The sequence below is a fragment of the Dioscorea cayenensis genome, chromosome 4 (assembly GCF_009730915.1).
Source record: "Dioscorea cayenensis subsp. rotundata cultivar TDr96_F1 chromosome 4, TDr96_F1_v2_PseudoChromosome.rev07_lg8_w22 25.fasta, whole genome shotgun sequence".
Taxonomy (NCBI): domain Eukaryota; kingdom Viridiplantae; phylum Streptophyta; class Magnoliopsida; order Dioscoreales; family Dioscoreaceae; genus Dioscorea; species Dioscorea cayenensis.
In genome coordinates this window covers 9,273,143-9,345,231 of record NC_052474.1, presented here as the reverse complement: position 1 = coordinate 9,345,231, position 72,089 = coordinate 9,273,143, and the positions used below count along the sequence as shown (strand labels likewise).

At 37.5% G+C, this 72,089-nt stretch overlaps 4 protein-coding genes across 11 annotated transcripts; 1 reads left to right on the top strand and 3 right to left on the bottom strand.

The window, feature by feature from the left end:
* Positions 1–27,190: 27,190 nt before the first annotated feature.
* LOC120257874 (protein trichome birefringence-like 26) lies at positions 27,191–28,910 on the bottom strand. Its single transcript, XM_039265163.1, has 4 exons — positions 28,686–28,910; positions 28,498–28,587; positions 28,151–28,428; positions 27,191–28,062 (listed from the first exon to the last, which is right to left on the bottom strand). The coding sequence occupies exons 1-4, from the start codon at positions 28,852–28,854 to the stop codon at positions 27,307–27,309; spliced, it is 1,293 nt and encodes a 430-aa protein (XP_039121097.1). The 5' UTR covers positions 28,855–28,910; the 3' UTR covers positions 27,191–27,306.
* A 10,949-nt stretch (positions 28,911–39,859) lies between these two features.
* On the top strand, positions 39,860–54,658 carry LOC120258907. Of its 8 annotated transcripts, none has more exons than XR_005536034.1 (10): positions 39,860–40,131; positions 40,608–40,698; positions 42,695–42,772; positions 44,416–44,465; positions 48,265–48,410; positions 51,351–51,400; positions 52,320–52,403; positions 52,677–52,727; positions 53,294–53,681; positions 53,792–54,658. XR_005536034.1 is itself a non-coding variant. In XM_039266373.1 (9 exons), the coding sequence occupies exons 3-9, from the start codon at positions 42,734–42,736 to the stop codon at positions 53,537–53,539; spliced, it is 666 nt and encodes a 221-aa protein (XP_039122307.1). In that variant the 5' UTR covers positions 39,860–40,131; positions 40,608–40,698; positions 42,695–42,733; the 3' UTR covers positions 53,540–53,772. The 8 variants fall into 8 exon arrangements, 5 of the variants coding, with proteins under 5 accessions (XP_039122307.1, XP_039122308.1, XP_039122311.1 ...); XR_005536036.1 differs by lacking the exon at positions 53,792–54,658 and adding an exon at positions 52,816–53,094 and having other exon boundaries at positions 53,294–53,402; XR_005536035.1 differs by lacking the exon at positions 53,792–54,658 and adding an exon at positions 52,816–53,223 and having other exon boundaries at positions 53,294–53,386.
* A 3,089-nt stretch (positions 54,659–57,747) lies between these two features.
* Positions 57,748–62,637, bottom strand: LOC120258673. The gene is made up of 5 exons (XM_039266121.1): positions 62,452–62,637; positions 59,706–59,779; positions 59,541–59,637; positions 59,405–59,482; positions 57,748–57,981 (listed from the first exon to the last, which is right to left on the bottom strand). Exons 1-5 carry the CDS (start codon positions 62,635–62,637, stop codon positions 57,748–57,750), a joined length of 669 nt encoding a protein of 222 aa, XP_039122055.1.
* Positions 62,638–62,730: 93 nt separating this feature from the next.
* Positions 62,731–64,023, bottom strand: LOC120258672 (protein trichome birefringence-like 26). Its single transcript, XM_039266120.1, has 4 exons — positions 63,855–64,023; positions 63,670–63,717; positions 63,295–63,572; positions 62,731–63,195 (listed from the first exon to the last, which is right to left on the bottom strand). Exons 1-4 carry the CDS (start codon positions 64,021–64,023, stop codon positions 62,731–62,733), a joined length of 960 nt encoding a protein of 319 aa, XP_039122054.1.
* Between the last annotated feature and the right edge of the window lie 8,066 nt (positions 64,024–72,089).

The following is a 72,089-nucleotide window of genomic DNA, read 5'->3' as shown; positions in this document are numbered from 1 at the left end:
CATATTTGGTGTGAGGCATGAAATTGAGAGATTTTTTTGCCGGGACCTTGTAGGTGGTTAGGGATCTTTTGCCTAGAAGTAGGGTTAGATCTATCTTTAAGAATCAGTTGCATTCCTAGGTATCCCAAGAGTTTATTGCGGTCAAATGTGGTGTGAAGTGTTGATATTGAGCGATTTCTCCACCAGGACCTCGTAAGGGACTAGTATCAATGTCCTGGAGATAGGGACCGATTGTTCTTGAATTACCTCGACTCATCTAACTCGGTTTAGAAACATTTAGTAAGTCCTGCGCTTCATGTTAGATCCTAAGAGGAGCATTGCCTGGGTACCTTATCTTTATTGATTGAGACCTCCCTTGTTTTCTTCTTTCTCTTTGCTTGCTTATTCGTATCCTTGCAATTTAGTTCATTTCATCACAATTCTTGATTCTGACTAGGTAAATGAGAAGTGGTTACTGCTAATACTTCCGTTCCCTATGGATTCTACAACCCAACTCACCAGGTATTTTATTACTTCGACACCCGTGCACTTGTAGAACACACACACACAAACTGGTGTGTCACTTCCTAACCCACCGAGACCCTGAATAAGTTGTGGGATTTATGGAGATTCCATCTCTCTCCTTCTCTAAGGGAGACGGGGATTACTCATAAAAGCTATAACTTGGAATATATAGCTAGAAGGAAACACGCGCATTTTCTATGATAAATTTTCTTTGTGCTATGCTATTATCATGAAAATTATTTATATGTTTCTATCATGGTTCAATAGAGCCAGTGAAGCCAAAAGGGCAAGGCTAGAAGGCTCAGCTACAACAGTAAAATTCATCTTGAAGTTCCTTGGTTACCATACCGATTTAGGCGATCACACAAAGAGGACAGACTAGTCAGGAGCTAGGGTTTTAGCTCCTATTTCCCAAGTGCATTGGGTCTTGTTTCGTTATCTTTCTTTCCATTCATTTTATTGTATTTTATTTTAAATTTCTTGGCTTGTTGTATTATCTGTCAATTTCCACTTGTAGTGGACTGCTTTTGTTGTACTTTATTTTTTCTAGTGCTCTTCAAGTTCTTTGTAAGTTTTTGTATTTTTTTCAATGAATATGGTTTATTCATTAAAAAAAAAGAGAAAAGAATAAGTTCAGAATCTTTGAATTAATAATATATAAATTTAAAAATACAATAGCTTAATTAAAGTTGCATAGCTCAAGGCTTTCAAATATTTTTATAAACATATATATACATATATAAACACACATGTACATACATAGTTATGTATAGATACTTATATATATAGAATATTTAATTATGATATATATATATATATAGGGGTTTGGATCTGTTCCCACATGTCAAATACAAAACCGACATGGGAATGGGCAATAATGCACTCTAAAGCAATTTGATGAGTGCATTGTATATCATATTTTACCTATCTCCAATGCACTCATTCGCTTGTCTTTTAGTGTATTTTGTCAATAAATGATGCTATTCTGGGTATGTTTGTCTCTGTTGCAGGTTTTTAGGGCTCATAACACACATGGAGTGAAATCAGGGACAAAACCAACCAATGAAGACAATTATTCTAAGTGTCTAATGAGAGCACGGGCAGAGCACGGGCAGAGCACGGGCGTGCCATCTACCCATGGTTTCCTTTGTCTAGGATTTCCTTGGTTGTCAGCATGAGCACAGGTAAAGCACGAGGGTGCTTTCTCCTTGTGGTTACTTTGAGAAAAGATGGTCCTATAATTTCAGATGAAGCACGGTTCGCATGCTTCTTTCATGGGTGTGATCAAGCTAAGCATGGGTAGAGCATGATCGTGCTCTCCCCGTGATTCCCTCAGGATGGTACTTACCCTTTTCACTCAAAAGCTTCAAGAAGAGCATGGTCTAAGCATGACCATGCTTAGACCATGTTAAGCCCAAAAAGTCCCTTTTAATGCCCAGACTTAGGGTTTCTCAATAGATCTTGTTCAGGAGTTTTCTTCTCTAGCTAAGGAACCTTCAAAGGAACGATGATCACCCACCACCACTCTAGCTAAGGAGGCCAAGGGTGAGTTAAAGACACCAGAGGAGTGGAGTTGCCTATTCCATGGAGCTTTTGAAGTAAATTTGAGGAGATTTTGTAAAGAGGGGGAAGTCTAGATGTTTCTCTTCCTTATACTTGTTATTCTCTCTCATTTGTATGAATTCATGAGGGGCTAACCGTTCCACGGTGCCCCGGGATTGTGAACTATGTTGGTTATTATACTTTGACTACTTGAGTTTTAATGCCTATGGATTTCTATTGTTTTCTTGTGTTTATTCATGTGTTTACATAACTTGGCGTGCTTGATTTGTGTAGATGCTTGTGTAAAACTTAGCATGTGTGGATTACTATAGTTGCGATTACCTAGAGTAGTTGCAAAACTTGAAGTGTTTGAGGCCCGTAGTTATACTTGCAAAACTTGGCGTATTTGATAGCCGTAGATGCAACATTGCTCTTAAGGACCCACAAGGATCTTAGAATGTACCTTGGTAGGCATTAGACTCAACTCAGTATATTAGGCACTTAGGGATCACCCCGGGGCATTTTCCTCCTGCTATCGACACTCAACCCTAGTCTACTTAATTCTTCCATCCTTTGTTTTTATTCTTGTAGTAGTTAATACCTTCATCACCCTTTCAGTTGACTAGACATTAGAGGATCAACTAGTACTAGAAGTCCAACCCCCTGAGGTTCGACAATCCTACCCCCTTGTGGGGTACCACTTTATTACTGGTAACAATCCGTATACTTGCGGAGAGTCCATCACAATGGAAAACAAATAGTTTGATTTTCTACCTACTTATTTTTTCAAAGTTTTCTATTTCAGATTTTTTTTAAAAATCCAATCAAACAAAAGCTTGGCCTCCCAAGAAAGAAGGTCAAGTAGATGAGCAAGATATCTGATTGAAGTATACGATTATGCATCCTATCGAAAAATGAAGACTGACCGCTACTGAGTACAAGGAACCAAAGGCTTTGCTTTCCCTTTCAAATTCAATTTATAGTTTATTTATCTATCATATACAAAGAGCAAAAGAAATTAGGGATGGAAAACATCCAAGAATTCGACCCAATTTGATCACATCCGACTTTAATGAGAAAACCCTCTTTGATCAGGTTTTAGGTCAAGTTCAGGTAAAACCCAACTACTAGTAAGTGATGGCACAGGCAAGCATGAGGATCTTAATACTCAATCCGAATCCATCCCCACACTTGACCAAAAAAATTAAACTACAATTATAAATATATATATATATACCCATATATAATTATTTTAAGGTTTTTATATTATTTTGGATTAAAATTTTTAAATTTTATTTTAATATTGTTTTGTGTGGCGTGTAACATGAAGTGTAAACTTTATTAATATAATTTAATAATATAATAATTTTATTTGATTCTCATATTCTTTTTAGCAGATTTGAAATAGTTAACTTTAGTAATATTTTTTTTATGAAAATTAATATTGTTTTTTTTATTTTTGTAAATATAATATTGTTATTTTATTTTATTGAAAAAGTATGAAATACTTGCTTTAAGTTATTCTTTTATAACAATTATTTTTGATTAAATTTTTAAGTCGTGTGAGGCACAAGGGCTGGGAACCCCACAAGTACTAGACTCCTTATAGAGTTTGGGTATGGGATTTTGAAAATCCTTGTTATAACCAATTTTTTACTGTAGCTAACGCAATTCGTTATTGTAGTTTTTTTAGCCTAGTATTGTAGCAGCTTGGTACTATAGCAACCCGAGTTTATTTTTCTTTCTTCCTTCTTTCTTTCTTCTCTTGACCGAACCCTTGTTATCCTTTGATTTTTTTCCGGTGGCCCAATTCCAATGAACCAGGCTAGAAACTTCTTCCTCCTATTCTTGTGAGTATCTGACAACGCCCTTTTGCGTGTGTACCGCAAGTGTACGGGTTTGTCGAAGTAATAATACTCCGGTGAGTGTGTAGTCGAATCTATAGGGAATAGTGATTAGAAACACAAAGATTGCTATTTAACTAGAACGAGAATGAATTAATAGTGATGTGAATAAGAATCAATGCAAATAGGAATAAGAAAAGAAGAAGGAGATGCAAATAAAAGATAGGAGAGGCAATTGACAATAAATGGGGCACCAGGACATTGCTCACCCTAGGACTAATGTTTCAAGTGCAAGACCAATCATTATGTTTCCTAACTAATGTATAATAAGTTATGGAGATCCTTAAACACACAGTCCCAAAACTTAAGGTCAATCGTGACTAACCCTAAACTATGCCCCGGTGGAGAAATCTCTCAGTCTCGACACCTCACACTGTGTTAGGTTGCTTTAGGCTCTAGGGATTCCAAGTGATAAACCCAATTCACTAACATAGATCTAACCCTTTAGTTCAGGCGAAAGACCCCTAGTCAAAATTAAGACCCAGATACTAAGGATTACTTCAATGCTTCACTCTCTCACTAGCGCAACTAAGCCCCAGTGGAGTTCATCTTTTAGCACTTCACTCTATTGTGACCGCAAAGAACTCTTGGAACATGGAGGTAGGATAAATCAGACCAGAGGGGAAAGGGGGCATTCCGCTACCTCTCGACTCACCTTCTCAACCCTCACCAATCTAGCATTGTCTAACCCTCATGGTGTGTCACTCATCCACAAGGATTACCAAAATGGATTCTCAACCCTAGTGTCGCTCTAAGGGAAAATCAACTCAATAAGCATTCAAGATTGGAACTCAATTCAAACATCAATTAAAGAAAGCATAATAAAAGGTCAAAGAAATAACATCATCCTAGGGTTTACAAGTCTAAGTACCCACTAGGGGTTTAGCTCTCCATGGAGCAAACTACAATCAATAATGAAATCAAAAGTAAAAAAATGCAATCCATGAATAAAATCCCCTCAATCTAACTCGATGCTATCCCTGAAAGAACTGTCATGTAATGTTCCTCAATGTTCAAGTGAACTAAAATAAAGCACTCTTTGACACATATATGAAGAAAAAAATGTTACTATTGAAATATAATAATATTTTTACTATGTTATCTTGAGTTGGCATCATTTTTCAAACCATAAATTAAACAGTTTTGATGTGATGAGCGGTAAAGTTTTCTATTTTGATCTCCAGAGCAATAGAGCTGAATTAGAGTCTTTTGGTGTGTTTATTTGAGAAAATATATTAGGGAGAGTCTATTTTTGGTGACTTAGTTACATCTATTGGAGATATTATATGCCAAAAGCCATTTATAGAGATTTGGTTGATTAATTGGAGTGGCATATAGGCTAGAATTTATTTGTAAATATTGACAAATTTGATTCTTTACTGATTTAAGTGGAGGTATATTAGGCATGGAGCTATATTTGGAGATAGAAATCAAAGATGATTGAAGCTCGGAACTTGGCTAAGCTCTCAAGTTGGTGTTTGTTCCCTGAACGTCGATGTTTTTTTTGCATTGCTCCCATTGGTCATGGTAGGTAGGGATGTAGGTTCCTGGTCTTCAAAGGGAAAATAACTAATGGTGATGCCATCTTGGACATGCTCTTGGGCTAAGGTGTTCAGAGAAACCTCTTGGGAGACAGCCACTTCCCTAACCCTGGATCCCATGGCTCATTTGGAGAAACTCAAGACGGTGGTAAAGGATACTGTCTGTGGATTCTGATCTCTATCTTAGGTTTGAAGCAAGCATGCAAATAGCTTTGTATGGAAAATTTATGGGCAAGGCCATCACACTAGATCAAGTTCATGAAGCTTTGGATAGGTTGTGGGGATAATTCAGCAAATTCTAAGTGGTGAACATGTCAAGCGGGTTTTGTCTCATATATTTCCATTCTTCTTAAATGGTGGAGAAACTCCTATGGGAGTGCCACTCTTCTAAAATGGTGGAGAAACTCCTATGGGAGGGACCCTAGACCATTAGGGGTATGGTACTTAAACTTACTCCATAGAGAGGCAATTTTCAACCGACCTTTGAGATGATAAACACAATAGTGTGATAAGTGCTTGTTTGATATATATTTTATCACATCTTTTATGCACTTTGAGCATGATCATATTCAAATATTCCCATTAATAGCATGTGTTGTGTGTTCTTGTGTGCAATTAGGGCATGTTAAGGGAATTGATGAAAAAGAAGCAAAGAAAGATTTGTGGAGGATTTTCTAAGATGATTTAGCAAGATTCAAGGATGAACATTCAAGTTGGATCATCTATAAGAGCATATGTGCCAACTCCTAAAGATTTTAGAAGCCAATTGACATGTCAGTAGGGCACAGAGGTAGTCATGTGTCTGACAAAACTTCACACACCCTCCACACGGGTGTGGCAAGGTTGTGTGACCCTCAGTTTTCATATTATAAAAAGGCCGCTCAAAGGGTTTTTCCAGATTTATTCGCCTAAGTCTTGGGGAAAGTCGGCTAGGGTTTTGGAGGAGGCCTTCGCACATCCAAGGGAAGCTTTTCCATTGATCTTCATCACAATCTTTCTAAAGATAACCATCGGGGGAGCCACCGATGACATTGATTTGGAGTGGTGTGCCCTAGGTTTAAAGGAGAGGTTCTTGGAGAAGAAGCAGCTCCTCTTGAAGACTATCGACATGGATCTAAATGGGGTTTTCTTATGGATTCTATATGTTTTGATTCTTATTTTGATTGTAAATTGTGTTGCTCCATGGAGAGCTAAAACCCTAGTGGGTACTTGGACATGTAAACCTTAGGATGTAATTTTTTTCCAATGTTTATTGTGTTCCTTTTAATTGAGTTTTAATTTGAGTTTCAATCTTGTGTTTTTGTTGAATGGATTTCCGTTCGAGTGACACTAGAGTTGAGAGCTAAACCTAATTATCTTAGTGATGAGTGACCATAACCACTAGGATTGGATTTACCAAGATTGAAGTGGGATGAGAGGATGAGTTGAGAGGTAGCAAAGTGTCCCCTTTCCTTTTCGGTTTGGTTTACTCTACCTCCATATTCCAAGAGCTCATAGTGATCATATGTGGTGTGAGGCATCGAAAGAATTCTCCTCTGGAACCTCGTATGGGATTAGGGATCTTTTGTCAAGACCAAAGCGTTAAATCTATATTTCAGATAGGGTTTACCATTTGGGATCCTTAGAACTCCAAGCAGTCATATGTGGTATGAGGTGTTGAGAGCTTTCTCTCGTCCGGGACCTCATAGGGGACTAGTCACTAGTTGACCTTTGGTTTTGGACTGGTGTGCTTTTGGATTTCCATGACTCAATTATTCTCAATTAGGGAGCATGATATTAATTTTTCACTTGTAAACATCCCCATCATTGTCCGAGTACCTCATATATCTTGATTGGTTTCTACTCAATTTCCATTGTGCTTGTTTACTTATACTCATTTACTTATTTGCAAACTGATCTCTTCACACTCATTGAATGATTTTAGCTATTTAGTGAAGCTTTGGTTATTATTAGTATTCCTATTCCCTGTGGATATGATTACCTAACCCTTAGGGTACTTTATTTCTAGATGACTCGTCACTTATGGACACAAGAAAATGGTGTTTCACAAGGGCTTGGGTCCAGCTTCATTATCTTCCGATGGAGTTTTGGAATGGGGTGATGCTGGAGTTCTTTGGTTTCTACTTTGGTAGGCTCCTCAAAATAGGTGAACATAATGAAAACCAAATGAGCGTGAAATTTTCTAGGATATGTGTGGAAATAGACCTTTCTCAACCCTTGAAAAAGGGTTTTTGGGTGGAATCTAGTGCTGGGAAAGTGATGCTGGCTACTTCTATGAGAGGTTGCCCATCTTTTGATACCTGTGTGGTTGGCTTGGCTGTGGTGAGGTCAATTGTAGTTCTACTTCCAGTAGCTCGGCATGTCATTCGGTCTTCCAAGCCAATTTTGACTTTCCAAAACTAGCTTTCGTGGAGACAAAAGACGCCTGAGGTGAGGTAGGAAGGAACCCACTAGATGTAGAAAAGGAGGCTATGGAGGTTGTGGCCGAGGTTGATGCTGTTGATAGCCATAGTGAAAAGGAATTCAGTCTTGGGTCCAACTATAATCTTGGGATAGACTAGGGAGAGGCAAGGCTCCGACTGCCATAAATCGAGCAAATAGCTCAATCAAGAGTGGAGACAGTCAGACAGACATATGGAACTCGGAGGGTGAATAGCATAACATGTCTTGATATTCTAAACTCCATGCTACATGAAGGGGGAAAGTAATGGCTCAAGTCCCAATGAGCTGAGCTACTTAACCATTGGGCTCCCCCACATAGCACATTACTGCTTTGTCAGATTTTAATAATGTGATTTTGCATAGGAACTAGGACTAGTATGGATAGAATTTAATGTGCCCTATAATGTCCAAGATCCAAAGGTGTTAAATAGTGAGTTAGTCCCTTTGCAGGCTAAGAGATCATCCTCTTGTGTTCACTAGGACATTTCTTTGAGGATAGAGATTTAGAAAGACAAGAACGGAGCTGTCTCCTCATGTACTAAGAGAATAAGGACTCCGTAGCTCATGCCTTCTCTCACAACTTGTGGGGAAGAATATCCAGACTATGGCTCTCAACTTGTGGCCTCGACGGAAAGGCATGCCATGATAGTTGATAAAGTAACAAAAGCTCTTAACCCTTACATCCAATAGCCAAACCCTTCAATGAAGGACCTCATGGAGGATGAGTCAAAGTCTGAAGAAGATTCAAAGGATGAAGAGGAGTCGAATGATGACATTATGTTAGATCAGTTCCAACAAGATGTTAAACTTGAGGCTATTGCCCTAAGAGGACAACCTCAATAAGATGAATGCCCAAAAAAGGATAAGTGCACTGAGTGTGCTCCTTGATCCTTCCTCATTCCGATGAAACCATTATTTTCTTCTCTTTTTGGTACTTTTTATTGGTTTTTCATAAAACATTTATGAATTATGTGTTGTAACCACATGGGTCTTTCAAGACCCAAGAAGATAGACAAAATTAAGAATTGCATTTGGGATTCTAATCAGCAAATTTTTTGCTTAGTGGAAACACGAACGGACCCTAATAAAGTCCATCATTTCTATCAAAGGTTTGGAAACACTAGGAGTGGGCGGTGCTTCTTTCTATTGGGTTCTCTAAGGATATAGTAGTACTGTGGAGGAAGAATTTTGCTAAAATTTCTCCACTTTCTTACTTTAAGTATGCTTTGTACTTAGTTATTTCTTCTAGTAAGCTGGATCATTGGATTTTGTTGATTATTTATAATGCTCAATCGGATTTGCTTCAAAAGGAGCTTTAGTATAGCCTTTCAAGTTTATTTTCCCTTAAGCTCTCTCAGCTCCTTGTAGGAGACTTCAATTTTATAATGTCTGATGCCGAGCATAAAGGGGGAAATTTTCTTATTATACAACCAAGTCTCATTACATTAATAGTTTTATTTCTAAAAATCATCTTCTTGATCTTGGGTTTATAAGTAGTACGTTCACTTGGTGTAATGGGAAAATGGATCTTACTGGTCATTGGCTAGACTTGATAGAATTCTAGCCAATGCTTACTAGATCTGCCACTTTGCTTGCTACACTAATCGACATCTTCCTAGAACCTCATCTGACCATTCTATGCTTGTTTAAATGTTGTTTTCTTATACTCAGAGTAAGTATAAAGTTTTTCATTTTGATAATTATTGGTTCGAATATCATGGTTGTAATTATTTAGTTCTTAGTGCTTAGACATCCCAAGCTAATGGTTCTCCCATACATGCCTTTTATCATTACTTATGTTGGACTACGAACTATCTTATGAACTTGAGAACCGAAGGCATGGCATCTCTTGAATATGAAATTCAATGAATTTAGTCTAAAATTCATCAACTTGAAAATTTGGAATATGTTTCTTAAAATAGGAATTAGTATGCATGGGATCTTAAGATTCATTATTATAAACATATGGCTTTACTTAGGCAGAATTCCATCAGATGGGCCTATAGATCCAAATTCCTATACATTAGTAATAGTGATCTAATGCGCACAAATCAACACGGGTGATCTAATGTGTGCAACTCCGCAAGTATATGGGTCATCAAGAAATACCCTGTGAGGGAGCATAGGGGTCGTATTCCTTAGGGAGTGACGAGAGGCTCCTATTACTTTCATTTAACTTAATCAATAGCCTAACATTGATGGAGATAAATCTAGTAAAATAAATCTACTTCTACAAATTAACTATTGATATACTATTGAGGAGTTTGAGGTACAATTAGAAGGAGTGGGTAATCGTATGGGGATTCCCTCAACACTTACTTGTGATATGAAATAGAATATGGCAATGTTATCTAGTATTGGCTTGGGGGAATTTAGAGGCCTACTGGTCCCAATCTCTTGGTAACCAGGTCTGAAGCACTAGGAACTTAAAATGGAATCTCTTCCAACCCAGCCTCCTATGTCCATCTTAAGAGCAAGAACTCCACTAAAACGATAATCAAATCTTAATCCAAATATCTAGTATGTCTAATCTCTTTAAGCATGCATAGATCTAACAAATTATGGATGCTCTAATGAGTGGGAATCTTCCTCGCAGCATCAACACATTAATTATTAAGCAAACATGCAATGAATCTCAATCAACTAGAAAGATAATATATTACCAATGAAATTGATATTCATAAGTAAAAGACTAGGTACATCGACATATAATTCCCCTCGAAGTTCAGTCCTCTCATGGATATAAGAATAACTATCAAAGAATATAAAGAATCCACAAGAAAAGTATTAAGAATTCTAAAACTAACTCCCTCTAATAGATCTTTAATAGTTGAGGTTGAGAAGATCCCAAGGATGTCAAGATGCCGCCGAATCTTTTTGCGAGCCTTCCACTATAGATGTGTGTTGACATATTTTTAAGAAATTCACTGAAATTCTCTGAAATTGGGTTGAATCTCATCTCCAGTCATACTGAACTCCAAAAATCCAAACGCATCCAACCTAATTCGACAAAGAATCCTCTATAAATTAGAAAACCTGGGGTTATTTATAATCGAGTCTGCCATGAGTCACATTGGCCATTGTTTGGGCCATTGTGATCACAAATCTTTTCTTGGGCCATAAGTTGCACTCTAGCACAGTCTAGCTCTAAGCGTTTTGCACTATTTGTTAGAATTACACCCTCGAATGCCAACGAGGACACTTGAATTAGGGCATTTCATTTTTATTATACATTCTTAGTATTATTAATAGTTATTTATTTTGATGTTCATATAAATCTTGTGATGGCATTTTTAATTAGTTTTGAAGAGGAGAGCACTAGGAGGCTAGGAGGGTTTAGTGCTTATGCACTTACCCCTTGTTTGGTTCAAAGGAGGGGGGGAGTAAGGAGGGGAGGAGGATGGAGGGTTTGAAAAAAAAATTTATAGGTATCTATGATTGTTTTGTACAAACTTTGTTAATATTAATATTAATATTACTAATAATATTATTTGTGCAATAATATTATTATTATGCAAATAATATTATTTTAAAACTAATACTATAATTATTCAATTTTTTATATTTGTTTACTTTTTATATTATTATTATTCAAAAATATATTATTATTAATCTTTAATTTATATATTAAAAATATAGGGTTTTAATAAGTGAGGATATAATGAGAATTATAAAATACGTGAAGGGTAGTATTGGTATTTTATATTATTTAATAATTAAAAAAAAAATATAACAAACACCCACTCCCCCAAAAGACCCCAATTTGGGGGAGTGGGTTATGAGGGGTGAGGAGGGGTGCCTCACCCCCTTTACCCCCTCCACTCCCCCAACCAAAACAAGCACTACACCCCCAAACACCCCCTCACCTCTCCCCACTCTCCCAACCAAACAAACCCTTAAATAGTTTATAAATTGGAGAATCTTTAATTGGGCGTTAAAGGTTCAAAAGGATTTGTATGACATATACTTTGACAAAGAGTGCTAGTTGAACACTATGTAATAGTGGGGCATATGTCATAAATACATCACTATGATTGGTGTATTCGAACATGACTTGCAACAATCCAATCACATGGGGTTTTGATAAGTGCTTGAAAATGCATATTTTATATATCAGTTATACTACATTTAGCTTGATATTTCACATGTTTAGCATCAAACTAGTCCAGAATTTCATTTTTTTTTTTTGTTCACCATAGGCTTTTATTTCATCTTAGGGCTAAAGAAGTGAACATAGAGGCGTTTCAAAGCGAAATAGCTCAACTTGCTGAGCACCATCACGGCTCACAACGCCCGTGATGACATCTGCCATGACCGTTGTCCACATAAGACAGCACAAAAGTTACAATAACCTCCACAACAGCCATTGTGGATTATAATGCATGTACCCAATTCACACAATGCCGAAATAGACAGTGCCAGGACGTGAGTTCTAGCCCAAGCAAAATAATTTACTCACCATGGTCTTCACGACGGCCGTGGTGAGCCCGTAGTGGACTCGAGTTATAAATACCCCTTCGTTATACAATTCAAGTGAGATTCTTTTGCTAAATTTGGTTAAAGGCCACTGGAGACGAGATTCATCATTATTTCAACGGATTTTGATGAGTTTCTCAAGGGAGATTTTGATAGTGGAGGGTGTGCGAAGAAATTCGGTACCGTCCTAACGATCTTAGGATTTTCTCAACCTTAACCATCAAAGGCCTATTGGAGGGAGTTAGTTTTAGGATTTGTTATTCAGTTCTTGTGGATCTTTCATTATTTCAATCTTTATGCTTGATCTACATCACCCCAATTCGAGGAGAATTGTATGTCTATATACCTTGACTCTTGCTTGTGAACCTTATCGGTAATTTTATTAATCTTTCTAGTTGATTGTAATCCAATGCATGATTATCTAATGTTATCTTATTGATGTTGTGAGAAAGAGATTCCCATGCATTAGAACACATATGCCTTAGTAAATTTATGCATGTGCTAAGAAATTAGGAATTGCTAGAATTCTGGATTATGGTTTTATTATCCCTTTAGAGGATTTTTTGAATTTAAGGCAAATATAGGAGGCTAGGATGGAAGAGATTCCATCTTAAGTTCATAGTGTTTTAGACCTGATTGCCAAGAGATCGGAACCAGTATGCCTTTGAATTCTCCTGGTCCAACACTAGATCACAATTGTCACTTCTTTTCACACAAGTAATTATTCAAGGGATTCTAATACGGACACCCCCTACTCCTTCCAATTGCACTTAATGATCCTCAATTGTATTTTATTAATTAATTTGTAGAAGTATATCCAAGAGACACCGTAAATGTTCAGGCTATTGATTAAGTCAAAAAGAAGTAATAGGATCCTCTCTCTGTTCCTTGAGGAATACGACCCTCATGCTCATCCACAAGGTATTACTTGATGATCATATACTTGCGGAGTTACACGCACTAAACCATTCACGTGGTTGGAGCATTGTCAGTTTTACTCTTTGACAGTCAATGATTGGGATTGTTCGTTATGATCATATGAGTAAACCTTAAACCTGGGGAATCATGATCATAATGTGCTTGTAACATCTAGTTTGTTACTAGAGTTTTTAGGCTTAGTTTACCTTTTGATAGGATCGTCCTCGAAGTGTAACTATATCGGGCAAGTAGCAATTATGAGTGATCATCAAGAAGGAATTCGTTCTCTCGGAAGTAAACTAGTTAGTACCCTATGAGATTATAAGTATGTGAGATTAAAAGACCTTGGCCAAGGCAATCAAACTAATCATGTGGGATACGAAGGATAGTTTGGTAATCTTACTCTACTATAACTATATGCATATGATCGAGTTTAGTGAGTTTGGCAATACCATGGCTCTCACTCAATTGGGAAACAAGAACGAAAAGTTTATGCACATATTAATCATAATAGTAAAGGTTCATAATAATCTACTCATTTGTGTTCAATTGTGTTACAACGTGGGGCCACATGGCTGGCTAGGTGTCATCCACATCCTTTGCTATCCTCCTATTGTCAATTGAAATGAACCTAGGGAGTCACACTTAAAAGGATTAAGAATCGGTCTAGTTTTAAGTGTAGGGATAAAATTATCAATTTATAATTTTACTTCATGGGATGGGTGAAATTGTAAATTGGTTTAAGTTTTTTGTCTTAAGTTTAAATTTTGATTAAATTTGGATGGAGTCAAATAATAAGGACTTTAATACAAAAGTGATTTTAGTCACATTAGAACTCATTTTTCTAATAGAACTTCATATGATAATGTCTATCATGTTATGAAGTTTCATATTTCATAACTGAATAATGTTTATCATGTTTCATGAAGTCTTTATAACTATAACTCCTCTCTAACCCTAGTGAGTATCAATTAATTCTCTGGTGAGAAAATCCCCAATCTCTCTCTTCCTCTCTAACCTTAGCCGCTATTAGGAGGAGTAAAGGAGATTGTTTCTCAATTCCAGTGTGTGGTTTAGAGGTTTTCATTCAGGCTACATGATCTATGACAATCCGAGGATAAATTCGGCATGATGAGATCCGCAAGTGTACGGGTCATCAAGTAATACCTCTCGCGCACGCACGAGAGGGTCATATTCCCTGGGGTACCAAGAACTACTATTACTTCCCTTAGCCGGCACTGTCTAGTTTACCAAATATAGGATTAAAACAAGATAACAAAAATAACAAAGAGAAAACTATAAACATATGGACTAAGGCTCACCACATAAGCATGTTAAAGAAGCAAGTAGTAATGAAAGTACGAGGACCCCGAGCTAGGATCCCCTCGGGACTACTAAAGCTAGAGGGATGCTAAAATTACAAAGGCAATGGTGATTGGGCCAAGAGACAACCAAAAGTAAGTTACCCTGATGGTCATGGTGATAACCCCTAATCCCATACAAGTATTAGGTCAGAATCGCTTCCACCCAAGTCCTCCTATGATTGCATTAAGTGTCGGGATATCTCTAATTAAGGTCAATACTTAACTAGGTACAACCCTAATGGTTGGAGGAGTACAAAATACCCGATGGTCATAACATATTCATACATGAATCCCTTCTAAGCCAAGTGTGTCTAATACTAGGGCAATGGTCATGCAGCTTGTATAACCTAGAAATTGATACACAGAGTTCTCATGCATACCAATACATCAAAGATCACAAGTCTTAAACCAAAAATCACATAAATGTCATAAATGTAAACTAAAGCATCCATACAAGCAAGTTCATCCGGGGGTTCATCGGATGTCCGGTGACCTTGGGAGTCTAGTTCATCATCAACAAAGGAGAAAACATAGAAAATAAGAAATACAAGACAAAGTTCAAAGCAAACTCCCCTAAGATGAAGACTAGAAGATGGTGATGAGAACTCATTGGATCCGCGCCGGCAAGCTTCTTGATGTTCTCCCTTGAGTGTACCCTTCTTCTCCCTTTGATTTGCCCCTTAAATCCGCCTTCTCCCACAGCCTTGAAGCTCTAGAAGATGATGGTGGAGAAGGGGTGGCCAATGACACTATGGATGATGCCCTAACCCCCTTTTAAAGATGATTCTCTGGTTTGCTTGCAGGCTGCTTCATGATCAATATATTGGCCGTGAGGATGCTTAGAAAACAGGCCAAAAATTTCAATAAGTTGCTACAGTACTGCTATAGTAAACCTGCTACATTACTGTTGCTCTCTGAATTGCTCACGGTTGTCTTCATGGCCATGAGGTTTCCCGTAATGATTCCCAGACTTAGAATTTTCACAAAGTCTTCACACTTCAAGCTACTACAGTCTCGGGCCCTAAAACCCCGTTTTCGGTGTTGATTTCTTCTGAAATTATGTCGGTGAGCTCACCTAGGCTTCCTTTGTGCCTGAAACATGAAATTAACCAATAAAACCATAGAAAGGGCATCAGCTCATCAAATATATACATAAATAATGCACACAAGTATGTATAAAATACGTACATTTAGATGTTTATCAAACATCCCCACACCTAAGCGTTTGCTTGTCCCCAAGCAAACAAATATCAACAACAAGGGCAAGAAGATAAATGGTTAGATGCATGACTTCAAGCTCAATAGTAAAAGACTCCACAAGCATGAATGGATAGAAATCAAGAAGTGAGCTGTTCAATGAATGGTCAAGTAAAACTAGCTCTGTTTCATCCAGAGTGCTCCTATGAGTGTGTGCTAACTCCCACCTTAACCTCCACACCCTGGATTACCCCAGGATGCCCATTCACCCCACGCACAATGAAAACGGTATTAAAATGCTAAAGATGCCCTGGGGTGAATGGGCATCCTTAAAATAAAGTTTAGTAGGGTTAGAACCCTAACTAACTTAAAAGTACACTACGCACGAATGGGCATCCCTAAGGCTCACAGTATTGAATGGGGAATGGGCATCCCTAAGGCGTGGGGTGAATGGGCATCCCTAAGGCTCACAGTATTAAAATGCTAATGGTATTAAAATGCTAAAGATGCCCTTATCCTTAAACAAATAAAGTTTTGTAGGGTTGGAACCCTAACTAACTTAAAAGTACACTACAACAAACAACACAAAGTGCGATCGAAGTACACAAAAATAAATAACAAAAACAGATTAATGTTCATGTGCTGTGAGCCTAAGGATCAGGTGGAAGTGATGATGTTGTGCAAGTAGTAGCTCCAGATGTAGCACCAACTGATGATGATGAGCTACGCACGAATGCTAGGATCTCAGCGGTGTTGCTCTCAATGCGGCACAATGATGCAGCTAGGTCTCTATGTCCCCTCTCAAGCACCTGCAACTGCTGGTAGACCTCAGTATGGAATTCTTCAAATCTTGCTTCTAGTGAAGGTCTACGCTCAATAGACTCCTGCTCAGGCTCAGACTCGGCCTCAAACTCAGAAGCTGACTCTGCCAGGGTCTTGCACATTTGCTCCTTGACGCTGGGCAAGTCTGTAAGTGCCACCCCGTCGCTCAACTATACCAATACACACAAGAGTATACATCCTGAGTGGGGCAATAGAACCAATGACTGTTATGCCTTGTGTACACTCAATAAGACCCATGCCTCTGATCATCTGTGTGATATACGGTCCGGGGAAGATAGCTCCAAGATGAACAAACTACCCCTGATGTGCTAGGACCTCCACGATAAGGTGTCCCATGTGGATGGGATAACGCTTAATAATGTTATAGAGCATCAATAAGTCTGTGCATGACACTAACCTTGTCGAGTCCAGTCGACCCCCGATGCCTCTAGTCAATAGTGCATTTATATAGCGATGTGCGTGGTTCAACAACTGGGATGCTTTCCTTGTCCTCCAGCTAGTTTCAATGGAGGCCCAATACTTCTCACTTGTCACCAGGTACGCGAAGTCTGTGGTAGGCCTTTAAACTCAGGTATACATGTGTATACTTCTGTGTAGAGTCCCAAAAGAACACCCAAAGGATCTTGAGTAACCTGCTGCTTCTTCCCAAATGCACAAAAGGAGATCGAACTTAGTTGGTGCGTGAACAGACAATGCTTTGCAACTTCAACCGTGCTCAACACCTCCAAGGTTAGTTCTTTGTAGGTGGGCTCTTCAATAGAGAACAACCTATCTCTCCCATCATGCAAAATCAGCTCCAAGATGATACCATCCAATTCCAAAGTCTTCAATACGTCCCAATCTATTCTCCGGATGGTACCGAATCCCTTTCGAGACAAAATTGCGAATCTTGTCTTATGATCTTCTTTTGAAAACCTTGGCTCAACAGGAGGGGGAGAATAATCCTTCCTAGACTGTTTGTAAGCTACTTTCTTCATCCTCATGCCTATAATAGAAAGAATGCACCATTAAACCAAGTTACAAGCAAAAATAGAGCTCAATAGAATTAAAACTAGTGAAAAATGCCCAATGCTACAGTAAACCCGAAAACATTTTGCAAGAGTTTGGCTTGTAAATGTAGCCAACAAAATTTACAACCACTTAGATTCATTCTCACAATGATCAAGAATCCAAAGAGACCCAAAATCCCAATGAAAACACCCCCACAAAGCCATTAGAAACGAAGGGTAGAGTGATGAAGAAGCTTACCTTTGCCCTAGAGTATGTGGAGTGATTGAAGAGCTTAAACAGGCCAAAAGATTGTTTAATATTCAAATTTTCTTTACAAAAAAAGTTTATAGGAGGAGGAGAGTGATCTAAAACAAAAATAATGGAGGGATTTGGTGGAGAATTGAAGGAGAAATGAGAAAAAGAAGATGAGAGTGAAAGTGAGGGGAAGGAAATAAGTGAGGGCCCCTTAAGGCCCTCACTCGGGTGCCCTTGCGGGTGCCCTTGCGAACGCAAGGATACTCATGAGGAGCCTCGGGATGCCTCATGGGTGCCCTTGCGGCCGCAAAGGCACCCGTGAGGTGCCTCTATTTTGCTTGCGGGCGCAAGGGCACCTCCAAGAGCCCTCTGGATGGCTTAAGACCTCTCTCACGGTCATAAAACGGTCTCCAATCATTTTGTTTTCCAATGTAGCCTCCTCTAAACCCTAAAAACAATGAAAACAAAGCTGAATTAAGCACATAAACACTTAAGAATCAGTTCTCATGACATCTAAAAATCAAACAACTCAAGGCATCACAACAACATGCATGAAGAGTTAAGTGAAGACGATGGACAAAATGACTAAACATGAACATAAACTAAAGAACATAAACCCTAAACACTCAAAGAATATGAAAATGAGAACACTAAGCACTTAAAGAATACAAAAATGGGAATGCATTGAATTTAAAAAGCTTGGGTTGCCTCCCAAGAAGCGCTTGTTTAACGTCGTTAGCTTGACATGTTTTACCTCATGCTCATGTTGTTACCTGGAAAGTAATGTTTTAGGTGGTGACCATTAACCTTGAATGTCCCATTTTGTGGAAGAGTTATCTCAATGGCGCCATGAGGGAATACTTGTGTGACTGTATATGGTCTGTGCCATCTCAATTTCAATTTCCCTGGGAACTGTCTCAGTCTGGCATTGAACAGTAATACTTGATCCCCTTTTGAAAGCACTTAGCTTGTTTGATGTGTCGGTTGTGGTACTCCTTTATTTTCTCCTTGTAATGCACTGAGGTTACATACGCTAAAGTTTGCCATTCATCTAACTCATTTAATTGGAACTTTCTCTTATGACCACTTAGATAAGGATCAAAGTTGAGTTGCTTTATTACACAGTAGGCTCTGTGCTCTAATTCAATAGGTAAGTGACATGTCTTTCCATAGACCAATCTATACAGTGTTGCGCCAATAGGTGTTTTGTATGATGTTCTATACGCCCAAAGTGCATCATTAAGTTAGTCTGCCCAGTCCTTCGTGCGATGATTGACTGTTTTCTCCAAAATCATTTCAATTCCATATTTGATGCTTCATCTTGGCCACTAGTTTAAGGGTGATATGCAGTTGAGATTCTATGCGACACCCCGTACCATTTCAAAACTTTTTCAAATTGAGAGTTGCAAAAATGAGTGCCTCGGTCACTTATAATTGCCCTTGGAGTGCCAAATCGAGCGAGCAACTTCTTCAGAAACTTCACCACCACTCTTGCGTCACAAGACGGGATTTCTTATGCTTCTACCCACTTGGAAACATAATCAACTAATACAAGGATAAATTTATTGCCTTGAGAACTAGGAAACGGTCCCATGAAGTCAATCCCACACACGTTAAATACCTCACAAGCTTGGTTCCAAGTTTGCGGCATTTTTTTCCTTTTTTGAGATGTTGCCAGCTCTCTGGCACCTATCGCAGTGTTGCACAAGTGTTTGAGCATCTTGGAATATCGTGGGCTAGTAGAATCTTGAATCAAGAACCGTTTTATGACAATCATATTTCCACTGTAGTGTCCCCCTCCCCCTAGCGGTCTAGCCTGAGTAACAATGCATTAAGATATCATGCCATTCTTCCACCAAAACACATCTCCTGACAATTTGATCAGAGCAAACCCCAAACAAGTAGTGATCCTCCCAGATATAGTGCTTTAGGTCAGCAAAGAACTTCTTTCTTTGTTGATGAGTGAGCCATTTGGGAAAGGTTTTTGCCGCTAGATAATTTGCAATGTTAGCGAACCACGGGGTCTCATCTTCCACTACCACTTGAATACTACAAAGTTGTTCCCCAGGAAATGTGTCATTTATTTCTCTCCTTTCCAGCACATCATCATTGGGGCCTTCAAGGCGTGATAGCTGGTTTACGGCCAAGTTTTCTGCTCTCTTTTTGTCTTTTATCTCTAGGTCAAACTCTTGTAGCAAAAGTACCCAATGGATCAATCAAGGTTTGGCATCTGATTTGTTCAGCAAGTATTTGAGTGTAGAGTGATCAGTATACACAATTACTTTGGATAATACCAAATATGATCGAAATTTATCAAAAGCAAAGACTACTGCAAGCAATTCTTTCTTAGTGGTGGTGTAGTTCTCCTGCACATCATTCAAAGTCTTGCTTGCATAGTAAATAGGATGGAAATGCTTATCCCGTCTTTTCCCCAATACTGGCCCTACTGCAAAACCGCTTGCATCACACATCACCTCAAACAGCATACTCCAATCTGGGAAAGTATTATTGGTGCCTCAACAAGTTTCTTTTTCAGCCTGAGGAAGACATTCATGCAATCTTCATTAAACTCAAAAGGGGCATCTTTTTCCAAAAGTTTCGTCAATGGACGGGTGATTGTAGAAAAGTCCTTGACGAATCTTCTATAAAACCCTACATGCCCCTAAAACCTTCTGACAGCCTTTACTGAACTCGGAGGAGGTAATTTTTTAGTGGTGGAGACCTTCACCTTATCCTCCTCAATTCCCTTTCTTGAAATCTTGTGCCCAAGTAATATGCCCTCCTTGACCATAAAGTGGCATTTTTCCCAACTGAGTACCAAATTTGTCTCTTCGCACCTTTTCAAGACCCGTTCTAGATTTTTGAGACGCAACTCGAATGAGTAACCGAAGACCGAAAAGTCATCTATAAACATCTCCATGATGTTTTCCACCATATCTTCAAAAATTTCTAACATACATCTCTAGAATGTGGCTGGTGCATTGCAAAGTCCAAAGGGCATACGATGGTAAACAAATGTTCCATAAGTACAAGTGAAGGTGGTCTTCTCCTGGTCTTCTAGAGTAATGGGAATCTGAAAGTATCCAAAGAAACCATCCAGGAAATAGTAGTAAAAGTGTCCTACGAGTTGTTCAAGCATCTGGTCAATGAAAGATAAGGGGAAATGATCCTTCCTTGCGGCATCGTTAAGCTTCCAATAGTCTATACAGACTCTCCAACCTATGACTGTTCTTGTAAGAACATGGTTATTCTTCTCATTGGTGATGACTGTCATTCCCCCTTTCTTTGGTACTACTTGCACTGGACTTACTCATGCACTATCAGAAATAGGGTAGATTATGCCCGCATTGAGTAGTTTAATGACTTCATTCTTTATGACCTCTTTTATATTGGGGTTGAGTCTTCATTGGGGAATTGCCATGGGTTTGTGATTGCCCTCCATAAGGATTTTGTGTGTACAAAAGGACGGGCAAATCCTCCAGATGTCAGAGATTTTCCAAGCAATTGCCTTCTTATGCTTCTTCAGTATGTTCAAGAGTTTGTCCTTCTGCTCCCTTATTAAGACTGATGCAATGATAACGGGAAGAGTAGAACCTTCCCCCAAAAAGGCATATTCCAAATGTTCAGGGAGTGGCTTCAATTCTAGTTTTAGAGGCTCTTCAATTGATGATTTCAATCTCCTATAATTACCTAGATCATGTTTCTCAACTTGCTCATCTTCTTCTTCTGAAGAACTGTCACTGCTCGAACTGCCTTGCGTCACCTAAACCTCTGGCTCAATCGAATTTAAGTCACCCCCTTGTATGTAATCCATCTCTTTTGAGCCTCCTAGCACTGATTGATCTGTCTCTTCTTCAACCAAACTTGTTAACTCTTGGGATCCATTTGAACTGTCTCTTGACTCTTCATTGGCGGGGTCGAATTGGCAACTAGGTGGGCAAAAATCCTCTACAAAGTTCCTCTTTTCTGATTCCATGTATTCCTTGAAAAAGAACTGAACTTTTTGATTCTCTAAAGTTGGATTGGTCGAATCCTCACAATATTTTTTCTTCCACTAATCATCATCGATATGTAAACTATCAAATCCTGCCAGTTCGCATGAGTGATAAGGGTATGAATCCTGTGAATAGTAGTAATTACACCAATCGTTAGTCGAAGCCATGATTAAAGAACGGGAAATAAATATTTACAAAAATAAGGGGTAGTACACAAAAATTTACAAAAGAAAAAGATAAATAAATGCAAATAAAGGGATATATACAAGAAATAGTAAAAACAAAACAAAACAATGTTTAATCAATACGCTCTAAGTTTTCTGTGTATTCCTCGTGGGTCCCTGGCAATGGTGCCTAAAACTTGATAAGATCCACAAGTGCACGGGTCGTCAAGTAATACCTCTAGCGCATGCACAAGAGGGTCATATTCCCTGGGGTCCCAAGAACTTCTATTACTTCCCCTAGACGGCACTGTCTAGTTTACCAAATATAGGATTAAAACAAGATACCAAAAATAACAAAGAGAAAACTATAAACATATGGACTAAGGCTCACCACTTAAGCATGTTAAAGAAGCAAGTAGCAATGAAAGTGCGAGGACCCCGAGCTAGGATCCCCTCGGGACTACTAAAGTTAGAGGGATGCTAAAATTACAAAGGCAATGGTAATTGAGCCAAGAGACATCCAAAAGTAGGTTACCCCGATGGTCACGGTGATAACCCCTAATCCCATACAAATATTGGGTCGGAATCGCTTCTGCCCAAGTCCTCCTATGATTGCATTAAGTGTCGGCATATCTCTAATTAAGGTCAATACTCAACTAGGTACAACCCTAATGGTTGGAGGGGTACGAAATACCCGATGGTCACGGCATATTCATACATGAATCCCTTTTAAGCCAAGTGTGTGTAATACTAGCGCAATGGTCATGCAACCTAGTATAACCTAGACATTGATACACAGAGTTCTCATGCATACCAATACATCAAAGATCACAAGGCTTAAACCACAAATCACACAAATGACATAAATATAAACTAAAGCATTTATACAAGCAAGATCATCCCAAGGTTCACCGGATGCCCGGTGACCTTGAGCTTGGGAGTCAAGTTCATCGTCAACAAAGGAGAAAGCATAGAAAACAAGAAATACAAGACAAAGCTCAAAGCAAACTCCCCTAAGATGAAGACTAGAAGGTGGTGATGAGAGCTCATCAGATCCACGCCGGCAAGTTCCTTGATATTTTCCTTTGAGTGTAACCTTCTTCTCCCTTCTATTTGTCCCTCAGATCTGCCTTCTCCAGCAGCCTTGAAGCTCTAGAAGATGATGGTAGAGAAAGGGTGGCCAAAGACACCATGGATGATGCCCTAACCCCATTTTAAAGATGATTCTCGGGTTTGCTTGTGGGCTGCTTCACAGTTAATATACTGCCCGTGAGGATGCTCAGAAAATGGGCTGAAAATTTGAATAAGTTGCTACAGTGCTGCTATAGTAAACCTACTACATTACTACTGCTCTCTGAATTGCTCGCAGTTATCTTCAAGGATGTGAGGTTGCCCGTAAGGTTTCCTAGACTTAGAATTTTCACAAAGTCTTCACGCTTCAGTCTGCTACAATGCTGCTATAGTGCCCGGGCCCTAAAACACGGTTTCCGGTGTTGATTTCTTCTCAAATCGAGTCTTTGAGCTCACCTAGGCTTCCTTTGTGCCTGAAACACAAAATTAACCAATTAAACCATAAAAAGGGCATCAGCTCATCAAGTATATACATAAACAATGTACACAAGTATGTATAAAATATGTACATTTAGACGTTTATCACGGCACATCAAAGTAAAGGTTTTAGAACATCTAGAGGTAATTTTCTAGATCTTTCAATTAAATTAGGGTGTTCATTAAAACAATTAGATCATATCACAAATTTTATTCTTGCTTCTGCATGCCTTTGATGATTTTATTTAATTTTATGATATTTTCTTACCACGGCATTATGTGTGCAACGGCCATTATGAAAGCAATTGTGGCTCCTATGAAGTTATCCTATGGGTTTTGCACACTGGCACGGTCAAGGCCTCTAAAGGTGTTAAGCATGGTGATCCTTTATCCCCTTATTTATTTATCTTGGTTTCCCAAAACTTGTCTAAAATTCTAAATTTTGCAATGAATAAGGGATTCATTCCAGGTTTTGATAGTAGGTAGAGAGTTAATTTTTACCATTCATTATTCACTAATGACTTGATTATAGTTTCTAGGGTACTCTAGGACAATGGCTAAATCCTTTTTATTAGCACTAAAAATTTATCAAAATCTTATTGGCCAACACCCAAACTCTAAAAAGTCAGATCTTTTATTTCCTTCTTGGATGAATACATCTATTTGCTAAGCCATTAGTAGGATCGTTGGTATGAAACAAGAAAAATCCATTTTAAATGCCTAAGGGTCTTTATTTCTCCCAATAAACTGCCCTTGAGTCAATTCCAAACCCTGGTTGATCGGGAAAATTTTGTGATTAGAACCTAGAGCCATATCCCCTATCTCCTATGTACAAAAATCAGTTCTTTAACAGTTCCTTATTCAGTATTCCAAATTATGTCTTGACATGTTACCCTATCTCTGATCTTATTTTAGACAAACTCACTAGATTGGCTAGGGATTTCTTTTGGTCCAAGAGCAGCAATCAAAGAGGCACCCATTTTGTAGCTTGAAGCATTATTACACTGGAAAAATCTGAGGGTGGTTTGGGTATCCGGGATTTAAAGCATGCTAAAACTGCACGCATGGCCAAGAACATTTTTTTTGTATTATGATCGGCTTCACTAAATATTGGGTTGATATCTTCACTCGTAAATATGGTTTTTTTTTATATCTGGTCTTGTAAGAAAATTCCTAATGCTTCCACTTAATTTTTTCAAAGGGGTGTGCAAAAATTCTGAAATTTTTAAGGCCGAACCTTTGGATCAGTTCTTGTAATATTGCAGTCACAATTGTTTGGATTGATCCTTGGTTATTTGAATTGCCTTTAAATCGTAAGCCCACATTTATCAATATGGACTTCAATATTAATACTTGCAGCATTGCTGACTTTGTGACTGAAAATCAGGTTAATTTTAATGCTATTACTAACATGATTAGGAACCAACTGGATTAGGATTGGTGTTCCAAAGTTCCAAACTAAAATTTGATGATACTCACCCCAACATGTGGGTTTGGCACCCTTCTTCAAATCAAAACAAGATTGTTAATGTTGTGTACCAGTTTTACAACAGAATGGGTGATGGGATTGATTGCTGGAGTAGTTGGTTGTCTATAAGGAGGCTTAGAATTGCTCCAAAATTCAAAGTTTTCCTTTGGAAAATCTTTCATTGTAGACTTCGAACCTTTGTTTATTTACATAGAATCAATCTGGGTCCTTATAAAAACTGTCCATTTAGTGATCTAACCCTTGAAACTATAGATCATATTTTAGGGGAATGTGAAAAGGCTAAAACATGTTAGAGATTGGTAAGTTTTATGGTGGGAGTAAGGGTTTAATTTAACCAAAGGTTTTCTGTAGGTGATTGGCTTTTTCAGATATTCAACTCACACCTTGGTGACCAAAGTTAAAGGCGCTCATACCAACTTGCACTTGGATTATCTTAAGTACCAGATGTCAACTTAGTTTCAGTAATGTGACCCTGGATTTTGGCATTATTTGCAAAAAAAAGCTATGGAATTCACCATGCAATACTTTGAAAAAGAAGACTCCCTTTAGGATTAGCTTAAAATCAATCAAGGATCAGGAAAGATAACTGTCATCAGTGATGGTTCTTGGGTGGATCCTCGATCGATAAGTGGTTTAGGATTTGTGATTTTAAATGATACTAATCGTATTTTTTGTGCAAGATGTTTAGCTGGATTTGCAAATTCTAATTTAAAAGCTGAAGCTATGACAATGCTAGCTGCTTTATAGGAATGCTTCAAAAGAAATCTAAATCTAGACTTAATTCTCTTGGACTGTGGCCTTTTGATGGAAATGTTAAAAAGTGATGATCTTATGACCGCACGGAGGCTTATAGAGGAAATCACGGCTATTAGATTTTGGCTGAGCAGAGGCCCTGTAGCAAACTTCGGCTTAATCCTCAGAGATGCAAACAAGTTCACATATAGGTTAGCTATATATGCCCACTATAACCTTGAGGTGTCGTTATTTCATAAGGGCTTTGATTTACCGCGCTAGTTTGAAGAGAAGTCATCTGGCCTGGTTCTAGAACCATAGTATTCCCTGGTTTCAGTCTATTATATTATGACACGTGGCATATATGATATTATTTTTTTTTTCTATTGTGATTTGGGGACACGTGCTAGATTTTAATAGATCGGAACTAAGCGAGATGACTTCGTTCGAAGAAGCGGCTGCTAAGCGAGTGTAATGAATCCCTTTAGTCCCACAATCGGCTATGAGATGGACTCCTTGTGTACATAAAAGTGGTGGGCATCCTTCACCACTATGCCGGTCTTTTGGTGATACTCTCTCCTCACCACTTGTGTGCATAACATGGTGCTTTTGTTGGGAGTCGGTGTGGGGCACGGTTGGGACGAGTCCGCGTCATGTCTGGGTGGATGCGCGGAGCGGGTTAAGCGTGGAGCCGGTGAAAACCCTGGTGGGCCCCAGAGTCTGGTGCCCAGATTAACATGGACTGACGAGGGCGCCAGTCTTGATCTGTGGGACATTGTAATGAACCCTTTTAGTCCCACATCGGCTATGAGATGGACTCCTTGTGTGCATATAAGTGATGGGCATCCTTCACCACTAGGCCAGTTTTTTAGTGACACGCTCTCCTCACCACTTGTGTACATAACAACAGGGTTTTTGTTTTGAGTCTCCCCTCTAGAGGGTTTCTTTTATTTTTTTTTTTTTTCTTTTCGTGTTTTAGTGGGTCAAGCTTCGGCTCTGTTTGTCAAAAAGAATAAAGATGATTGAAGTTTATATTTGTTTGGAGCTAAATAGAGCAAGAGCTAATTTAAAATGACGATTTTAATTGATTAAAGAATATACCTTGTACTCAAGTTTTATTGAAAAATCACATGAGACTAATTGAAGAATAATTAAAGACTATACTTACCTTGATTGAAGACGGTGTTTTGTTATACAATAATAATAATAATAATAATAATAATAATAATAATAATAATAATAATAATAATAATAATAATAATAATAAAAGAGTTTACTCAAAAAAAGAAGAAGAAGAGATACATAATACATCAAGACTGAAACCCAAAATATAGTAACATGAGTATATATATCTGCCAATTATTCAGACACGAGAAAATAAAAGACAAGTTCTACTTAAAATCTAAAGGAAATCAGGCACAAACTCATGAGCATCCCCATTGATCACCTTCATGAGCAGTTCATTCCAAGTGTCAATAGGACCAGGCAAGCACCAGTGGATACAGTCATTCTCAACTGATTGGTGACCGCCATAAGGGCCTGGATGGCCATCGGGTCTCAACAGTGAAAGATGGTAAATATCAAGCAGCTTGATTCTCACCTCATTCCTTGCTCCAATGGAAGCAGCCTTCGCAAACTCCTCAACCTCAACTCTCCTCATTCTAAGGTCTGAACTCTTACCATTGAATTCCCCTTCTTTAAATGGCTTAGTCCTGTTGCAAATTCTTTCACTAGGAGACCCTCCATCCTCCCAGTGGTTTGGTGCCCACGTCCTAAAGATAACAAAGGGTTTGTGCTCAGATGTAGTAATAAACTTGAAAGTCAACTGAAGTGCCCTCCTGTATGCCACATAATCATCTATCTTGTTGAAGTCCAAGTCGGGACAGAAATGGCAGCCGACAACTTCATTGTTCTCATACATGATTATTCTTTTGTATAACCACTGGCTGCCAGAAAAAACAATGTAATCGTACTTGTTATACATCTCTGTCCACTTGCCATCCAGCATGTCAAGATGAATTTGATAGGGCAGATCATGTTCAGTCCGGGAAGCGAGTAGAAATGGAGACCAGATCTCATAGATTGTGAGGTTGTACTCGGGGTAGTACCACGTCCTGGTCTTGTCTCCATCATAATATATTTCATCAGGTGTTGCTACCTGGATTAGACAACAAAGTGGGTCAGGATATATATATATATTTATATTATCTTAGTTCTAGTTTGATTTCTGGAGATTGGGTTATCACCGGAGAGATTAGGCAGAGCAAAGAATCCACGTGGTTGGAGAAGATTGCGTCGCCGATAAATGCCCATGATTTATTGCGCATTGAGTTCAGAAATTTGAGTGGATCAAAAGGAGGTAAGTCACAGCCACTTGGTTGCCATTTCCAGTGAAGAAAACCTGTGTCAGGCCTTCCATTTTTCAAACAATTTGTATAACTTGCAACGTGATGACAGGTTTTATATGTGTACGGTGGTCCTTCAGCTTTTGGAATCCACTTCCCAATAGAAAGATCACATACTTCTGCATCAGCTCAATGATCAGAAGAAGTAGCTATAATTGAAGTTCCAATTATTTCTGACAGGAAACTACCTTTCTTGAAATATTGCTCTTCTTGAACTTCCAATTCCTTCAGAAAAGGCCTGATATTCACTAGTTCTTGTTTGTCTAGTGTTAAAGAGTCTGAAATAAACAAAAACATACATACAAAAATATAACTCTTCTTAAACCTCAGCAAAATTAACCCAAGAACAAACAAAGAGAAGCTAAGATTATGATACTTTTTTCGGTCTCCGGTGACTGTGAATTGAAGTTGCTGATGAAGAGATAACAAGCTGCTACAGCCAAGAGAACAACACCAATGAACCTTAAGAACATCAGGCTAATGCTCTTCCTCCTCTCCTGCAGTAGTAATGGATCAGAGGCCACAACCTCTATATTGTCTGCCATTACCGTCTCTCTGAGCTCAAAGCAAAAGAAAGCAATGAGTGAGATGCTACTATGACTCTCAATATATATATATATATATATATTAATATAAAGCTTTCATTATGGTCAGGACTGCTATTAATTATTCAGAATTCCTTTATTGTTTGTATTTATACTTTGCTATAAATAAAGCACATTGTGATAAACTCCATATAACACGTACGTAATACATTATTGCTATTGATTGGATCTAGTAATTGTTGTTTCCTCATGAATGTGAAGGACCATAATTGAGCGGTCCATATATACAATAGTGAAGTCTGTGGCGGTTTAAGCAACTCTCCAAATTCATCAAGAGACATACAACGCACGACTTAGTTAATTAGATGAGACGAGCAAATGTGTCTAGCTAGATTCGCTCAACCTTATTGCAGTATCACAAAGTTCATTGATATGTCAAGCATCTTGCACCCTATGCATAATTTTTACAAGGATAGAAGAACCACCATATCAAAGGCTGCTAGTTTCCAAGGTAATCATATTCCGAATAAATGATTAATTAATTTGAGCAGAATAGTGTGAACAGTACTCTATCACTGTGACAAGATGCCCTTCCCCAGGAAGCATTTGGAAGACTGCATACCGTCTTAAAATTAATGATTGCGCATGGTTGGTAAAGAATAACAAGATTCTTACTACAGATACTTTGTGGTGCCGTAGCTGAACTTCTTTGCTTATTTTGTGATGCTGATAGCCACTCAATTAAGCACTATAAATGTTTTTGTCCCACCACAAGCAGCATTTGAGATTGTTATATATTGTTTACTTTTGTCTTATGATACCTTTCACTGATTCCTAATGGATCTTCTGTGTGGTTAGAGCATAATAGAAAAGATGCGGTTCTTATTTTCTCGCAAGTGGATCTTCTGTGTCTCACTTTCTCATTATGGTTCCTGTAACTCTTTTTTATTATAATATATGTAATTTATTAATTTTTTTAAAAAATATGGATAGTAAATGTCATATTTATTTACTTCGTAGTATTAATTTGATTTTATTATTAATGTTAATGGTACCCACAAATCCAACCACCCAGTAGTTTTTTCCATTGTTCATAATTTTTTTTCCAGCCAGTAGAAATGCTTTATCTTTTTTAGCAAATAAATAAAGTTTAAGAGATCAAAGACAAAAATGGTATATAATTACATTTGTCAGTATTGTCTCTCAATTATTCATACACAGCATCTATTGTACATGTCTTTCAGAGAATCTGCTAAACTTTTGGTGGTCCCTTTTGCCTTGATATTCTATGTAACTTCCATTCTTCTGTGGACCTCTTGTAACTCATTTCTAAAGAAATAAATAAATATCTCATGTTCTTTTTTGTTTTTTTTTGTAAAAGTAAATTGAACCATCAAATTATTGAAGAAAAATAATGATATATAATATATACCAGAACAAAACAACTAAACGCATCTCCTGGACTTCCGAACAAGGCAGCACAAGAAAGAATATATGGAAGTTAACTCTGAATTAAATGGAACTTGGAAAGTTTCAGCTGATTCAAAGATATAGACAATGACCTTATGAGCTGGCAATGAATAATTGAGACAATATAGACAAACTTACCATGTGATCGAGTGCAATACAATCCAATACAAACCAGTACAATAATAAATTGAAACTCACTTGACACGAAGAAGCATTGGCCTCTTCTCTTGTAACCCAGGTTCCTAAAGATCAAGTAACACATGGGAACAATCAAGTCAGTGGTTGCCATTATTGTCCTCTACTTAAAATTAAAAAAACGTTTGATGCTGATAAGATTTCTAGGAAAGCACAGGCGCCGTTGAGTCTCAAATTCATTGTCACATCTAAGCACAAGCCCTTTGTTATACTTAGACATGGTCACTATGTCACTATTAAGATGGAGAGTTGCCTAATTATAGAGTTTCTGATAGGACTAGGCCAGTTAGAGAAGGGAAAATCAGTGGAGTGTTTTCCCCCTTGTTAAATTATGAAGAATCCTTATCTCCTATCTTAAACTCCAATTAGAAGAGCTTTTAATGAGCTTAAAAGCCTATAGCAGCTCGGCACAATCAGTGAAAGTGCAACCAATTCTCATCTTCAATTCTTGGGTATATTTCAGGGCCAATTGGAGTGCCATAATTTTGGCAGATAAGCTTGAATTCACTCAAATATGGCAGCAACCTGCAAATACCAATCTGCAGTTAGTATACAACATTACAAATCCTACTCCTCTTCATTTTATTCCAACTTCCATGCAGTATCTGCAAATAGAATTAAACTTGCACAGGACAAAACGTTAGCGTTAGCTATTAACACACTCATAGAATAGCTAACAGGCCTCCTATACTCAGCCACATGGTTTCACAGGTCATTTAGCAATCAAACTGAAATCTAGCTGAATTTTTCTAAAATTAAAGTGGTATCCGGCTTTCCATATGCACCATATGCTGGCCGTGATGATCGAAGCAATAAACTTAGAGGTTTAGAGTGGTTATGACTAACGAACCAGCTATCAGAAGACACTCTGGAGTAGTTAAAATGAGGGGATTGAGTTGATGTTGAGGAGTTTAAAAAGGTTGCAGCCATTGGAACAACGAATGGGGTGAGAATAAAGCTACTTGATATTTACCATCTTTCACTCTTGTGACGTGATAAGCATCCAGGTCCTTATGGTACTTACCATCCGTTTGATGTTGATAAAAGAAGAAAGTTAAAAATGATTTCATGCATTGGTGCTTGCCTGGTCCTATTAACACTTGGAATGTATTATTACTAAAGATGTTAATCAGTGGAAATGCTGATGACTCTGCTTCTGTGTTACGGGTTCAATTGAGCAAATGGCGCCAATCTGTGACAAAGGCGGGGAGAAGAATTTTAAAGATCGTCACGTGCTCGGGAGGTCGCTGGTTGAGTCAGTTGAGCAACTTTATTCCAGCACAGCAGCTGACGAGGCAACAGAGAAGATGGTTGGGCGACGAAGCGGGCGAGTGAGAAGGGAAAATCAAAGGCTGAAGGGATTCGTTACAGGAGACAGCTGGTCCTATGGCAGTAAAGGACGAGGCACAACTTACCACTAAGTGGTTACACCTACGTGGACAGGGTCTATATAAACTAAAGAAGAGTGGAGAAGAAGTAAGAAAGAAGAGAGAAAGTTCTAGGCCTGGTGTGGAGTCTCTCCGGTGGTCCTCTCCGGCGATTCCGATCAGGAGGGAAGTGATTCCCAGTTATCTTCCTTTTCCTGTCTTTTATCCGATCTATAGCTATGTGAGCTCGGTAATTTCCATTTCTTTTCCATTTGAGGATTATTACTTGTTTGTTGAAAACCCTTGATGTTACGGTGGTTTGCATCTTTTCTCGGTAAATGGATGTTATTAGATGCTAATTTGAGAACTATCTCGAGGGTAATTAGAGTTTTCCGAATAGAAACTCTTTGAATTTCATTGAGAAGTTGATTGCTAATTCAATTTGAGATAGATTTCTACTGTTATTGAATTTCCTTGATTAAGTTCTAGGAAAAATTAGATTTACATATTTGGTGCTTTCATTATGGCTGACCATACTCGTCAGAAGGATCTCAATGCCAAGCTTGATTTGATACTCTCTACTATGGATCAAAGGGAGGAAAGATTGTTAATGGCTATGGATCAACGGGATGAGAAAGTTAAGCAGTTAGAACAAGCTTTACTCACTTTCACAAAAGTATTTTGAAAATCAGCAAAATCAGAGTACTGCTAGTACTTCTTCTTTACCTCATCCTCTACAGTATGAGTTAATCAGTGAGAATGAACAGAAGGGTACCAAGATCTATCATACCAGATCCGTTAAAGTTGATTTTCCACGGTTTGAAGGAATTGATGTGCTTAATTGGATATTCAAGGCCGAGCGATACTTTTGATTATTCACGGTGTGGAAGAAGGTGAGAAAAAATACAATTGGCTATTATTCATTTTGATGGCCAAGTAGTTCCATGGTACCAGATGTTACACAAAAGCGGGATGCTAACCCGTGGCAATCATTGGTCAAGGCATTGGTTCATGATTATGGACCCTACGTGTATGAATCTCCAGTTATGCATTGTTCGACCTTTTTTTCAAGAGGATTACGTGGCCACTTATTATGCTAGATTCATGGAATTGGCTAATAGAGTAGAGGGAATGTCGCCCTCTGCATTTTTGTCTCGATTTATCAGTGGGTTGAAACGAGATATTCAACGGGATGTAATTCCTTGGAAACCGGATTCCTTACCGGCGAGTCTCATTGGCAAAGCTTTATGAAGAGAAATATAACCCTTCTAACAAGAATTGGTCCCGGAAAAACTCTTTTTCTCCTGATATCACTCCTTCGCTACATCAAGCAAAGGGAACACCTCGCCTAATCGAGGCGACTCCGGTTCTTCCGAGTTGGGGCCACCGGGTTCCACATCGAGGCGAGTATCCTCGGCACCTGTCGAGCAATCTCCATACGGGAAAAATAAGCTTTTAATGAAATGCAACTGCGCAAAAGCTAAAGGCTTATGTTTCAATTGTGATGAGAAGTTTACACCTTCTCATCGATGTGCTAATAGGAGACTTTTGTTATTACAATGGGATGAAGATTCTACTGAGGAGTCACAGCATGATGGGAATGACTTTGTTGTGGAGTTAGATACTACTTCACAGGCTGAGGAGCAGTCACTTAAACATTCATTAAATGCCATGAATAGCACTACGGTTTTACGGTACTCTACGATTTTTACGGCACAATTAATGGACATTCGATCAAAAATTCTCCTCGATGGGAGGCGATGGCGATAGTTTCATTCAGCAGAGACTTGCTCGATTTACGAATTTAGATGTGCGACCGACATACGCATTCAAAGGTCTTAGTGGGCGATGGTCGGGACATTAGAAGTTACTGTTGTATCCACCAACTACCAATTCGGTGCAGGGGCCACACTTTTGGCAGTTCTGTTTTTCTATTGCCTATAGCGGGAGGCGGAAATCATCCTAAGCATTTGCTTGGTTGGCCACACTTGGCGCTCATGTTGTGGATTATAGCAAGCTCTCCATTCAATTTTTTCACAAGGGACAATTTATTACTTTGCAAGGTGATACGGGGGTTCTTCCACTGAGATATCTCTCCACCAATTGAACAGACTATCTTCATCCAAGTCGATTCTTTGAATCTTATGAGATTTATCCTTGACACGACAATTCAAGCTGGTGTCAATGCAAAGTGTATGTCTACTATGGTGATGAAACTCGGGAAATGATTTTTTTCTGAGATATGCCCGATACTTTACGAGAATTATTATTAAAGTATCGACGGGTTTTCTCTGTCCCAAGTGGTCTTCCTCCTTCCAGAAGCTGCAATCATCGTATTCCTTTACAGACAGATTCACAACCGGTCAAGGTTAGGCCATACCGGTACCCACATGCCGAAATCGAAATTGAATCAATGGTATCTCAAATGTTGCGGGGATGGAATAATTGAACAGAGTACTAGCCCTTTTTCCTCCCCAGTGTTGCTAGTTAAAAAGAAAGATGGGTCTTGGCGTTTCTGCATTGACTATAGAGCATTGAATGCAATTACCATTAAGGATGCTTTTTCCCATACAGTGATCGATGAGTTGCTTGATGAATTACATGGGGCGAAATTTTTCTCCAAATTAGATTTGAGGTCGAGGGCTATCACCGGGTGTTGTTACACTACGAAGGCAGACACAAAAGCGGCATTCGGACACATCATGGCCATTTTTCAATGGCTTGTCATGCCATTTGGTTTTATCGAATGCTCTGCCACTTTTTCAAGCATTAATGAATGGTATTTTCAGTTTTGCCATGAGGAAATTTGTCTTGATCTTTTTCGATGACATTTTGGTGTATAGTGTAGATTGGGAAAAGCCACATTAAGCATCCGGAGATTGTCTTTGCTAGCCTTACTTGATAATCATCTCTATGCCAAGTATTCCAAATCTTTGTTTTGGTATGTATCAAATTGACTATTTGGGTCATTTGGTCTCTGTGAGGGAGTCAAGATGGACACATCAAAAGTGGAATCAATTCTTAAGCGGCGAGTACACGCAGTGATCAAACAATTGCGAGGGTTTTTTTGGGACTCGGTGATTTACTACCGCGAGTTCATACTGAGATATCACGACAATTGCGGGACCTCTTACTGAGATACTGCTAAAAAAAGATAACTTTCAATGGTCGGATTCAGCTCAGTCTGCATTCTTGGAATTGAAAACTTCTATATCATCGGCACCGGTATTGAAATTACCAGATTTTTCGTTACCTTTTGTTTTAGAAAGCAGATGCATCCGGGGACGGGGATGGAGCTATCCTCGGCCGGAATAATCACCCGATAGCATTTTTTTCCGGAAATTGACACCAAACATGCAAAAACAATCGACCTATGTCGAGGGAGCATTTTGCGATCCATTTGAGACATTGGGAAATCGAGACATTATTTGATTGGGCGCGATTTATTATCCGGACTGATCGAGGGAATCCTTGAAAGCACTTATGCCGACAAACAATTCGAGACACCGAACAACAACGGTGGCTACCTAAATTGTTGGGTTATAACTTTTCCATTGAATATAAACACAGGAAAGAAAAATTTGGGTCTGGCGATGCCTTTGTCGAGACAATTTATGGCTTTCTCTTGGTTCAGAGTGACATTTTGAATCAAATTATTCAATGCCAATTGAATGATCCTTTACTGTCTTGATATGATTCATCAGTTTGCAACAACACTAAAAGCGTGGATTCACATTATTAGTGGAAGCACAACATCTTTGTGGTATGATCATAAAAATTTTTTTATTCGACAATGGTTCTCACGAAAAAAATCTTCTTACGTATGAATTCCATGCTACTCGATTCGAGGGGACATCTTTGGGTCCTTACGGACTTTTACAAGACTTGCTAACCGATATATGTGGAAAAGGAATGCGACGGGGATGTGCTTCACTTTATTGAAATTGCACAGTGCATCAGCAGGGCGAAGGAGAGTCATACTCATCCGGGAGGCTTGTTACAACCGTTGCCTATACCTCATCAAATTTGGGAGGATATAGCAATGGATTTCATATTGGGGCTACCAGTATCCAAAGGTTTCTCTGTGATCATGGTAATTGTTGATCGTTTGTCCAAATTCGGACATTTTATTCCACTGAAATCAGATTTTACAAGTGTTAGTGTGGCTGAAGCTTTCATTCAGAATATAGTTAAACTACATGGGTTCCCGATTCGATTATTCTTGATCGAGATAGAAGGTTTCTAAGCAAATTACGGCAAACTCTTTTTTTAAAAGCTATGGGAACTACTCTATCAATGTCTTCTTCTTACCACCCATAAGCGGATGGCCAATCTGAAGCCCTTAACAAATGTCTTGAGTTGTACCTGCGGTGCTTTGTCTCAGAAAATCCCAGAAATTGGGTTAATCTACTGCCATGGGCCCAATTCTGGTATAACACTTCATTCCATTACTGGTCTTTTGCAATGTCTCCTTTTTAAGATTGTTTTTTTGGAAGGGATCCTCCTCATTTGCTTACCTATTACTCAAATGATCAAGACCCTCACGAGGGTAGCTCTCTTCTGCATGACAGCGAGATCGGGTATTACAACAGCTCAAACAGAATCTATTGAAGGCTCAAGTGAGAATGAAAAAAATGGCAGACAAAAAGAGGGACTGAAATCTCTTTTTGAGGTGGGTGATTTTTGTATTGGTTAAATTGCGACCATACAGGCAACATTCCTTGGCCTTGAGGAGAAACCAGAAACTAGGTATGAGATACTTTGGACCTTTTCGGGTTCTACAGAGAATTGGCACAGTGGCTTACAAACTCCAATTGCCAGACAATGCAAAAATACATCCAGTTTTCCATGTGTCTTTACTTAAAAAATGCCATACTAGTGATAATTTGGTCTCTTCCAGCATACCATTGTCATTCCTAACTGATGAGCATGGTCCTCTTCTACAACCTCGAGGCCATTTTTGCGAGCAGAGATATCTTGCACAATGGCAGGGTGATTCGCTCGAGTTTTTGGTAAAATGGGAGGATGATTACCATACATGGGAGGATGCCGCTCATGTCGCCAAGAATTACCACGACCTTGATCTTGAGGACAAGATCTTTGAAAAATGGGGGGTATTGTTACGGGTTCAATTGAGCAAATGGCGCAATGCGTGACAAAAGGCGGGGAGAAGAATTTTAAAAGATAAAGTCACGTGCTCGGGAGGTCATTTGGTTGAGTCGGTTGAGCAACTTTATTCCAGCACGGCGGTGACGAGGCAGAGAGAAGATGGTTGGGCGACGAAGCGGGCGAGTGAGAAGGGAAAATCAAAGGCTGAAGGGATTCGTTACGGAGGCAGTGGTCCTATGGCGATGAGGGCGAGGCACAACTTACCACTAAGTGGTTACACCCTACGTGGGACGAGGGGTCTATATAAACTAAAGAAGAGTGGAGAAGAAGTAAGAAAGAAGAGAAAGTTCTAGGGCACGGTGTGGAGTCTCTCAGGTGGTCCTCTCCGGCGATTCCGATCGGGGAGGGAAGTGATTCGCAGTTATCTTCCTTTTCCTGTCTTTTATCCGATCTATAGCTCTGTGAGCTCAGTAATTTCCATTTCTTTTCCATTTGAGGATTATTACTTGTTTGTTGAAAACCCTTGATGTTCTGGTGGTTTGCATCTTTTCCTGGTAAATGGATGTTATTAGATGCTAATTTGAGAACTATCTGAGGTAATTAGAGTTTTCCTGAATAGAAACTCTTTGAATTTCATTGAGAAGTTGATTGCTAATTCAATTTGAGATAGATTTCTCTGTTATTGAATTTCCTTGATTAAGTTCTAGGAAAATTCGTTACATTCTGCTTTACTCTAGAATGTCACATTTCAGTTGATTTATTATGTGTTTTTCTTTCAAATGTGGAAGATGGACCACATGTTCGAAGTAAGTAATGAATGCTCACACACCTTAAAGATAGTCCAAATACATTTATAAAATAAATGATAAAATCTAAAATCTATTAACAGTACAAGAAAAATGCTAATGAAAAAATTGGTATAGAAGAAAATCTTTTCAAATTTGTCCCAACATTTGACATGGAACTAACAACTGTGTAAAATATATAATTTTTTAAATATTTTTTAAATTTATACCGTGCTAAATATAAAAATTTAATAATTTTTAAAACAGTGCCAAATGCAGTGTCAACCTTTATTTTTTTTGAAAAAATAATTTATTAATACCGTGGCAAAGACCGTGACAAAAACACAAATATAATAGTATATTAATATCGTGACAAAATATAAATATAATAGAATATTAATATTGTGCCAAATGTTGTGCCAAATGTTGTGCCAAAATGCAAATATAATAGTATATTAATACCGTGCCAACTACTGTACCAAAAATGCAAATTTAATAATTTATTAATACAGTGTCAAATACCATACCAAAAATACAAATATAATAATTTATTAATTTCATGCCAAATACTGTGCAAAAATATAATAATATATTAATGTCGTGCCAAATATCATGTCAAAAATACAAATATAATGATTTATTAACAATATGCCAAATACCGTACAAAAAATACAAATATAATAGTTTATGAGGAATCATCTCCTGGGGACTTCCCTAGAATTCATTTCTAGGGATGTCCCCACATCAGTCGTTAGATAGCCATCTAACGGCTGATGTGTAATCTAGAAAGGTTGGCCTACTTTGAGGGGAAAAAGGCGTCTCCCTCCTCGCTCGCGCCCACCCTCCTTCCTCCTCCCCCACCTACCCCTCATGCTCTCCGCCGACCCCCGCCGCCTTTGTGGTGACCCCGACTGATCCGTCCGCACTGCCTTCTCCCTCCCTTCTACCAGTTCCCTCCCCCATCTCCTCCTTCATTCCCCCTCCGATGCCCTTCTCTATGAACAAGCTGCGCTCAGATCATCGCCTCCCTCTCCCTTGCCGCCGCAGTTGATGTCGTTGCCGAATCTCTTTCTTTCGAAGGATCCGATCTTGCCTACCAGCTCCAGCTCCTTGAACACTTTAGTGACATTGTTTTCTAAACAACCATTGATTATTTGTTTGTTAAGTATGGATAACAAATTATATAGTGCATTCATCCATGTAACACAACTGTAAATTGAACACTTTAATGGCATTGTTTGGTAAACCACCATTGATTATTGTTGATTGCTCAGAATTCTTAGGGACTTTTTTTTATTTTTATTTTTTGGGTTGATGAAGGCAGAAGGTTTTCAAAAAAGTGCAAAGCCAAATGCTAACATATAAACATCAATGCTTTTATTTTTCCAGGTGTTCTCAATGTTTCACTCATTGTTTACTTAAGGCTTAACTTTGACTGTTGTGACATTTCCCCATCCTCTGTTGCTTTGGTAACCTTCTACTTTTTCGAGTCTTTGCATGAATTTTCCGGTCACCTAAGTAAAAACAACTACAACAAACTAGAGAGCCATCTAAAATCAGAGAGTTCTGTATGAAATTAGGCCGATTTCATATGGAGGCGGCGGAGGCCGGCGGAGAGCATGCGGGGAAGGGGGAGGAGAAAAGAGGGTCAGTGAGAGCGAGGAAAGAGAGATTGCAGATGCTTTTTTCTCCTCAAAAGAAGGCCCGTCTTTTTAAATTAAACTTCAGCCGTTAGATGCCCATCTAAGAGCTGATGTGAGGACATCCCTAGAAATGATTATTAGAGACGTCCCCATGAGATGAATCCTCATAGTATATTAATATCGTACCAAATATTGTGCCCAAAATGCATATATATAATATTATATTAATACCATGTCAAATGCTGTGCCAAAATCACATATATAATTTTATATTATGATTATATCAAATACAATGTCAAAAATATAAATTAATAATTTATTAATGCCATGCCAAATAACGTGACAAAATCCGCCTAACTCTACTTCGTTAAGGTTATTAAGAATAATTAATTAGGATTAACCCTTTTTAACCCGATCTTAACCCTTTCCAACCCCATCTCATCTTCATCACCTTCAATTACTAACCCCAATCCCCATTGAAGCCACCTCTGCACCGCCGGTGAACTCCACCATACCAAGCAAACCATTGACTCTGTTTCTTGTCTCTCTATCATCCTTGAGGTCACGGATATGGCGGCGGGGAACCAGAGCCCCCTTTATTGCCAGTAATTCAATGCTCTTCAAAGCAACCGATCTCGAAATATTTCCTTCTCCTCCACTGGGCCTTCTTCATCCGGCGGACCTCCGATGATCGAACTTGTCAGCGTGGTGCGTCTCCGCACCGACCACTGCTACGCACCGCATTAAATAAGATCATTGCAATGGCTTGCATTTCAACGTTCCAATCGTTCTTTCCCTTTCTACTTTGTTTTTCGGTTACTCATTCCATTTGATTAGGATTTTGAATCATAGTTAATTGAGGGTTTTTGCAAGAGTTTTTTGGTTTGGATTGATGGAATCTGTTTTTATTGCTTTTGCCAATTGAACGGTAGGAATTTCCGGCAAGGAATGCAATGGAATTTAATTAGATCTCATATTTGGCTTGAGATTATTTGAGTTCTTGGCTGTTGGAAGGATTTTAGGGTTTTGCATTCCACTACACTATCTCATGAATTCTTGGTTGTAGTTTAAGAACAAATTGCATGTTCACCTGTTTTAAAGTAGCTATAATAATTCCATTAGTTTCTTAATCACTGATAACATTGTGAACATCCTAAATACAATTAATCTTTTATCATTTCCAGATAACAACAATTGCACCCAAAATAAGTGGGCTACAAGAAGCATTGCCAAAGGCTATTATTGGACTACTTCCTTTTGATGGTGGTGTAGCAGGTAAAAGTCTGTGTTATGTTTAGAATTTTGAAGAATTTAAAGAAAAATTAATCAATATTTAATTATTTTATTTTGAATGCTTTATTCTCTAATCATAATAGTGATGATTTTGTTTTTTTTTCGGCAAAATCATCTCTTTGATTGCACGTGAGTCATGGAAATATTCCTGCAGATTTACTTGCATGTTCCACTGCTTGCTAAGATATTTATTACATAAAAGAAGTCCACATTGCATCCTATATTTTTAAACAAGATGCATTTCATGTATTTTGTGTTTACATCTCCAATCAGCATGTATTCTATCTACACAAAAAAAAAAAGGAAACTTGTAGCCTTTTTTCAGCTGAATAAAATTCTCAGTTACTTCATGTTTGTTGTGAGGTTGTCTCTACAATATATACATATTTGATTTTGCGCCGATGTTCTTCATTATTCTGTTGGGACTGGTCAAAGTTCTTGTTCGAATCATATGCCGAAGATTATGTGTCTAGATTAGCTATTGTGGCTTCACATTTCTGGTGAAGTTGTATAGAATCTTTGCATATTTTTATTATTCAAGAAACACCTAAACCATGTTTGGATAATTGACCAAGTCTTTCTAGACTCCAAAATTCATCAATATATGTTTTGCTCATATGATCTTCACATGTTGGAATGTGAAGATCATATGAGAAGAAAGGTATATATTCAATCTTATTGCTTCATGTTTAACATTGAAAACAATGCCTAAGGCCATAATATCCTTTTTATGGTTATCCACTCAGTTGATTTATTTTAGTTCCAGAAAAAGACAATGTATGATCTCTGGTTGAATTGAAAGATATATAGTTGGGAGGATCAAAACATGTGTATTTCTGTCAGCCTTCTTTGAGTTTTATCTGAATAAAAAAAATCTTAATTTGTCATTGAAGATGTTTAAAAATGTCCACTTGCCGAATTTGCTGCTAGGAACGCATTCTGGACTGCAAATTGAATTAATAAAATCCCAAATAAAAATGGGCGTTGTAATCATCCTCTAGTTTGATTTTTTACAGTGCATTATTGAATTTCTTTCTTTCTGTTTTTGATCTATTTGATGTAGGTTTACCATTTAATTTTGAAACATTGTAGCTCTTCGTAGACACACTACTATTCTCTGTCCTATCAGATTCATGACTTTCAAGATATGAGCATGAATGAATGGCCATCTGAAAAGGTTACTGAGCATGAATGAAATGGCCATCTGAAATGGTCAGCTTCTAATTTTATGTTTCCTTCCTGGATGGCATTGTCAGATGTTTTAAACTTAAGATTTTTGTATCAAAACTTTTAAATAAAATTTGAAGCTCCTTAAGATTATTTTTTTCAATTGATCAGATCCTTGATATGCTAGGCACTTAAAAAATTTTTCAAACTGCTAAAGAAAAAAAGAAAAGAGAAGAAAATAAAAGAAAAGGAAAATATTTAATCATGCTCCTGTCACTAAGATCTTAAATTGCATTTATAGATCATCTTACTAGAAAATACTAAGTGAAGGTTCCATTGAACAAATAAAACATGAAAGTAGCAATGTGTTTCTTGCATCTATTTCTTTGCCTTGTGTGAAACCTTCTATGACAAATATTTATATGTTCCACATTATTTGGATTCTCTAATTATCTTGGACTATATGCTGACATGGTGGACTTGTTCTAATGAAGTTCATTTATTTAATTATGATTATATAATGTTGAAAAGTGGTTTCCATTTATAAATGTTCAGCCTGCTGCATTGTCACAGATAGGCATTTACTTGCTTGTGGCTTGTTATAGATCTACACGGTTATAGCTCTATTGTCCATTTTTCTCATCTGATGTGTGCACATTCCATTTTATTTTCCTTTTATTTTACCTTTGTGATACTACAAATGTTATACTAATTTTTAGTTATGTTAGTGATGGAGATCATTTTGGAATCTCGATTTTTCTTTGTAATATTTCTTAGCTGACCTCAGTCACAATTTCAAATGCTTTTGCAGAGGTCTAGTTGGATATAGAAGTGTTTTCAATAGTGATACATGTGGGACCGGATTCATGCATCAGGCTTTCTTAAATATGTATATTCTCTTTATGAAGTCCTTCAAACTTTAAAAAATTCTTCAGGCAGGATTGTCATTTCTCTATTGATTTTCATAATTTTGCAAATTTTGATTTAATAAGTTAGCTGAATAATGACCTCAAGAATAGTTAGTTTTGAATACCACCTCTAGTGAAAAATGATTTACTTATATGTGAAATATATTTATGTACATAATTATGTAGCTTGGAAGTATAATTGTGTTTCTTTTGATGCGAATAATGAAACCCTATCACTATATTGTTCCTTTATCAAGCTTTCCAGGATGACTGTCTCGCAACTGTATTCTCTTCTGAGTTGTCTCCCTATGATTGCAAATGCCTAAATATTATATTCAGAAGGAATATTGGAGGATGCGCAAGACATTTGTGATGCATAATCAAATTGTTTTTTCTTAGGATAAATTATTATGTATCTAAATAGGAACCTAAGCATCAATCTGATATAAGATATGTACCGTGATCTATAAATTTTTAATTTTATTTTTTTCCCTGTTTTAGGCAGTAGATATTTTTTCTAACTTTTATGGTAATGGCATGCATCCTCTACTGCTAGGTGGATAGCCCATAGGACAACTCATATTGTTCAAGTTTTAGATAATTGTATTTGAGGCTATTTGTGCACTTAGCAGACATATCTCTTCATTTTGATTCCAATGGAAGTTTTTCTAATTCATCTTGAATGGTAGAAGAGAATCATTGAAAGCTTCAAAATGATGGCAACCAAAAGTGGTTAAAAAACTGGTTAGTTTTATTATAAAGCTGCCCGCATTCAATTTGAATTAGAAGTCTTAAAACTATCATCAATAAGGAAAATCTATTTCTTATGATACCATACAAATAATTAGGAACGAGTCAAATCAGAATAACAGAGCATTTTTTTTAGTAACTCCTTTTTGCTTAAGTATTTCCTTGCTGTGTACAAGAAAAAGGAAAAGGAAAAGGAAATTAGAGAATATAACTAGCTGTCCAGTATGATGGTGTGCAATTTATCATAAATTCAAGGTAAGTTCACTTAAATGCATTCATGTGTAACAAGAGGAAAAAATAATTTTATATATTTATGTAATGAGTAAGAAGGGACACAACATGTGAAAAGGTGAGCGGGGCGGTTGAGATAGTCTATGCCTTCTGAGCTGACTTTGGACATGGATAAGTGGTGCACTTTTGACTTATTATACTGAAAAACTTGCTTAACATAACATTATCTGGTGGACTCATAATATAATGAAGTGAGGTATACTTGAAACTTCTCCTAACAATGAGAACCAGTATATTAAATAGTTTTTCTCATTAAAAACATAGAGAGAAGATGCATGAGGATTGAGTCTAGAGACCAAGATAGAAATGCTTGCCATAGATGCCTTCTCTGTATATGGCAGTCTATATAATGTGATAAATCTTTATTGTTTGGCTATTGAAATTGTAAATTATCTTTTTAGTCAATTGAAAATTCTCACCTGAATGTTTTATTTTTGGAGAACTACGGAATTTTGATTAATGAGAATCAGGGACTAATTTATATATTATTCTATGAACTTGCAGAGTCATAGCTTGTGTGAGTTTTACTTAGTTTTGTTTATGGTGGTCTTATTATTAATCTGATTCTGTATATTGGTTGCAGTGTATGCAAAGCATCGAGGTTCTCTTGGAAATGTCAGAAAATGTGTACTGGTATGTCATTTATCCCCTAGGTACTTGCGTATCTAATAAATGATATTTGTTTTAAATCTTTGTGCCATTGAAGAAGTTAATTTGGATATTCTTGAAGAGTCTGAAATTTCTATTTTAATGTTGTGTTTAATGGAAAAACCATGTGAGTCTGCTCTTCCACTTTTCTCTGTTGTGGGTTTCTATATCTCTCTCTTGTATTAGATTACCCATTATGCCTGACCTCGCCTAATCATCCTTACCCGTCATTGGAAATTTGAAATGAATGAATAGAATAGAAAAACAAATACAATAAGTAAAATAATTCGCAATACATATTAGGAAAGATAGCTTCCGTAGTACAAGTAAACAAATACTTATCTAGATTACAATGCATGGCGACGAGAAGAATACAATGAATTGTACATAGATTAAATGCATGTATGTATAAGTATAAAAGAAAAGATATATGTATAAACAAGATAAAATGAAGCATTTATAATGCCAAAACATAAAAACAATAAAGAGAAGTGAGGTAAAACAAATATATTAATAAATATTGTATTGTACATTAAAATTTGTCTCCACGTCGAGTACATGTTGGTCTAATCTTGCAACAAAGCTAGACACAACACGAATGACATTGTTAATGGAAATAACACCAAGATTACTAAGAAACAACAATACACGATTCCGAAATACATGGAGGAAACCACAGGCACTCGGATGTAGGGTAGTAAAAAATCTGAAGTGAACCAGCATTTGTGGATCTAAATTGCCCTCCTCAAATTATAGTTGAACCGTATCTGAACCACGACGATATCATATGGTCTACCAAAGGGCCGTTGGTGATGTTCAATCAACTTGAAATACAGGGGATTAACTTACTACCAAACATATACGCCTCTCTCAGTTTGTGGTACAGTAATTAGGAGACCGTTACGGGAATCCATGTTGCACGTAGCCAACAGAAAATATTACTTGATAATAACAATTCGAAAATGACACCATCATCGATGTAGAACAGGACATGTCACCCTATTGTCGGAACAGCGGAGAGAAAATGAACTCGAACGCCGCATTTCAACGGTTCCAGTGTCGGAGAGATATTTTCAAATTTGTCAAGAAACTCAGAATAGCTGGAATCAGGTCCAGGATTGCATAAAATAATTCAAGGAACACCCCCAGGGATTTGAACAGGTTACCTGTACTTACAGTTTGACTGCCAGTCTCGCTACGCACCAATTAACTCCTTCCAATGCTTCAACTTGAGATACTGAGAAGCGACGTCATCAATCACATTGTACATGACATCATTCGTGAAGGTGTTTGCATTGAAGTCCATTTGTCCACAGATATAGATATGCGGGCCCAAAGACCTAGCCTATGCCGTTTTACCTGTTCTGCTTGGGCCTTTTAATATCAAACTCATTGGCCGATCAATATCAGTCCTAAGAACATATTTATTATTTCCTTTTGGCCGCATAGCGCCGTTAACAATAAAATAATCCTCTAATCACTGCGCAATACCTGTGCTAACAACGAAAGAACAATTCCATTTAGATTGGAAAACAGAGATGGGTCGTGCGAATAATCGGTCAGCATTAGCCTTCAGATTATGATACTGAAGAAAGAACAACTTGGGATCCTTCTCCCTAATTATTTGTAATGAACTCTCAGCGGAACCAGCAATAAGGGCTTCAGCACAAACTTCAACTAAATTGAGGGGACCATTCCTTGAAGGTCTCCCATTTATCTGGAACTCACCCCAGTTAGTAAAGTCAACGTCCTTCTCAACATACGGCTTGACGTCCTTCTCAATAATAAATATGTTCTTAGGACTAATATTGATCGGTCAATGAGTTTGATATTAGAAGGCCCGAGCAGAATAGGTAAAACGGCATGGGCTAGGTCTTTGGGCCCGCATAACTATATCTGTGGACACATGGACTTCAATGCAAACACCAAAATGATGTCATGTACAATGTGATTGATGACGTCGCTCCTCAGTATCTCAACTTGAAGCATTAGAAGAAGTTAATTGGTGCGCAGTGAGACTAGCAGTCAAACTGTAAGTATGGGAAACTTGTTCCAATCCCTGGGAGTGTTCCTTCAATTATTTTATGCAATCCTAGACTTGATTCCAGTTATTCTGAGTTTCTTGACAAATTTAAAAATATTTCTCTCCGACACTGGACCGGTCAGAATGCGGTGTTCGAGTTCATTTTCTCTCCCCTGTTCCGATAATTGGGTGACATGTTCGGTTTTATGTCGGTGACGGTGTGATTTTCGAATTGTTATTATCAAGTAATATTCTTCGTCGGCTACGTGCAACATAGATTCCCATACCGGTCTCCTAATTACTGAACCACAGGCTGAGAGAGGCGTATATGTTTAACAGTTAGTTAATCCCCTGTATTTCAATTTGATTGAACATCACCAACGGCTCTTTGATAGGCCGTATGACATCGTCGTGGTTCAAATATGGTTCAACTATAATTTGAGAAGGGCAATTCAGATCCACAAATGTTGGTTCACTTTCAGATTTTTTACTACCCTACATCCGAGTGCTTGTGGTTTCCTCCATGTATTTCGAAATTGTGTATTGTCATTTTCAAGTAATCTTGGTGTTATTTCCGTTAACAATGTCATTCATGTTGTGTCTAGCTTTGTTACAAGATTAGACCAACATGTGCTCAAAGTGGAGACGGATTTTAATGTACAATACTTTATTTATTAATATATTTGTTTTACCTTACTTCTCTTTATTTTTCTTATCTTTTGGCATTATAAATGCTTTATTTTATCTTGTTTATACATATATCTTTTCTTTTATAATTATACATACAAGTATTTATTCTATGTACGATTCTTTGTGTTCTTCTCGTCGCCATGCATTGTAACCTAGATGGGTATTTGTTTACTTGTACTACGAAAGCCATCTTTCCTATATGTATTTCGGATTATTTTACTTATTGTATTTGTTTTTCTATTCTATTTATTCATTTCAAATTTCCAATAATGGGTAATGATGATTAGGCTAGGTCAAGCATAATGGGTAATCGAAACTACTTATATAGGTATTGCTTTCAATTATAGAATAACACATTTTTGCATATTATTTTATTTACCAGGTACTACTTTTTATTTTATTTACCAGATACTACTTTCTCTTTTTAGTATCTTTTATAACCTTTCTAGGTTTTTGTTTTTGTTGGTTGTATTTGTTTTTGGTGTTAGGGCCATTACTGGTCACCGATCCGGGAGAACGAGACAGAGGATGTTGATGTTGCCACATTGACGGTGATGAGAGAGAGGGCTTCGACGGCTGCGGGGACGGGAGAGACCCACGGCACACCATTCCACCTCGGGTTCTCCACAGATGGCGGCAAATTTTATTTGAATAACGGCAGCTGATTGGGCCACGTGGCGGTGGGCTCGGGGGACGGCCATCCGAGCCCGAGGTGGAGTGGTGCGCCGTGGATCCTTCCCCGTAGCCGTCCTTCTGTCCTCTTGCTGTCTCCCAACTGGATCCTCGTGACCCGAAGCCCCCTCTCTCATCACCGTCCATGTGGCAACATCAACACCCTCCATCCCGTTCTCACGGATCGGTGACCAGTAATGGTGCTTCAAACCAAAAAAACAAAAACAATCGATAGCTTCCAAGAGACACCCAAAGGATATTATAATGGTCACATGTATAAAATGTGGAACTCTGTCAGAGAATTATGTATACAATGGCGTATATAAACACTAATAACCGTTATAGGAATTGGTACAATTACCACGGCAATAAGTATGGAATCTACTACAACTGATGCAGGTATCAATATAAACAGCTAAACCCCTACCAACCACCGGATTACGCCTGGAGTAAACGAAACAACCTCCGGAAAGTGCAAAAGGCAAAGAGGAAAACAAAATATGTCAGAGAAGAAACAAAATGTGGCTCAAACATCATAAAGCCTGGTATGATGGCATCAACGTACATAACATTACCCTCCGATAGAACAGGGGACAACGACCGAGATAAAAGCTATATATTGTTAAAGTCTCTATTAAACAGGCTCAGTGAAAGTGTTGAATTTGCCAAAAACAGAAATGAACGTTAAACCGATGATGATTATGCAAGGTGTAATAGGACTCTTTGTTGTGCAAGATAGGAGGCCACATATAGAATCAGAGAATTTCCCAGAATTTACACGCGTATTCCAAGGCTACTCCACATACAAAGCAGACACAATAATTAAGACCGAATTACACTCTCGTTATGCCATGCTGATGAAGAAGAAAATTATTATTAACGAGGTTGGAGCGACGTATATAGGAGATATGAGGAAATACGTCAAAATGTCAAGCCGTTATCATGTCTGGAGTTCATTCCAAGATGAAGACGGTGAACACTCCGGCAAATATTCAAATACTATAAAAAACACATTATTATTGTATATTACATGGGACAACACAATAAAGAGTTGTATTGAAGTAGGATTAAATTTCCGTCTTGGCTTCATGTAACGATGAAAATATTAATGTTAAGTAAATACCAAGTTTGATATTTACTACAATCGGCATCCGACGATTAGCTGTAAATTAATAATATATAACAGTACTAATACACGCATAATCACATTAATTATAGAAATATATATTATTTAACAATGGCCGCGCAGCGCAATACATAGCGATACATACATACCAAAATACATTGGGATACATACATACCAAAATACATAGTTATACATAATAAAAAAATACATCATAATAGCTTTGACTGAAGCGGTAATGTAGGCCCACCACGTAGGACTGTCATTGCTTCAGAAATTGATTTACCAATAATAACACCAAGTTGGTCCGGATCCATGGAAATACTATCACGTGCAGTGGAAGAAGTGGAGCAGCCCACTTCCAAAACAGGCGGCCCAATATCAATTACTTCTGTCTCCATGGTCCTCTTCTTTGACTAGTTATCCTCCAAAACCAGTGTAGAGGCCTTATCATGGTAAGACTCACTAGTTAATAGCAAGAAACGATCATAAGTTTGAAGATTGGATGTACTCCGACAAACACCTCTTGAAACAGGGGCCTTTGACATGTTTAAAATCAACATCATCCATGCTGAAAGACTGAGAATGAATCTGGATGGATGGACCACAATATATGATATTATTGGATTTCCGTGCAGCGGCCAGCTTTAATAAACCCTTGAATTTTGTGAATGTGATCTTTCCTTGACATTTGAATCAACCACGTAATAGAAAGCCTTCCACGGTATAGGATCATGGACGGAGAAATAAGAGTTTGAAAAATAATTAAGATCAATTTGGCAGGCTATAAGGAAGCAATACTCGGCCTGCAAAGTATGTCCTACTTCCACCCACTTATCATGAATCTCTATGATGACTAAACCAGTTGCATTGAATGAGACCTGGGGATTATATTCTATTCTGCAATGATCAACCCTCAAATTGTGCCTTTGAACCTTAGCCCAAGCCATTTATGAGAAGCTAGGGAAAACAAGAGTAATTGGAGTAAGATCTTCTGTTAACCTGTATTCCGACTGTCGGGAGCTGTGATATTGACCAATAACCAACTGTAATTGATTATCCATGAGGAAGCCGGAAGAAGAAGAGATGTGTATAAACAGAAATACTCCAGCATTAATAAATATGAGTAGCTTCCAGATGAAGAAGAAGGGGTGTCACCGAAGGAGCTCCTTTAAGATTCCTTCCTAAAGTAAATTGGTGACAATATATAGGCCTTACCTCTCACCAACGGCGGCCATCCGAGTTTAGGAAGTAGATATTTTTTCTAACTTTTATGGTAATGGCATACACTCTACTGCTAGGTGGATAGCCCATAGGGCAACTCATATTGTGCAAGTTTTAGATAATTGTATTTGAGGCTATTTGTGCACTTAGCAGACATATTTCTTCATTTTGATTCCAATGGAAGTTTTTCTAATTCATCTTGAATGGTAGAAGAGAATCATTGAAAGCTTCAAAATGATGGTAACCAAAAGTGGTTAAAAAACTGGTTAGTTTTATTATAAAGCTGCCTGCATTCAATTTGAATTAGAAGTCTTAAAACTATCATCAATAAGGAAGATCTATTTCTTATGATACCATACAAATAATTAGGAACGAGTCAAATCAGAATAACACAGCATTTTTTTTAGTAACTCCTTTTTGCTTAAGTATTTCCTTGTTGTGTACAAGAAAAAGGAAAGGAAATTAGAGAATATAACTAGCTTTCCAGTATGATGGTGGGCAATATATCATAAATTCTAGGTAAGTTCACTTAAATGCATTCATGTGTAACAAGAGGAAAAAATAATTTTATATATTTATGTAATGAAGTAGAAGGGCACAACATGTGAAAGCTGAGCAGGACAGTTGAGATAGTCTATGCCTTCTGAGCTGACTTTGGGCATGGATAAGTGGTGCACTTTGACTTATTATACTGAAAACTTGCTTAACATAACATTATCCTGGTGGACTCATAATATAATGAAGTGAGTATACTGAAACTTCTCCTAACAATGAGAACCAGTATATTAAATAGTTTTTTTTTCTCATTAAAAACATAGAGAAGAAGATGCATGAGGATTGAGTCTAGAGACCAAGATAGAAATGCTTGCCATAGATGCCTTCTCTGTATATGGCAGTCTATATAATGTGATAAATCTTTATTGTTTGGCTATTGAAATTGTAAATTATCTTTTTAGTCAATTGAAAATTCTCACCTGAATGTTTTATTTTTGGAGAACTACGGAATTTTGATTAATGAGAATCAGGGACTAATTTATATATTATTCTATGGACTTGCAGAGTCATAACTTGTGTGAGTTTTACTTAGTTTTGTTTATGATGGTCTTAATATTAATCTGATTCTGTATATTGTTTGTAGTGTATGCAAAGCATCGAGGTTCTCTTGGAAATGTCAGAAAATGTGTACTGGTATGTCATTTATCCCCTAGGTACTTGCGTATGTAATAAATGATATCAGTTTTAAATCTTTGTGCCATTGAAGAAGTTAATTTGGATATTCTTGAAGAGTCTAAAATATCTATTTTAATGTTGTGTTTAATGGAAGAACCATGTGAGTCTGCTCTTCCACTTTTCTCTGTTGTGGGTTTCTGTATCTCTCTTGTATTATTTTGTATATTCAAATGTATCTGATGGGTATTTTAGGATCTACTGAATTAGCCATTCTGTGCTTCTCTTTGGTGTTGATCCCTTTGTGCATTTTTCATGGTTATTTGATCATTCCAAATGTACCTATGTAAATGATGGGTAAATTCTATCATCACTTTTTTGCATATCAAGACCTTAGAAATAATGCATCTTTTTTATTGTTCCAACTAAGGCATAAATTTAATTTTCTCTTTTTTTATTATAAATTTGATGAAAGAAAATTTCACGACAATGTTCCTGATCTATTTTAGGCAGCAGCATATGGAAGTAAGAGTGCTATATTGAAAATTTTCAACCATGATATCTTATGTAAATTTAAAAATAAAACACTGTTGTTTTGGTATATCATCACTGTTATGCTTGAAAATATTGATGAATATCTAGGTCATAGAACTTATAATGTAAACTGGAGACTCTAATTTATGTGGTTAGCATGTTGACTTGTTGTTCCATGTATAATCATAATTTGTTTCATCGTGTGTATTATGCTAGGCGTTCAGTAGAAACAACTTGTCATTTTTATTTCCTCTATGCACACACATGATGGCATGATTGTTGGTGAACACTCTCATGATTCTGATGATCTTGATATAAGATAGAAGGCCTAGGGTTATCGACATGATTATTTTATGGTTTTATCTTTGTATGTTCATAAATTTTCTCACTCGATTATCTTATCTAGGTCAATCCTGTAAGAACCAAGGAACTGACAAACATTTGTGTTCCTGGTAAAGATGAGAATGTTCGCCTATCTCCTCCTCGATTGGTATGTTTCATTCGTACATTTGCTCATCTTTTATAAAAATGTCATGATTTTTTTCCATGTTTTCTATTTTTCTGAAGGCAATCATAGTTTCCTCATAAAATTTTTTTCAGTGTTATTATAATGTTACATGTTCTTCCCCCTTTTTTTTTGTGAAATTATTAAAATCATGCATGTTTTAAGGAAAGCACAACCATGGCATATTTTCTCTTGAGCACATGGCTATTTGATAATATATCTGCCCATAACTGAACTCTATTTGAACATGCTGTGCAGATGTCCCTAGAAGAGGCCATTGGATATGTTGCTTCAGATGAACTTATTGAGGTAAGTTAATGAAGAATCAACTTGGGGGATTTATATTGATAATTTTTAATTTAATGCCATAATAATCAAATATCCATGTTTCCTCTAGGTTACCCAGAAAGCTGTGAGGTTGAGAAAATGGTACCTTGATGTTAATAAAAGGAAGATGATGAGATGTAGGCTTAAAGAGTAAAAACTCACTGCCAAGTCAGTGAGTTTGAAACATCCTGAACTATTTGAAAGCCTTGGAATAGCTCAACCAAAGGTTTCTTTTCACCAAGAATAATTTCTTTGATTACACTTTCATCCAAGTTTCTGGTCTTGAACTTGTTTAGAAATACATTGAAGAAGGGTCTTAAATGGTTCGGGAATTGTTCGTGATGGCCAGGTATGTCTAGATACTTACTAATATAACCTATCAAGTCTATCAAAAACTATCTGGGAAGGTATTTTTGCAACATGTGTAATCTGTGTCTTATTATAGTTGTGAGAGCGCATGCATGCTCATTACTTACAGGTAAATCTTAATCACCAATAATTCATTTCATCTACGTTTCTTATCGTTTAACACGAAATGGACATTGCAGGTGCACCCATACACATTCAGCAATGAAAACATATTCCTGCATTTCAACTTTCATGAGGATGCATATGCACAGTTTGATTACTGGATAAAGGCAATTGGAGTTGATGGTTTGTTCACAGATTTCACAGGAAGTCTTCATCGGCATCAGGAATGGACAACTTCAGTACTTGGAAAAGATGATAAAAATTCTATTACATTGTTGCATAAAATTGCACTCTTAATAACATCTCAAGAGGGAGTAATATAATAACTCAACCACAAGCTCCACTTGACAAATCTCTTCAAGAGAAGTAACATGAAATAGATCAAAATCACTAACAAGAGCTAAAAAATAGCAACAAGCAAGCCACAAGCAGCACACCAAATTTATATAGAAGACCCATTGATAAGTACTTAAATGAATGTAGTTTATTATTATTATTTATAGCACTTCGTATGTAATTGTTGAATATATAATTGAATTGGTGCTTAATTCGCTTCTATTTTGTATTCAATCTAGAATGAAGACACATTGATCAAGAGGAACAAGTTTGAGGCGATTTGAGCTAATTTTGGAAGAAGAATAGAGTTTTTTGAGGGACTTACAGGCGAGCTTATGGGTACTATTATGGCATTTATTGTAGCAGTGCACTGTTCATATATCGTAGTAAATAACTGTTTACGGGCACTGTTTATGGGCATGTTACGACCGTAAACCCCAACCCGAGAACCTTACGGGCATTGTTGCGGCCATAAACCTCGGGCGTAAGGGTATTGTAGCAGTGTACTGTTATATTACTGTAGTAAATCACTATTTATGATCACATTTATCGGCACAGTTACGGTCGTAAGCCCCAACCCGAGAACCTTACAGCCACTATTACAGTCACTATTACTACCGTAAGCCTCTGGTGGTAAGGACCTCTTAGGGTGGTAAGAACCTCCGATTCTTGAGTTATAAAAGCTAAAAATTAGGGCTTCTGGGGGGGATCTTTTTCTCTACTCTTTGGCCGCCATTTGGGCGGCAATTTGGGGGTGTTTTCCATTAGATATCTTGCCAAAGAAGGAAGAAAACAAGACGGAGAGATTAGGAGAAGGTTCAAAGCTTCAAGGGAGCCGTTCGTGGAGAGATCTCAGCGGTGATTTTGGGGAATCATCAAAGAACTTCATCCATCCAAGGAGATTGTGAGCTTTGAGAGAGTTTTATTATTCTTTTTATGTATTTTAATTCATTTGTACTGGATCGTTGCTCTCCTTTAATGGAGGGCTACTTTGTTGGATGTTTGGATATAGTTGAACTCTAGGGTTTATTTTATTGACATTGGTTGTTGGATCTTTTGATGTTTTAATTGTTTCCATAATTGCAATCACTTCTATTTGTAGTCAATTACGTGTTTGAATGCTTGATTGCTAATGAGGCGAAAGCCCTAGCTATCATGTTTGGTGTGCTATGTGATGAGAAGAAATTCTCACTTTAACAAAGACATGCAGCAATTCGAGAGGATAGTGAGTATACCTATGGTTAAGGTACCTTAGAGACTTCATCTCCCACAATTATTCCGAGTGAGTTAGTGATAATCTACATGCTCTTTGCAATTATGTGGAGTGGATTTTAGGAGAAATCGCATCTCTACTCTGTGTTAAGATTGGGGATAATCTCTCTCTCTCTCTCTCTCTCTCTCTCTACGGTAGAAATTATCTACTTAAGAGATTGTCATTATCTCACAGTAAAGTTTCATAGAGTGTTAATGCGATTAAATAGATGTTTGTATCAACTCTGCACCTTTTGAGTTACTCTTCGCCTAAGAAATCAGGGTTTAGTATAATTCTGGAAACCTCTTGGTTCAAATAGAACTGCATGTATAAACAACCTTTATCCTCCACTTTTTAACCCTAGAGGGATGCTATGCCCGGACATCATTTTCTTCCTTGACTTCTCTCTTATTATTTTTTGTATTTTCTTATCTTTGCTTCCTTCTGTTCACATACGCAACATTCGATCACTTAGGCTATTTTTAAGGTTTAGGGTTACTACTGGTATTCACTTTCTTCCCTATGGACCGATACTCTGCTTTATGCACATTTTATTATGCGATTGGCACATACACCCCTATCACTTATCAATGTAAGGGGGAAACCATGAGTTCTCAATCAATTGTTCTTTCTATTACCAAAAATAATGGGATTGCAATGGTCATCTCTAGAAACGAAGAAGATATATCTATCAAGAAATCATATATTTTTTGTTTTTGGAGAGATTGAGCTATACAGTAGCTAAAGTTACCAAACAACTAACAAAACAAAACAAAAAAAAACTAGAAGTCAAATCCCACAAGGGGGCAGCCTCTAAAAGTCAGCTTGGCAACTCCAGTCCTCTAAAGAAAAGGGATAACTGAGGATTTCGTTGTCCAAATTAACAACGCAAAAGTATCAGCAATGATATTATCTTCTCTAGAAATCAGCTTTGATTCAACCCCCCGGGCATCTAATCAACAAGTTGTGAATGCTGCTTAAAACATTAGTGAACCTCCAAGTGGTCGATCTTTCCTCTCTACGGATGCAATCTAGGAGACTAGCGCAGTCAGTAAAAATCTTCTCTAGAATTAAGTTTCAGCTTCTGCAATGCTTCAAAGCTGTCTCCATACCCAAGGCTTCAGCTTGCACACTAGTTTTGGCAACTACAGCCATAGATCCTTTAAGAATATTAGTTTTGAAATTAGCAATGATCAATAACCCAAGTATAGCCCAATCATCAACTCCAGTCCATGAAGCATTAGAGAAGACTGAAATAGACAAAGTGTTGACTGAAGATACTTCCCTGAGAATAGAATGCTGAAACCTAGAATAACTCGAAGCTTGATGAATTCCATTTTGGAAAATTTTACAGGCATCTTGCTTATTGTTTCCAAAAATGTGATTACATCTATCCTGCTAGATTGACTAGAGACAAGAGTCAATGAGAGCTTTAGCAAAACCATCACCTTGAGCACAATTGAATTGGTTTAGGTGCCAATCTCCCGATGTGGGGTTGTAGAGAGTATGAAGACTAATACCCAAACAATTTACCATAAGGCTCTAACAACCTTGAATTTCTCTACATCTCCAGAAGAAATGATTAGCGGCTTCTAACTCTAGACCACATAAAACACAATTAGGTTGCCCAACATTAAGTCTTTACAAAAAAGCATAAGTGGGAATTTTTCCATGCAACATTTTTCAAATGAAGAATTTAACTCTAGGAGCAATTTGAAGCCTCTACACAGCCATCCAACCTTTTCAGTTACCATCCTGAGATCTATCTTGATTAAGATGGTGGTATACAATAGACACTAATTTGGATTTGGAGGAAGCCGGCATCCAAACACAATGGTTGGGCTCTGCATCACTGCAACTGAGCTTAGACAACCTAGGCCAGCTAATTTTATTCCCAAAGAGCGCAATAATCGCATTGTAGCTCAAAGAACTCCCATTAAGCAGGTCAGAAAAGGAGATATCATCCAAGGGCCCATGCATATTGATAAGAGTGGGCTTAAGAGCAAAAGGAAGATCAAAGCACCAAGGATCCCTCCAGAAATCAATGGAACTAGAGTTACAATTATCAAGCCAAAGATTATTTTTGATAAAAGCAGAAATTTTACAAAAACTTTTATAAACCCAAGAAGACTTAGCAATTCTTTTGAAATCCCACAGATTGAAAGACCCATAATTCAACTGGAAAATTAGAACCCATAATTTTTTATCATCATTAAGCTCAGGGAAAACATTTTTAGACATAAAAACTATTTTGAAGTGACTCAAATTCCTAATACTTAAACCCCCCTCAGATTGATCAAGTGTAATAGTATCCCATCCAACTGAATGGAGGCCACTACTACTGCTAATCCTATTCCACAGAAAGGACCTGGCCATCTTAGAGATCTTATCAAGGATTGTATCAAGGACACCATAAAAATACATCATATGGACAAGCATAGGCAAAAGAGAACTATTGATTAGGATAACCCTACCAGCAGTGGACAACCCACTATGATTCCAGGAAGCAAGAGTATTGGAAGTTCTTGGAAGCTCTCTTAACAAGAAATTTACAATGAGCCACAAAGAGACTCTTGGGGGACACAAGCACTACGAGATACTTGAAAGGAAAAGAAACCCATAGGCATGTTCAAGATAGCTTTAATGAAAGTCAAGACCTTCTTATTGCACCAAGAAGAAAAGAAAACAATGGATTTGGTAGGATTTGGCTTCTAGCCAGTAAGGTTGGTATAGAAATTATGACAGACAAAACAATTTTTGGCTGTAAATCTAGAAGCTTTGGTGACAATAATAAGGTAATCAACATACATGATATGATTAAAATTCCTAAGTAACCTTAAGTCAAAACCTAGGAACAAATTCAACCTAAGGCTGTAATTTAAAATGGATGTCAAATTTTGAGCAACTAGGATGAAGAGAAAAGGGGAAATAGTATCCCCTTGCCTAATGCCCTGCAAGAGTTGATCCAATTGCTAGTATGCCATTGTTAATGAAAGAAAAACTAGCAGAAGAAATACAAGCCTTAATCCAAGACACCCAGATCTTTAGAAAGCTCATTTTAGTAAGAGTAGCGAGAATAACCTTCCATTCTAAGGTGTTATAGGCCTTTTCAATATCAACCTTGAGGATCATCGAAGGGGGATTGGAGTAATCATTTTCAATAGAATGGGCCACTTCCTAAACGGCAATTATGTTATCATGAATAGATCTACTAGACAAAAAACCAAATTGCTCTGAATCAACAAGTTTATAAATAACCAACTTAAGCCCATTGGAAAGAATTTTAGAAATAACTTTGTAAGACACATTGCACAAAGAAATCAGTTTGAAGTTATTCACTTTGTTTGGGAGAATCTTTCTTGGGGATTAAGGTAATGTAAGTCCTCCCCCAGGATTTTTGGTAATGATGAAGTATGGAGAAAATACAGAATTGCCGAACACAAATGCTCACCAACATCCTTAAAATAGAACCTATAAAATTCAACATTGAGCCCATCTAGTCCTAGGCTCTTGCCATTAGCCATAGAACATAAAGTAGAATAAATTTATCTTTTAAAAATAGGAGCAGTGAAAAGATCCCTATCTTCATGAGATAAGACATTAAGGTCTGGAGGAAGACTCTCAAGAATATCAAAGTTATAATCAGAGCTAGAAGTAGACCATAACTTAGAGTAAAAATCATTGAAACAATTTTCAATGCCACTTTGAGTAGAATAAAGTCTTCACGAACTGTCCAAGATAGCAGAAATTCTATTCTTATGCCTACAAGTATTGGGAAACTTATGAAAGAAACATGTATTCAAATCACCCTTCTTAACCCAAAGTAATTTAGCACATTGAGCCCACCAAATAGAATTTTGAGCAAGAAGGACATTGTGTCTATTATAAAGGGAATGAAGGTCACTACCAACAAGAGCATTAGGGACAGATGAATAATCTAGTTGCTCTAAGGCTTTTATGTTATTCTCTGTATTCTTGATGTCCACTTCTAAAGGAGAAAGATTAGACCTTCTCTAGGAAATAAGATTGTACTTAGTACAAGAAAAGTGAACCAGGGCATATATGTTATTTGATTTTGTAGTAAGGGAAGGTGTCCATGTTGTTTGATTTCGTAGTGTTATTATTCTTCAACGCAGAACAGAATACCAGTCCTTGGGAGTGAAAAGTGAAATCAACTCTAGGTTGCTTGATTTGTATTTTGAATTCTCAGTGACAGTCTGGATTTTTTATTACAGTTGTGAATTTATATCTTCTATTTCTTATAACACTCTGTTTCTTGGTGAATTCATGGAGCCATATTGGGATATGTTTCATGTATGTTGTCTTCAGACATTCTTCTTTCTTGCATGTTTGTGTTTTTCTGCTGTGCTTGTTGAAATCCTGCCTCTTTTTATGTTCTTGTTTTGCAGAGTCTTCACCATGTTGCAGAGTATCATGGTGTTGCTAGAGCCATTGGTTATTATTATCATCAACATTTATAGTACAATATTATGGCTCAACAACAACTGGTGATTGAATGTCTGAATAAGGTTAATTTTGCAGTCTTCTGAAGATTTGGAATGTGAACAAATGCACTAGGATTGTTGGACTGTTTAATTGCCAAGGCGCGAGCTGGTGCAAGGTTGCTAAGAAGGCACCGATCCATGACACCGCACCAGGCACTCTCTATGGCACCGCCCTGCATGATATGCAATGCTGATATTCAGATTCATAGAGAGTAATAAGAAGACTCTTACAGCAGCCTTGGCAAGTGCTTTTGCAAGATGATCAACCACTGGCAAACCAGAGGAATTTAAGAGTTGTTCTGCTTGGGACCGGAACACAGGAATCACACTGCATTGTTAATAAAGCAAAGGCAAATATTGCCTGAATATGCTTGAACACAGGAACACAGGGATCACACTGAATTGATATCAAAGATAGTTGTGATAGCTTCAGCAGCTTCAAAACCAGCTGATTCAGCAATGTCAGCAGGCTGGGGTGCAGAAATATGCTCAAACTTCACACCAGATTCTCTCTATTCTGGTTATGCAGTGCTTAAATTTTGGTTCATAGTGTAGGATAGCAACTCCACTATTGCCTGAATATGAATTCATAATTAATTAGTCATCAAACCTCACTTGGATAATTAATTGAACATCATTAATGTCCAAACCTCGTGCTACATTTGTGGCTACATTTGTGGTCACATTGAAGTTGAGAAGCAAATAAAGTGTTAATTAAGTACCACATTGAAGTTGTGGTCACATTGAAGTTGAGAAGCAAATAAAGTGGCTACAATTGCATTAAATACCAAAAATCAAGTATGAAACAAATAAACATAAGGTGTTAATTAATTATGATCAGCTAAAAACAAAACTTGTCTAGGAATATATTAAGAGATCTTGCAGCACGTACATATGTATATTATGATGATCATCTTACTAAGTAACTATTGAGGTTTAATATCCACAAAGGCTAGCTAGCTGCTTATACATGTGTGAGATATATATATATATATATATTATGTGGTAATTAATGAACAAAACTCATACTTAACCTTTGACTAGAACTTTATCAAATCTGAATTAAAGGTAAAGTCTTTCAAATGATATTAATTACCATGAGATTTAAATCAAAGCACACTTGAAGACAAAACAAACCACACAAACCATGTCATGTACTTAATTACATAGTTTTAAATTAAGGCATAGAAATTTAATTAAGTAGGTTTTTAATTATATCTTACTTAGCAATCCAGAGCCACGGTAGTATATACGACAAAACAAGCTCAACTAAAGCATTTTCAACAATCAGCCAATGTTGTGAGGAATAAATGAGAATCAACAATAAGTAGAGAAATGCAGTCACTAGTTCAGAGAGATGAGATCAAGCATCAAGACAGAATAAAAACTGCAGTGATTGTAGGTGACAAAATTTTGGCAGCAATAATTAATATAAAATTGCATCAGAATACCTTCTGCTTAATTGTAAGCGCATCAATTGGATCCTTTTATGTATCATTACAAATGGAAAATTAGTGATTTCTTCCAATGAGCGGAGAGTTCCTGTGGTTTTTTTCGTTCATTGATGCACTAATGTCAAACTTTGAAATCAAGTTAGAATTCACCAAACCAATAGGATAATGCTCTAGAATTCATCAAAGAGCGTAGCAACTACACGAACCAGCCACATTGACAGAAAGAAATACAGGATGCAACAAAATGATTCATGCTTAATGTATATAGAATCAAAACATATGCTCAGATTCAATAGTAATGATTTTTCTCCCATCCCCCCACAACAATAAGAGTAGCGGTTGGCTACTAGGCTATCCAAGCTACTATGCCATCGTTGTAGAGAAACGAGGGCAGGAGAGAAATTTTTAGGGCATCATCATTGCCTCTATACCTTATTTCAAGGCGAGCCGGGCTTTTGTCCCAAGAATTTCAGAGAACCAGCCACACGAGAGAGAGGGGAAGCAGGATCGGGGGAGGAAAGCTTCTCGTACACCATCGATCTCATGCCCTAGCTTCTCGTGCACCACCAATCTGGCCGCCGCTCTCTATCTCTTGTGTACCACCGATTTGTGCCATAGTTTCTCTTCAAAGCCAAACAAGAGGGAGGTAGCGGTCGGGAGCGGGGAAGGGAAGCGAAGGCCAGGAGCACAGACACAAACGAGATGGAGAGAGAGAGAGAGAGAGAGACACGAACCAGGGCCGATCTGTGCCCTAGTAAACGGTGGACAGGAGCGGGGGAGGGAAACGAAGGCCGAGAGCGGGGGAGGGAAGCGGGGGTTGGTCGCGGGGCACAAACGAGAGAGAGAGAGAGAGAGAGAGAGAGAGAGAGAGAGAGACCCACACGCTCAGGGGCGTTTTGGTCATGGTAATCGTAAAAAGATTACCACGTGTTACGTGTAATCGAAAAATATTATCACGCTTTAGCATCTGCACCGGTGGTAATGTGGATGGCAATATCACATTACCAACTTATAAATATTACCAAGAAAATGGTAATCCTATTACCACCAAATTTGGTGTCTATCTTGGATTACCATGGTAATCTTATAATTTTTTATATTTTAACAAATTGATTACTATGACAATCAAACACAGTAATGAACTATTCCCGGTAATACAAGTTCCCAACCAAACATGGTTATATTAAATTACCGCAAGATTCCCAACCATATAACATTCCCACTCATATTACCATGGTAATCTCGTTACGTGGTAATATGTCATTACCACGAACCAAACGGCCCCAAAAAACACAAACTAGAGCCAACCTGTACACTAGTTCTTTATCAAATTTTTTTTTAATTAAATAAAAAAATCCACGTCACCAGCCACATCAGTCATGTGGCTGGTTCGTGTGATTTTTTCGCTCTATATAGCATTACCCCTTTTCAACACCCCCATTCCCCCTAAACAAAAAAAATTTATAATAACCCCCCTGGGCCCACCCAATCCTTTTTCTTGTATTCTTTCTCTCTAATGTTTTAAAATCTGCAGGGTCGACGTCCAGAATGAAAGTCAGAAAGTGAACCGAGAGGAATCATGAAGAGCATCTCCAATTATTTAAAAATTGGAAAACAAAACAAACAGTAAGTTTCTACATACTCTAGGACAAAGCAGAAATAGAGTCATGATCATCTCCATTGATGACCATCTTCATCAATAGTTCATTCCAAGTGTCAATAGGGCCAGGCAGGCACCAATGAAGGCAATCATTTTGAACTTTCTTCTTCTTATCACCATCAAATGGATGGTAAGTCCTGTAAGGACCTGGATGCCCATCAGGTCTCAACAGTGAAAGATGATAAGTATCAAGAAGCTCCATTCTCACCCCCATTCCTTTTCTCCAATGGCTGCAGCCTTTCCAAACTCCCTCAACCTCAGTGTTCCTCATCACAAGATCTACAGGATAACCATTGATTTCCCTTCCTTAAAATGGCTTAGTCCTGTTGCAGATCCCTCCATTGTACCACTTTCCATACTCAAAATGGTCTGGTGTCCATGTCCTAAAGATAACAAAGGGCTTGTGCTCAGCTCTGGCCATGAAATTGAGAGTCAACTGGAGTGCCTTCCTGTAAGGCTCTCCTACACCAAGTTCCCTGAGATTCTCATAAGGGCAGTTATGGCAACCAACGGCTTTGTTGTTCTCATACATGATTGCTGATCTATAGAACCACTGGCCACCAGAGATCACCACATAGTCATACTTGTTATACTCACTGGACCACTTGCTATCCAAGATGTCAAGATGAATATTTAAGGTTTCTGAGTCAATAGACTCATATTGAACAAGATATGGTGCCCAAATGACTGCAAGAGTGAAGTTGTAATTTGGACTGAACAATGTCTGGCAGCGGTATGCTGAGTCATGATAAGTCTCAACTAACTCTTCCACCTGGATTAATTAACAAGATAATAGTGAAATAGATTTGTGTGCGTGTGTATGTATATAATTATCATTGAAACTGAATTTTAAGATTGAATGTTGATATACCTTAGAGAGCATGCAAGTCAAGGACTGAAAATGATTGCGGAAAATGGAGTCGCCGATAAATACCCATGATTTATCACGCATTTTATTCAGAAATTTCACTGGATCAAAGGGAGGTAAGTCACAGTTACTTGGTTTCCATCTCCAGTAAAGGTAACCTGTGTCAGGCCTTCCATTCTTCATACAATTCTGATGATTTTGTATATGATTGCAGGTTGCATTGGTGTAAATTGGTCCTGAAGGGTTTGGAATCCACTCTCCAGTTGAAACGTCACATACTTCTGCATTGAAATTTGATGATTCACAATAAATTTGTTGTTAAAACATTTATAAAGAGAACTACTCTTTAACATTAGAATTGTGAGAGATTCATGCTACCTTTCTTTGGATGCTGTTCGTTCACTGCTTTCTCTAACGGCAATAAGTCTGAAATAATTAAAGACATCCACTTATTAAGAAAACAGTTAATCATTTTTGAGAACAGAGAGATCCAGTTGATCTCTGAATGTCATAACTATATAAAGTATCAATGTGATAAGAAGTAGAGAAACCAAAGATAGTACTTATTTCGGTCTCTGGTGTCAATGAGGTGAAGCTGTCAAGGAAGAGGTAGCAAGCAAAGCCGACCAAGAGAACTCCCGCAATGGACTTCAACAATATCTGCTTGATGCTCTTCGTCTTCTCATGCTCAAGCAATGGCTCTCTGCCCATCATCACCTTCTCATCTGCCATTGCTATCTCTTCACTCAAAGCACAACTGATACATACATACATATCGATATACACGTTTCTTGCTTTGGATTCTCTTGCAGTACTGAGGATTGTAGTTTCTTTGGATCCATGGCAATTCAAATACTCTATTGATCATATATTATTGCATTTTATGAGAGAATGGAAGAACAATGATAAATGACTGTAACACAAACATTATTTCTAACGCACACACTATGATAGATGATAGCACACACTCATCACTTGATAAATTTGACCTCTAATTCAAATTAAAGTTTGCTGAACCAAAGGCGATGTGAGAGTAATTAGATATACTCATTGTATTTAAGAGCTGTTATGCAAGGGAAGACAAACCTTAAAAGCTTCTGTTAAGTTTCCATGCATGACAAGGAAAGAGGATTTCTGTTATATATAGGCCTCATCATTTTAAGTTCTCTTTGTACATGTTGCATGAAACAATGCTGTTCATTTTAGAAAGCAAATTTAAAATGTTATTCACATAATGTATTTATCCAAATTATGTTGAACAAGACCATGTCTAGTACATATGTTCACCTTCAGAAAATGGATAAGCATACCAGTGTATGGGCAATATTAGTTTGTGCTTAATATATATATATATATATAATCCAAACATTGGAACATGGAAGAATATTCCTTGAAATTTCATCCAACACACTGAAAGTGATTTGTTGAAAAGCCAACACTAAAACACATGCGAATGTTTTGGATGATTCTTATTATATAAGCCAACATAATTAAGATTAATAAGACAGATTCACAATTACAATCTTATTATATAGTATTGAGCATCTTTGGTTTACTTTAAATACCAAATGGCATGTTATTTTAATGAGATAAACCATGTACATAATGTTGTATGATCACAAAGTTTTAATACTAAATAAAGGATAGCTATTTATAATAAGTGTGATTAGATGAACTTGGACTACTGTCACCAATAAGCATATGCTTGATTAGCATGTACAAGTAACATGCATAACCATACATAACGTTGGAACATTATGTTGAAGCACATGCAAACTTAGGAGAATGCATTTAAATGTGGCAATGCATTGTTCCTTTAATTTGTTTATAATGAGGACCGATGGAAATCATAGAAGTTATGTAAAGCATGTCAAAATTGAGAAATATATATATATATATATATATATATATATATATATATATATATGTGTGTGTACATACGTATGTATGTACATGTAAACAAAATAAGACATTCCTTGCGGTGAACATGCAAGACCAAAAGGTGTAATTAAATATAAAAAAAAACAACAATCAAGTGGTCTATTGCTTACCAGGTCCCCATTAAAATCCTTCACAGGTGGTGAAAGTTCGAATCATGGGTGAGGGCACACATCCTGAGCGCGAGTAGTGATTGCAGAGCAGTATATCCGATCAGCTCATATGTGTGTGGGCCCCGCCCCCACTTGATCCACCAAATCTTGTGCATGTTCCTGTCTTTCTTAGCAACATAGCCGCTCATCTTGGCAAAAAAAAGTGTAATAGAAAAGAAAACATCAATTTTTTCATTTAACGTTGAACATTTGACTATATTAAAGAAAAAACAAGAGGTACAAGGAGTAAAACAGGAAAAACATAACAATAGCTAGAAGGAAAAGAAAAAAAAATAACCAAAATAGAAAAAATCTATACATAAAGGCATTGATAAACAAATTCATCGGTGAGCCACTTATGCGCTTCTCATCCTAGTGGAATAAAGATAGGGAATGCAGATCGGTGCCATGACTAGCTAGTCCGAGGGCAATGCCAAGCCAAGATTCACGAATAACATGGATTCTAAGAACTCCAACATCAAGAATCAAATGTCTAAGAACATAGATCCAAGAATCGGCTTTCTGGGCTTGCTGAGTATCACTAGACTTGATGGAGGAACAAAGATCTTGAGAAGCCATAAAGATGTGCCGAAATGCAAAAATTATAGTCCTTGGTGCTTAGTGCTATGAAGCACTACAATAAGTGCTTTGACCTCTACATCCAAACTGAAGTCACCGGAATGGGGCAACAACCTGTGAGAGAGATTATATAATTAGAATTAGCAATGTAAATAATCAAGTCCTAGCTCCCTACAAGGGTGTCATTAGTTGAGAAAGATGCACAAAAAAAGAAATAATCCCTCAGCTGTTTAAAAATTAGAGAGGAAAAAGGTTCCTTCTAGATATAAGAATTAGAGGCATATAAGCATTTCTTTGCATGGGCAAAGTCTTTCCTAGCAATAATTCAAAAATATGGAGGATCATTCCTAAAAATGTGATTACATTTGCCTTTCCAAAATGAGCCAGGTAGCAACAATAATCACAAATTTGATAAAATTTGATTATATATATATATATATATGTGCATTATTAAATATTATTTTATACACTTATTTGGCATGTATTAGAGTATTCTTGTGGAAGATGATGCTAAACATGGTGAAAATTGTACTCTCAGGTACCAAGCAATGCAGAGAGAGAGAGAGAGAGAGAGAGAGAGAGAGAGAGAAAAGAAGCAATTAAGAGCCAAAACGAAAAAGATGGAACTCTCTCAACATCAACAACTGAAAAACAAGCCAAACAAAACCACTTATGGCTATAAGCCTCAAGTAGAGAACCTTACAGGCATACTTATGCTTGTAAGGGGAGCATAAAAATCAAATAGAGGAACTTAGAGGCAGGACTTACGCCCATAAGTCAGACCATAAAGGCTATCTAAAGAAGCTTACAGGGAGCAACATATACCCTATAAGTGGTGGTCGCAAAGAGCAATCTAGAGAAGATTACTGCAGAGCTACGACCTTAAGTTGACTCGTAACATTAAGAAAGAAGACCTTATAGGCGGACTTATGACCGTAAGGTGACCCATAAGGCACGTGACCTATCAGCTCCAGCTCCTTACGGCCTCGCTCTTACGCTCGTTAGTGGCTAGATATAAAAGATTCTAATGAGGGTTTTGAAACAATCTTTTGACGGCCAAGCTTTTGGAAAGATGGGAAAGTTTTCACCAGATTTCTAAGGGTGATTCATCAAAGAGAGGAGGCTTACCCACCTTCAAGCAAAAAGTATTGAAGTCGTCTAGGAGCACCTTAGCGGCATTCATGGAAAGAAAGGGGGAAGTTCTTTGACAATCTCAAGAAACACAATAGAAAATGGGGTTTTAATGCTTTCAATCATATTTGTTGTCTCTTGTGAATTGTATCATTATCCTCCCTTGATGGAGAACTAATTTTGTATGTTTTGGGGCATAGATGAACTCTAGGGTTAAGATTTGATTGACTTTGGTTATGGATCTTTAATGCTTCACATTAATTTTCTAATTGCAACCATTTACTTTTGAATTCAATTATGTGTTCTTATTATCTTAAATGATATTGAGTCAAAACCCCTAGATTCATGTTTGGTATAGACAAGCCGTGATTGAAGGGGATTTGTAAGTAAGTCTAAAAATAGGGTACTTCGGAGTCGAGGGTTCTCCTCCCACAATCCTTTCTAGTGAATTCACAAGTAATTATGTACTCTTTTCAATCATAAGGAGTAGGTCTAGAGAGCGATCTCATTTCTACTTTGTATTGGATTAGGGGCAATCACTTCAAGAGAAGAATTGTCTTCATTTTGAATTCTTCTCGATTCTTGTTAAGATTTCATAAAGTGCAATGCGATCGTAGGGTTTTCTATATCAGCACCGTATCGGATCAGTTACTATTTACCTTGATATAGGGGATAATATACTTTAGGATTTCTATCGGATCAATTAGGATATACTTATAACCATTGTCCTAGACTTATGAAACCCTAGAGGAAGTTGGTCATGAACACTCACAAGTGCACGGGGTCGTCAAGTAATACTTTGTGAGTGACACAGGGGTCATATTTCACAGGGCCGGCCAAAGAGCTACCCTTACTTTCTCTTTACTTGTTGTTTAGCTTACAAATTGGAGTGCAAGTGTCCTAAACTAGTAAAAGAGAATAAAAACTACTAAAGGAGAATGCAAACACGCCGGGATGAAAGAGTGAGAAATTTAGAAGGAAGGACAATCACAGATGCGGATTCCCTCGAGGCTACTTATGCTCGAAGAACGCTAAATTTACAAGGCAGTGGTGATTTTTTGACCAAGAGATTCCTAAAGTAGGTAATTCCGAATCCCTCGGTGATTACCCCTAATCCCATATGAGTATTGGTCCAGAATTTCTTCCGACCAAATCCTCCTATATTGCAATAGGGACAGAGAATTCTCTAATTAGGGTCAAACACACATCTAGGCTCAACCTTAATGGTTGAAGGGGTACAAAATACCCGAATCCCTCTGTGTATTCATACATGGATCCCTTCCAAGCTAAGTGAGTCTAATACAAGGTGCATCCGAAGCATCCAAGTACAACCTAGGAGTCAAACCACAGAGTTCTCATGCAATTCAACAGATAAAAGAGCACAAAGCTTGAATCACAAAATCAAACCACATGCATTCAAAGAAAACTAAGCATTCATACAAGCAAGTTCACCCCAAGGTTCACCGGCATCCAGTGAGCTTGGGGTTTAGCTGTCCATTCACGCAAATACAAGGTTCAACATGATGAAAACAACTAAAACAATTATAAGCAAAACTCCCTCAAAGTTTAGGAGCCGAATGGCTTTAGATCACATACAAAGCTTCTACACTTGCCACAATGGGGGTGGCTTCCCTTGTTGTCTCCAAGCCTTTATAAGTGGGAATAGGGGTAGTTATTACCAAAGTATGCTTCTCCTCCTCAATTTCCTCTTCAAAAATGCCTTCAATCACCTTCTTTAACCTCAGATCAATAGTTGGGGAGTGAGGAGCTCAAGAGAGGGATGATGAATAGTTGAAAATGCCCTAAAACTCCTTTTAAACCCTCTCTTGGGATGGCTTCACGGTCTGGTTCACTGGCGTGAAGAAGCCCATGAGAGCCTTGGGATTTTTGATGAAATTTTCGTAAAGTGCTATAGTGATACGGTTTATGGACGTCTTCACGACCGTCAGATTCTTCAGCCAGTTTGGGGGTGTCTTCATGGCCATCAGATCGCCTATCAACGAAACCTGAGACTTCGTCGTTTTCTTACTTCTTCGTGCTACAGTGCTTAATACAGTGTTACTATAGTGAATGTGCTTTAAAACGTCATTTTCGATGTTGATTTCTTCCTCATTTGCATCGCCAAGCTCACCCAGGCTCCTTTGAGGCCTTTAACATGAATGAAACCAATTACACCATGAAACGACATCGATTCATTAAAGGATATATTAATCATACAGAAGTTATACACATAAAATACATACATTTAGAAGTTTATCAAGAGTCTATGCTTGAACACCCCGTTTCCCTTTGCTTGTTTAACCGTATTTACTTCAGTGCTTTTGATTCATGTTTTATTTTTAATTTGTTTTCACATTATACCATTTTTATTAGGCTAGTTTTTGGGCTAAGGATTAGTACTAGTACACTTTCTACCTTACTTTTCAGCACACTCTATTAGAAGATTGGCACATACACTTGCGCCCCTACTAATTGATGTGTTAGCTTGATTAGAGACCAACTAGGAGCTTGATAGGAAGCCATTAGGAAAAGAGATATGTTTTCCTAGAAGTGTACTGATCATGGCCCAAATAATCTATGATTTACAGAAGTAATTATCAAGATGCTCAATATTTTCATTCTCCAACCCGCTAAAAATATAAGGAGTTTGACACTATGATTACAACACTTGGCCTATTAGAACTTCCTAGTAATTTTAGAAATTGAGTTCAACACTAAATCAGGGATAGGATAGACAGAGAAGTAATAAAGAGGAATAAAGAGCAGGAAAAAGTTAATGAGGACAGTCTTACCTATTGGAAAAATTTTAGAATGATTCCAAATAGAGGTAAGCTTGTTTCCTAGAGAGGTTGGCTGTCCATTAATTAAGAAAGACGAGGAAGCAAAACAAAGGTAGGTTTTAATCCAAGCAAAACAAATGCTAGGGAATTTAATTTTCACCAATTCAATATATCTTAGCCTTTCTCTATATCAATCTTAACTTGCATCCTAGAGGGCTATAGGGATCCCTAGTAATGGAGTGGGCAATTTTCTAAAAAGTGATGATATTATCTAGAGGATTGCTGCCAGAAACGAAACCAAATTGCTCTCTAGTAATAAGGTGAGGCAAAGGCAATTGGCCAAGATTTTGGAAACAATTTTTTTATTAAACATTATAAAGAGAGATCAGATAAAAATCATAAACAAGTTTGGGGTTATCTTTTTTAGGAATTAAAGCAAGATAGGTTTTACTCCAAGCTTTGGGCACAAAAGAGTTGGAGAAAAAATGTTAAATTGCTAAATAGTGGAGGTCATCAACTTCATTGTAAAAAAACGGATAAAATCCAACATTGAATCTACCTAGGCTGGGACTTTTACCCAGAAAGAGAGAAAGAAGAGTTTGATAAACTTCATTTTTAGAAACTTCACGAGTAAGAAAATCATAATTGTTGTCAAAAACATTATGAAGATCATCTGGGAGGGCTTCAAAAATATTAGAAAAATTATGAGGAGAGGAATCAGCCTTAAGGCATGAGTAAAAGTTTAAGAAATCTTTCTCAATCTAGGGAAATCAATGAAGATATTCCCATCAAAATAAGAAATATGAGAATAGTGTCATAATGATTCCAAATATTAACACAATTGTGAAAAAAAAAAAACCAAAAATTAATATCCTTTTTCCTATACCCATGATAACAAAGCCCTCTAAGCCTACTTAACAAAAATTCTACCTTTGAATTGTGAAAAAGAAACCAAAATTAATATCCCTTTCATATACCCATAGTAGGAAAGCCCTCTAAGCCCACTTAACAAAATTCTACCTTTGAAGGGCAACAAATTTGTTATAGAGGACTACAAGATCATTGTGGATGCTATCATCAAGGACACTACTAGCTTCAACAAGTTCAAGGGTACGAATTTCCAACTCCGTAGGAAGCAGGTCATTATCAATAGAATTTATGCCATTGGACTGCCAAGTAATAAGATTAGATCTAGTACAAGCGATTAAATTAGAAAATGCATGCATAAGGGTTTGAAATCCCAAGCCTTTCTAACTGTTGCATTGCAATCTAAGTACTTTAACCAATTATTGTTGAAGCTGAAAATATTGTCCTTTCAAAACAAGCTAGGATAAGTAGTTAAAAGAAAAGGAGAAAAGGATAAGTAGTTAAAAGAAAAGGGGCATGGTCAGAGAATGTTCTAGGTAAATGATTAGGGACATAAGAATCAAATTTAATGGATCAATTGGGATTTACTAAGCAACAATCTAATCAAACCCACCATCTAGCTAAGACAGATTTATTATTGCACCAAGTATAATCTAAGCCGCATAATTATCCACATCAAGGAGATTAGTAGAATTAATAAAATATGAAAACAAACAAGGCTTACTGGAATAATAATAATGGGGGTCACCCCTATGCTAACTAGAAGACATGATAGCATCTAAATCACCAATTACAACCCAAGGTAAATTAAGAGAAGACATACCAGAAAGCTCTTTTCTAGAGGAGACACTAAACTTGAACTATAGAAGCATTATAAACCATAGAGAGAATCCAACCCTCAAAGAAAGTTGGAGATACCAAGTGAAGAGCTTTGCGGGAGATTGCCATTGGAGAAACTTTTCCAATGTGATTCTACCATAAAACAGTTATACCCTCATGATAGCCATCTACTATAATGGTCACCCAAGCCAAGCGGCGAACCAGCTTAGAGCAAAAGCACATGAGCCGATCTGTGCCCACTTTAGTTTCCACAAGACAAAGGATGACATGATTGTGCTTATTAAGAAAATTGTTGACACAAGCAGTGGTATCTCAACTTGAGATCCCTCTACAATTCTAGCAAATGAGGTTAAGTACATTCATAAGGAAAGCAAGAGAATTTAAAAGAGACCAAATAATAAAGAAGCATCCTAAGAAGGTGAAGGCTTGGAAAAACCTTGAGAGAGGAGCCAGACTAGAGCTTTAAATGAATCCTAACATCTATAATAGTTAGTGGCAACCCTTGCCTTTT

Coding starts and splice junctions, on each gene's coding strand:
- LOC120257874 (XM_039265163.1), bottom strand. CDS start 28,854: ATGGCAGACAATATAGAGGTTGTGGCCTCTGATCCATTACTACTGCAG. Junction 28,588..28,685: donor GTCACCGGAGACCGAAAAAA/GTATCATAATCT, acceptor TGTTTATTTCAG/ACTCTTTAACACTAGACAAA. Junction 28,429..28,497: donor AGAGCAATATTTCAAGAAAG/GTAGTTTCCTGT, acceptor GAGCTGATGCAG/AAGTATGTGATCTTTCTATT.
- LOC120258907 (XM_039266373.1), top strand. CDS start 42,734: ATGTGGGACCGGATTCATGCATCAGGCTTTCTTAAATAT. Junction 42,773..44,415: donor CATCAGGCTTTCTTAAATAT/GTATATTCTCTT, acceptor TATTGGTTGCAG/TGTATGCAAAGCATCGAGGT. Junction 51,401..52,319: donor ATGTCAGAAAATGTGTACTG/GTATGTCATTTA, acceptor TATCTTATCTAG/GTCAATCCTGTAAGAACCAA.
- LOC120258673 (XM_039266121.1), bottom strand. CDS start 62,637: ATGGGGGTGAGAATGGAGCTTCTTGATACTTATCATCTTTCACTGTTG. Junction 59,780..62,451: donor ATGAACTATTGATGAAGATG/GTCATCAATGGA, acceptor TCTGCACCCCAG/CCTGCTGACATTGCTGAATC. Junction 59,638..59,705: donor ATCTTTGATATCAATTCAGT/GTGATCCCTGTG, acceptor TTAACAATGCAG/TGTGATTCCTGTGTTCCGGT.
- LOC120258672 (XM_039266120.1), bottom strand. CDS start 64,023: ATGGCAGATGAGAAGGTGATGATGGGCAGAGAGCCATTGCTTGAGCAT. Junction 63,573..63,669: donor CGAACAGCATCCAAAGAAAG/GTAGCATGAATC, acceptor ATTTCAATGCAG/AAGTATGTGACGTTTCAACT. Junction 63,196..63,294: donor TGACTTGCATGCTCTCTAAG/GTATATCAACAT, acceptor TAATTAATCCAG/GTGGAAGAGTTAGTTGAGAC.